Raw genomic sequence first — 72,089 nt, forward strand, 5'->3', positions numbered from 1 at the left:
TAGGTGCAGCCAAAAAAAAGTGATTCCCACGATGTCGTAAAAACGCATATGTATAATCGACTTTTTCTCGAAGACAAATCGTTCAAACGCAAACTTGGCGCATTGCACTCGTGTAGTTCGACGAGACGAAGCTATTGCACGCGGTTTCATCGGCCTACGACAATGTGTACTCAACTTATATGCCATCATATCGATCACGAATATCAACTTCTATGATTGAGTTTTTCGTGAGCTGTGGTCGCGCAGAAAACGATGTTGCATCAGTTTCCTTGGTTATTCGGCGTGCTGAAACCGAATATGATGCCAGATTTTGTCTAGGTGCAGCCAAAAAAAAGTGATTCCCACGATGTCGTAAAAACGCATATGTATAATCGACTTTTTCTCGAAGACAAATCGTTCAAACGCAAACTTGGCGCATTGCACTCGTGTAGTTCGACGAGACGAAGCTATTGCACGCGGTTTCATCGGCCTACGACAATGTGTACTCAAGTTATATGCCAACATATCGAACACGAATATCAACTTCTATGATTGAGTTTTTCGTGAGCTGTGGTCGCGAAGAAAACGATGTTGCATCAGTTTCCTTGGTTATTCGGCGTGCTGAAACCGAATATGATGCCAGATTTTGTCTAGGTGCAGCCAAAAAAAAGTGATTCCCACGATGTCGTAAAAACGCATATGTATAATCGACTTTTTCTCGAAGACAAATTGTTCAAACGCAAACTTGGCGCATTGCACTCGTGTAGTTCGACGAGACGAAGCTATTGCACGCGGTTTCATCGGCCTACGACAATGTGTACTCAAGTTATATGGGATCATATCGAACACGAATATCAACTTCTATGATTGAGTTTTTCGTGAGCTGTGGTCGCGAAGAAAACGATGTTGCATCAGTTTCCTTGGTTATTCGGCGTGCTGAAACCGAATATGATGCCAGATTTTGTCTAGGTGCAGCCAAAAAAAAGTGATTCCCACGATGTCGTAAAAACCCATATGTATAATCGACTTTTTCTCGAAGACAAATCGTTCAAACGCAAAATTGGTGCATTGCACTCGTGTAGTTCGACGAGACGAAGCTATTTCACGCGGTTTCATCGGCCTACGACAATGTGTACTCAAGTTATATGCCATCATATCGAACACGAATATCAACTTCTATGATTGAGTTTTTTGTGAGCTGTGGTCGCGAAGAAAACGATGTTGCATCAGTTTTCTTGGTTATTCGGCGTGCTGAAACCGAATATGATGCCAGATTTTGTCTAGGTGCAGCCAAAAAAAAGTGATTCCCACGATGTCGTAAAAACGCATATGTATAATCGACTTTTTCTCGAAGACAAATTGTTCAAACGCAAACTTGGCGCATTGCACTCGTGTAGTTCGACGAGACGAAGCTATTGCACGCGGTTTCATCGGCCTACGACAATGTGTACTCAACTTATATGCCATCATATCGAACACGAATATCAACTTCTATGATTGAGTTTTTGGTGAGCTGTGGTCGCGAAGAAAACGATGTTGCATCAGTTTCCTTGGTTATTCGGCGTGCTGAAACCGAATATGATGCCAGATTTTGTCTAGGTGCAGCCAAAAAAAAGTGATTCCCACGATGTCGTAAAAACCCATATGTATAATCGACTTTTTCTCGAAGACAAATCGTTCAAACGCAAAATTGATGCATTGCACTCGTGTAGTTCGACGAGACGAAGCTATTTCACGCGGTTTCATCGGCCTACGACAATGTGTACTCAAGTTATATGCCATCATATCGAACACGAATATCAACTTCTATGATTGAGTTTTTTGTGAGCTGTGGTCGCGAAGAAAACGATGTTGCATCAGTTTCCTTGGTTATTCGGCGTGCTGAAACCGAATATGATGCCAGATTTTGTCTAGGTGCAGCCAAAAAAAAGTGATTCCCACGATGCCGTATAAACGCATATGTATAATCGACTTTTTCTCGAAGACAAATCGTTCAAACGCAAACTTGGCGCATTGCACTCGTGTAGTTCGACGAGACGAAGCTATTGCACGCGGTTTCATCGGCCTACGACAATGTGTACTCAAGTTATATGCCATCATATCGAACACGAATATCAACTTCTATGATTGTGTTTTTCGTGAGCTGTGGTCGCGAAGAAAACGATGTTGCATCAGTTTCCTTGGTTATTCGGCGTGCTGAAACCGAATATGATGCCAGATTTTGTCTAGGTGCAGCCAAAAAAAAGTGATTCCCACGAAGTCGTAAAAACGCATATGTATAATCGACTTTTTCTCGAAGACAAATCGTTCAAACGCAAACTTGGCGCATTGCACTCGTGTAGTTCGACGAGACGAAGCTATTGCACGCGGTTTCATCGACCTACGACAATGTGTACTCAAGTTATATGCCATCATATCGAACACGAATATCAACTTCTATGATTGAGTTTTTCGTGAGCTGTGGTCGCGAAGAAAACGATGTTGCATCAGTTTCCTTGGTTATTCGGCGTGCTGAAACCGAATATGATGCCAGATTTTGTCTAGGTGCAGCCAAAAAAAAGTGATTCCCACGATGTCGTAAAAACGCATATGTATAATCGACTTTTTCTCGAAGACAAATCGTTCAAACGCAAACTTGGCGCATTGCACTCGTGTAGTTCGACGAGACGAAGCTATTGCACGCGGTTTCATCGGCCTACGACAATGTGTACTCAAGTTATATGCCATCATATCGAACACGAATATCAACGTCTATGATTGAGTTTTTCGTGAGCTGTGGTCGCGAAGAAAACGATGTTGCATCAGTTTCCTTGGTTATTCGGCGTGCTGAAAACGAATATGATGCCAGATTTTGTCTAGGTGCAGCCAAAAAAAAGTGATTCCCACGATGTCGTAAAAACGCATATGTATAATCGACTTTTTCTCGAAGACAAATCGTTCAAACGCAAACTTGGCGCATTGCACTCGTGTAGTTCGACGAGACGAAGCTATTGCACGCGGTTTCATCGGCCTACGACAATGTGTACTCAAGTTATATGGGATCATATCGAACACGAATATCAACTTCTATGATTGAGTTTTTCGTGAGCTGTGGTCGCGAAGAAAACGATGATGCATCAGTTTCCTTGGTTATTCGGCGTGCTGAAACCGAATATGATGCCAGATTTTGTCTAGGTGCAGCCAAAAAAAAGTGATTCCCACGATGTCGTAAAAACGCATATGTATAATCGACTTTTTCTCGAAGACAAATCGGTCAAACGCAAACTTGGCGCATTGCACTCGTGTAGTTCGACGAGACGAAGCTATTTCACGCGGTTTCATCGGCCTACGACAATGTGTACTCAAGTTATATGCCATCATATCGAACACGAATATCAACTTCTATGATTGAGTTTTTTGTGAGCTGTGGTCGCGAAGAAAACGATGTTGCATCAGTTTTCTTGGTTATTCGGCGTGCTGAAACCGAATATGATGCCAGATTTTGTCTAGGTGCAGCCAAAAAAAAGTGATTCCCACGATGTCGTAAAAACGCATATGTATAATCGACTTTTTCTCGAAGACAAATCGGTCAAACGCAAACTTGGCGCATTGCACTCGTGTAGTTCGACGAGACGAAGCTATTTCACGCGGTTTCATCGGCCTACGACAATGTGTACTCAAGTTATATGCCATCATATCGAACACGAATATCAACTTCTATGATTGAGTTTTTGGTGAGCTGTGGTCGCGAAGAAAACGATGTTGCATCAGTTTCCTTGGTTATTCGGCGTGCTGAAACCGAATATGATGCCAGATTTTGTCTAGGTGCAGCCAAAAAAAAGTGATTCCCACGATGTCGTATAAACGCATATGTATAATCGACTTTTTCTCGAAGACAAATCGTTCAAACGCAAACTTGGCGCATTGCACTCGTGTAGTTCGACGAGACGAAGCTATTGCACGCGGTTTCATCGGCCTACGACAATGTGTACTCAAGTTATATGCCATCATATCGAACACGAATATCAACTTCTATGATTGAGTTTTTCGTGAGCTGTGGTCGCGAAGAAAACGATGTTGCATCAGTTTCCTTGGTTATTCGGCGTGCTGAAACCGAATATGATGCCAGATTTTGTCTAGGTGCAGCCAAAAAAAAGTGATTCCCACGAAGTCGTAAAAACGCATATGTATAATCGACTTTTTCTCGAAGACAAATCGTTCAAACGCAAACTTGGCGCATTGCACTCGTGTAGTTCGACGAGACGAAGCTATTGCACGCGGTTTCATCGACCTACGACAATGTGTACTCAAGTTATATGCCATCATATCGAACACGAATATCAACTTCTATGATTGAGTTTTTCGTGAGCTGTGGTCGCGAAGAAAACGATGTTGCATCAGTTTCCTTGGTTATTCGGCGTGCTGAAACCGAATATGATGCCAGATTTTGTCTAGGTGCAGCCAAAAAAAAGTGATTCCCACGATGTCGTAAAAACGCATATGTATAATCGACTTTTTCTCGAAGACAAATCGTTCAAACGCAAACTTGGCGCATTGCACTCGTGTAGTTCGACGAGACGAAGCTATTGCACGCGGTTTCATCGGCCTACGACAATGTGTACTCAAGTTATATGCCATCATATCGAACACGAATATCAACGTCTATGATTGAGTTTTTCGTGAGCTGTGGTCGCGAAGAAAACGATGTTGCATCAGTTTCCTTGGTTATTCGGCGTGCTGAAAACGAATATGATGCCAGATTTTGTCTAGGTGCAGCCAAAAAAAAGTGATTCCCACGATGTCGTAAAAACGCATATGTATAATCGACTTTTTCTCGAAGACAAATCGTTCAAACGCAAACTTGGCGCATTGCACTCGTGTAGTTCGACGAGACGAAGCTATTGCACGCGGTTTCATCGGCCTACGACAATGTGTACTCAAGTTATATGGGATCATATCGAACACGAATATCAACTTCTATGATTGAGTTTTTCGTGAGCTGTGGTCGCGAAGAAAACGATGTTGCATCAGTTTCCTTGGTTATTCGGCGTGCTGAAACCGAATATGATGCCAGATTTTGTCTAGGTGCAGCCAAAAAAAAGTGATTCCCACGATGTCGTAAAAACGCATATGTATAATCGACTTTTTCTCGAAGACAAATCGGTCAAACGCAAACTTGGCGCATTGCACTCGTGTAGTTCGACGAGACGAAGCTATTTCACGCGGTTTCATCGGCCTACGACAATGTGTACTCAAGTTATATGCCATCATATCGAACACGAATATCAACTTCTATGATTGAGTTTTTTGTGAGCTGTGGTCGCGAAGAAAACGATGTTGCATCAGTTTTCTTGGTTATTCGGCGTGCTGAAACCGAATATGATGCCAGATTTTGTCTAGGTGCAGCCAAAAAAAAGTGATTCCCACGATGTCGTAAAAACGCATATGTATAATCGACTTTTTCTCGAAGACAAATTGTTCAAACGCAAACTTGGCGCATTGCACTCGTGTAGTTCGACGAGACGAAGCTATTGCACGCGGTTTCATCGGCCTACGACAATGTGTACTCAACTTATATGCCATCATATCGAACACGAATATCAACTTCTATGATTGAGTTTTTGGTGAGCTGTGGTCGCGAAGAAAACGATGTTGCATCAGTTTCCTTGGTTATTCGGCGTGCTGAAACCGAATATGATGCCAGATTTTGTCTAGGTGCAGCCAAAAAAAAGTGATTCCCACGATGTCGTATAAACGCATATGTATAATCGACTTTTTCTCGAAGACAAATCGTTCAAACGCAAACTTGGCGCATTGCACTCGTGTAGTTCGACGAGACGAAGCTATTGCACGCGGTTTCATCGGCCTACGACAATGTGTACTCAAGTTATATGCCATCATATCGAACACGAATATCAACTTCTATGATTGAGTTTTTCGTGAGCTGTGGTCGCGAAGAAAACGATGTTGCATCAGTTTCCTTGGTTATTCGGCGTGCTGAAACCGAATATGATGCCAGATTTTGTCTAGGTGCAGCCAAAAAAAAGTGATTCCCACGAAGTCGTAAAAACGCATATGTATAATCGACTTTTTCTCGAAGACAAATCGTTCAAACGCAAACTTGGCGCATTGCACTCGTGTAGTTCGACGAGACGAAGCTATTGCACGCGGTTTCATCGACCTACGACAATGTGTACTCAAGTTATATGCCATCATATCGAACACGAATATCAACTTCTATGATTGAGTTTTTCGTGAGCTGTGGTCGCGAAGAAAACGATGTTGCATCAGTTTCCTTGGTTATTCGGCGTGCTGAAACCGAATATGATGCCAGATTTTGTCTAGGTGCAGCCAAAAAAAAGTGATTCCCACGATGTCGTAAAAACGCATATGTATAATCGACTTTTTCTCGAAGACAAATCGTTCAAACGCAAACTTGGCGCATTGCACTCGTGTAGTTCGACGAGACGAAGCTATTGCACGCGGTTTCATCGGCCTACGACAATGTGTACTCAAGTTATATGCCATCATATCGAACACGAATATCAACGTCTATGATTGAGTTTTTCGTGAGCTCTGGTCGCGAAGAAAACGATGTTGCATCAGTTTCCTTGGTTATTCGGCGTGCTGAAAACGAATATGATGCCAGATTTTGTCTAGGTGCAGCCAAAAAAAAGTGATTCCCACGATGTCGTAAAAACGCATATGTATAATCGACTTTTTCTCGAAGACAAATCGTTCAAACGCAAACTTGGCGCATTGCACTCGTGTAGTTCGACGAGACGAAGCTATTGCACGCGGTTTCATCGGCCTACGACAATGTCTACTCAAGTTATATGCCATCATATCGAACACGAATATCAACTTCTATGATTGAGTTTTTCGTGAGCTGTGGTCGCGAAGAAAACGATGTTGCATCAGTCTCCTTGGTTATTCGGCGTGCTGAAACCGAATATGATGCCAGATGTTGTCTAGGTGCAGCCAAAAAGAAGTGATTCCCACGATGTCGTAAAAAAACATATGTATAATCGACTTTTTCTCGAAGACAAATCGTTCAAACGCAAACTTGGCGCATTGCACTCGTGTAGTTCGACGAGACGAAGCTATTGCACGCGGTTTCATCGGTCTACGACAATGTGTACTCAAGTTATATGCCATCATATCGAACACGAATATCAACTTCTATGATTGAGTTTTTCGTGAGCTGTGGTCGCGAAGAAAACGATGTTGCATCAGTTTCCTTGGTTATTCGGCGTGCTGAAACCGAATATGATGCCAGATTTTGTCTAGGTGCAGCCAAAAAAAAGTGATTCCCACGATGTCGTAAAAACGCATATGTATAATCGACTTTTTCTCGAAGGCAAATCGTTCAAACGCAGGATTGGTGCATTGCACTCGTGTAGTTCGACGAGACGAAGCTATTGCCCGCGGTTTTATCGGCCTACGACAATGTCTACTCAAGTTATATGCCATCATATCCAACACGAATATCAACTTCTATGATTGAGTTTTTCGTGAGCTGTGGTCGCGAAGAAAACGATGTTGCATCAGTTTCCTTGGTTATTCGGCGTGCTGAAACCGAATATGATGCCAGATTTTGTCTAGGTGCAGCCAAAAAAAAGTGATTCCCACGATGTCGTAAAAACGCATATGTATAATCGACTTTTTCTCGAAGACAAATCCTTCAAACGCAAACTTGACGCATTGCACTCGTGTAGTTCGACGAGACGAAGCTATTGCACGCGGTTTCATCGGCCTACCACAATGTGTACTGAACTTATATGCCATCATATCGAACACGAATATCAACTTCTATGATTGAGTTTTTCGTGAGCTGTGGTCGCGAAGAAAACGATGTTGCATCAGTTTCCTTGGTTATTCGGCGTGCTGAAACCGAATATGATGCCAGATTTTGTCTAGGTGCAGCCAAAAAAAAGTGATTCCCACGATGTCGTAAAAACGCATATGTATAATCGACTTTTTCTCGAAGACAAATCGTTCAAACGCAAACTTGGCGCATTGCACTCGTGTAGTTCGACGAGATGAAGCTATTGCACGCGTTTTCATCGGCCTACGACAATGTGTACTCAACTTATATGCCATCATATCGAACACGAATATCAACTTCTATGATTGAGTTTTTCGTGAGCTGTGGTCGCAAAGAAAACGATGTTGCATCAGTTTCCTTGGTTATTCGGCGTGCTGAAACCGAATATGATGCCAGATTTTGTCTAGGTGCAGCCAAAAAAAAGTGATTCCCACGATTTCGTAAAAACGCATATGTATAATCGACTTTTTCTCGAAGACAAATCCTTCAAACGCAAACTTGACGCATTGCACTCGTGTAGTTCGACGAGACGAAGCTATTGCACGCGGTTTCATCGGCCTACCACAATGTGTACTGAACTTATATGCCATCATATCGAACACGAATATCAACTTCTATGATTGAGTTTTTGGTGAGCTGTGGTCGCGAAGAAAACGATGTTGCATCAGTTTCCTTGGTTATTCGGCGTGCTGAAACCGAATATGATGCCAGATTTTGTCTAGGTGCAGCCAAAAAAAAGTGATTCCCACGATGTCGTAAAAACCCATATGTATAATCGACTTTTTCTCGAAGACAAATCGTTCAAACGCAAAATTGATGCATTGCACTCGTGTAGTTCGACGAGACGAAGCTATTTCACGCGGTTTCATCGGCCTACGACAATGTGTACTCAAGTTATATGCCATCATATCGAACACGAATATCAACTTCTATGATTGAGTTTTTTGTGAGCTGTGGTCGCGAAGAAAACGATGTTGCATCAGTTTCCTTGGTTATTCGGCGTGCTGAAACCGAATATGATGCCAGATTTTGTCTAGGTGCAGCCAAAAAAAAGTGATTCCCACGATGCCGTATAAACGCATATGTATAATCGACTTTTTCTCGAAGACAAATCGTTCAAACGCAAACTTGGCGCATTGCACTCGTGTAGTTCGACGAGACGAAGCTATTGCACGCGGTTTCATCGGCCTACGACAATGTGTACTCAAGTTATATGCCATCATATCGAACACGAATATCAACTTCTATGATTGTGTTTTTCGTGAGCTGTGGTCGCGAAGAAAACGATGTTGCATCAGTTTCCTTGGTTATTCGGCGTGCTGAAACCGAATATGATGCCAGATTTTGTCTAGGTGCAGCCAAAAAAAAGTGATTCCCACGAAGTCGTAAAAACGCATATGTATAATCGACTTTTTCTCGAAGACAAATCGTTCAAACGCAAACTTGGCGCATTGCACTCGTGTAGTTCGACGAGACGAAGCTATTGCACGCGGTTTCATCGACCTACGACAATGTGTACTCAAGTTATATGCCATCATATCGAACACGAATATCAACTTCTATGATTGAGTTTTTCGTGAGCTGTGGTCGCGAAGAAAACGATGTTGCATCAGTTTCCTTGGTTATTCGGCGTGCTGAAACCGAATATGATGCCAGATTTTGTCTAGGTGCAGCCAAAAAAAAGTGATTCCCACGATGTCGTAAAAACGCATATGTATAATCGACTTTTTCTCGAAGACAAATCGTTCAAACGCAAACTTGGCGCATTGCACTCGTGTAGTTCGACGAGACGAAGCTATTGCACGCGGTTTCATCGGCCTACGACAATGTGTACTCAAGTTATATGCCATCATATCGAACACGAATATCAACGTCTATGATTGAGTTTTTCGTGAGCTGTGGTCGCGAAGAAAACGATGTTGCATCAGTTTCCTTGGTTATTCGGCGTGCTGAAAACGAATATGATGCCAGATTTTGTCTAGGTGCAGCCAAAAAAAAGTGATTCCCACGATGTCGTAAAAACGCATATGTATAATCGACTTTTTCTCGAAGACAAATCGTTCAAACGCAAACTTGGCGCATTGCACTCGTGTAGTTCGACGAGACGAAGCTATTGCACGCGGTTTCATCGGCCTACGACAATGTGTACTCAAGTTATATGGGATCATATCGAACACGAATATCAACTTCTATGATTGAGTTTTTCGTGAGCTGTGGTCGCGAAGAAAACGATGATGCATCAGTTTCCTTGGTTATTCGGCGTGCTGAAACCGAATATGATGCCAGATTTTGTCTAGGTGCAGCCAAAAAAAAGTGATTCCCACGATGTCGTAAAAACGCATATGTATAATCGACTTTTTCTCGAAGACAAATCGGTCAAACGCAAACTTGGCGCATTGCACTCGTGTAGTTCGACGAGACGAAGCTATTTCACGCGGTTTCATCGGCCTACGACAATGTGTACTCAAGTTATATGCCATCATATCGAACACGAATATCAACTTCTATGATTGAGTTTTTTGTGAGCTGTGGTCGCGAAGAAAACGATGTTGCATCAGTTTTCTTGGTTATTCGGCGTGCTGAAACCGAATATGATGCCAGATTTTGTCTAGGTGCAGCCAAAAAAAAGTGATTCCCACGATGTCGTAAAAACGCATATGTATAATCGACTTTTTCTCGAAGACAAATCGGTCAAACGCAAACTTGGCGCATTGCACTCGTGTAGTTCGACGAGACGAAGCTATTTCACGCGGTTTCATCGGCCTACGACAATGTGTACTCAAGTTATATGCCATCATATCGAACACGAATATCAACTTCTATGATTGAGTTTTTGGTGAGCTGTGGTCGCGAAGAAAACGATGTTGCATCAGTTTCCTTGGTTATTCGGCGTGCTGAAACCGAATATGATGCCAGATTTTGTCTAGGTGCAGCCAAAAAAAAGTGATTCCCACGATGTCGTATAAACGCATATGTATAATCGACTTTTTCTCGAAGACAAATCGTTCAAACGCAAACTTGGCGCATTGCACTCGTGTAGTTCGACGAGACGAAGCTATTGCACGCGGTTTCATCGGCCTACGACAATGTGTACTCAAGTTATATGCCATCATATCGAACACGAATATCAACTTCTATGATTGAGTTTTTCGTGAGCTGTGGTCGCGAAGAAAACGATGTTGCATCAGTTTCCTTGGTTATTCGGCGTGCTGAAACCGAATATGATGCCAGATTTTGTCTAGGTGCAGCCAAAAAAAAGTGATTCCCACGAAGTCGTAAAAACGCATATGTATAATCGACTTTTTCTCGAAGACAAATCGTTCAAACGCAAACTTGGCGCATTGCACTCGTGTAGTTCGACGAGACGAAGCTATTGCACGCGGTTTCATCGACCTACGACAATGTGTACTCAAGTTATATGCCATCATATCGAACACGAATATCAACTTCTATGATTGAGTTTTTCGTGAGCTGTGGTCGCGAAGAAAACGATGTTGCATCAGTTTCCTTGGTTATTCGGCGTGCTGAAACCGAATATGATGCCAGATTTTGTCTAGGTGCAGCCAAAAAAAAGTGATTCCCACGATGTCGTAAAAACGCATATGTATAATCGACTTTTTCTCGAAGACAAATCGTTCAAACGCAAACTTGGCGCATTGCACTCGTGTAGTTCGACGAGACGAAGCTATTGCACGCGGTTTCATCGGCCTACGACAATGTGTACTCAAGTTATATGCCATCATATCGAACACGAATATCAACGTCTATGATTGAGTTTTTCGTGAGCTGTGGTCGCGAAGAAAACGATGTTGCATCAGTTTCCTTGGTTATTCGGCGTGCTGAAAACGAATATGATGCCAGATTTTGTCTAGGTGCAGCCAAAAAAAAGTGATTCCCACGATGTCGTAAAAACGCATATGTATAATCGACTTTTTCTCGAAGACAAATCGTTCAAACGCAAACTTGGCGCATTGCACTCGTGTAGTTCGACGAGACGAAGCTATTGCACGCGGTTTCATCGGCCTACGACAATGTGTACTCAAGTTATATGGGATCATATCGAACACGAATATCAACTTCTATGATTGAGTTTTTCGTGAGCTGTGGTCGCGAAGAAAACGATGTTGCATCAGTTTCCTTGGTTATTCGGCGTGCTGAAACCGAATATGATGCCAGATTTTGTCTAGGTGCAGCCAAAAAAAAGTGATTCCCACGATGTCGTAAAAACGCATATGTATAATCGACTTTTTCTCGAAGACAAATCGGTCAAACGCAAACTTGGCGCATTGCACTCGTGTAGTTCGACGAGACGAAGCTATTTCACGCGGTTTCATCGGCCTACGACAATGTGTACTCAAGTTATATGCCATCATATCGAACACGAATATCAACTTCTATGATTGAGTTTTTTGTGAGCTGTGGTCGCGAAGAAAACGATGTTGCATCAGTTTTCTTGGTTATTCGGCGTGCTGAAACCGAATATGATGCCAGATTTTGTCTAGGTGCAGCCAAAAAAAAGTGATTCCCACGATGTCGTAAAAACGCATATGTATAATCGACTTTTTCTCGAAGACAAATTGTTCAAACGCAAACTTGGCGCATTGCACTCGTGTAGTTCGACGAGACGAAGCTATTGCACGCGGTTTCATCGGCCTACGACAATGTGTACTCAACTTATATGCCATCATATCGAACACGAATATCAACTTCTATGATTGAGTTTTTGGTGAGCTGTGGTCGCGAAGAAAACGATGTTGCATCAGTTTCCTTGGTTATTCGGCGTGCTGAAACCGAATATGATGCCAGATTTTGTCTAGGTGCAGCCAAAAAAAAGTGATTCCCACGATGTCGTATAAACGCATATGTATAATCGACTTTTTCTCGAAGACAAATCGTTCAAACGCAAACTTGGCGCATTGCACTCGTGTAGTTCGACGAGACGAAGCTATTGCACGCGGTTTCATCGGCCTACGACAATGTGTACTCAAGTTATATGCCATCATATCGAACACGAATATCAACTTCTATGATTGAGTTTTTCGTGAGCTGTGGTCGCGAAGAAAACGATGTTGCATCAGTTTCCTTGGTTATTCGGCGTGCTGAAACCGAATATGATGCCAGATTTTGTCTAGGTGCAGCCAAAAAAAAGTGATTCCCACGAAGTCGTAAAAACGCATATGTATAATCGACTTTTTCTCGAAGACAAATCGTTCAAACGCAAACTTGGCGCATTGCACTCGTGTAGTTCGACGAGACGAAGCTATTGCACGCGGTTTCATCGACCTACGACAATGTGTACTCAAGTTATATGCCATCATATCGAACACGAATATCAACTTCTATGATTGAGTTTTTCGTGAGCTGTGGTCGCGAAGAAAACGATGTTGCATCAGTTTCCTTGGTTATTCGGCGTGCTGAAACCGAATATGATGCCAGATTTTGTCTAGGTGCAGCCAAAAAAAAGTGATTCCCACGATGTCGTAAAAACGCATATGTATAATCGACTTTTTCTCGAAGACAAATCGTTCAAACGCAAACTTGGCGCATTGCACTCGTGTAGTTCGACGAGACGAAGCTATTGCACGCGGTTTCATCGGCCTACGACAATGTGTACTCAAGTTATATGCCATCATATCGAACACGAATATCAACGTCTATGATTGAGTTTTTCGTGAGCTCTGGTCGCGAAGAAAACGATGTTGCATCAGTTTCCTTGGTTATTCGGCGTGCTGAAAACGAATATGATGCCAGATTTTGTCTAGGTGCAGCCAAAAAAAAGTGATTCCCACGATGTCGTAAAAACGCATATGTATAATCGACTTTTTCTCGAAGACAAATCGTTCAAACGCAAACTTGGCGCATTGCACTCGTGTAGTTCGACGAGACGAAGCTATTGCACGCGGTTTCATCGGCCTACGACAATGTCTACTCAAGTTATATGCCATCATATCGAACACGAATATCAACTTCTATGATTGAGTTTTTCGTGAGCTGTGGTCGCGAAGAAAACGATGTTGCATCAGTCTCCTTGGTTATTCGGCGTGCTGAAACCGAATATGATGCCAGATGTTGTCTAGGTGCAGCCAAAAAGAAGTGATTCCCACGATGTCGTAAAAAAACATATGTATAATCGACTTTTTCTCGAAGACAAATCGTTCAAACGCAAACTTGGCGCATTGCACTCGTGTAGTTCGACGAGACGAAGCTATTGCACGCGGTTTCATCGGTCTACGACAATGTGTACTCAAGTTATATGCCATCATATCGAACACGAATATCAACTTCTATGATTGAGTTTTTCGTGAGCTGTGGTCGCGAAGAAAACGATGTTGCATCAGTTTCCTTGGTTATTCGGCGTGCTGAAACCGAATATGATGCCAGATTTTGTCTAGGTGCAGCCAAAAAAAAGTGATTCCCACGATGTCGTAAAAACGCATATGTATAATCGACTTTTTCTCGAAGGCAAATCGTTCAAACGCAGGATTGGTGCATTGCACTCGTGTAGTTCGACGAGACGAAGCTATTGCCCGCGGTTTTATCGGCCTACGACAATGTCTACTCAAGTTATATGCCATCATATCCAACACGAATATCAACTTCTATGATTGAGTTTTTCGTGAGCTGTGGTCGCGAAGAAAACGATGTTGCATCAGTTTCCTTGGTTATTCGGCGTGCTGAAACCGAATATGATGCCAGATTTTGTCTAGGTGCAGCCAAAAAAAAGTGATTCCCACGATGTCGTAAAAACGCATATGTATAATCGACTTTTTCTCGAAGACAAATCCTTCAAACGCAAACTTGACGCATTGCACTCGTGTAGTTCGACGAGACGAAGCTATTGCACGCGGTTTCATCGGCCTACCACAATGTGTACTGAACTTATATGCCATCATATCGAACACGAATATCAACTTCTATGATTGAGTTTTTCGTGAGCTGTGGTCGCGAAGAAAACGATGTTGCATCAGTTTCCTTGGTTATTCGGCGTGCTGAAACCGAATATGATGCCAGATTTTGTCTAGGTGCAGCCAAAAAAAAGTGATTCCCACGATGTCGTAAAAACGCATATGTATAATCGACTTTTTCTCGAAGACAAATCGTTCAAACGCAAACTTGGCGCATTGCACTCGTGTAGTTCGACGAGATGAAGCTATTGCACGCGTTTTCATCGGCCTACGACAATGTGTACTCAACTTATATGCCATCATATCGAACACGAATATCAACTTCTATGATTGAGTTTTTCGTGAGCTGTGGTCGCAAAGAAAACGATGTTGCATCAGTTTCCTTGGTTATTCGGCGTGCTGAAACCGAATATGATGCCAGATTTTGTCTAGGTGCAGCCAAAAAAAAGTGATTCCCACGATTTCGTAAAAACGCATATGTATAATCGACTTTTTCTCGAAGACAAATCCTTCAAACGCAAACTTGACGCATTGCACTCGTGTAGTTCGACGAGACGAAGCTATTGCACGCGGTTTCATCGGCCTACCACAATGTGTACTGAACTTATATGCCATCATATCGAACACGAATATCAACTTCTATGATTGAGTTTTTCGTGAGCTGTGGTCGCGAAGAAAACGATGTTGCATCAGTTTCCTTGGTTATTCGGCGTGCTGAAACCGAATATGATGCCAGATTTTGTCTAGGTGCAGCCAAAAAAAAGTGATTCCCACGATGTCGTAAAAACGCATATGTATAATCGACTTTTTCTCGAAGACAAATCGTTCAAACGCAAACTTGGCGCATTGCACTCGTGTAGTTCGACGAGACGAAGCTATTGCACGCGGTTTCATCGGCCTACGACAATGTGTACTCAAGTTATATGCCATCATATCGAACACGAATATCAACTTCTATGATTGAGTTTTTCGTGAGCTGTCGTCGCGAAGAAAACGATGTTGCATCAGTTTCCTTGGTTATTCGGCGTGCTGAAACCGAATATGATGCCAGATTTTGTCTAGGTGCAGCCAAAAAAAAGTGATTCCCACGATGTCGTAAAAACGCATATGTATAATCGACTTTTTCTCGAAGACAAATCGTTCAAACGCAAACTTGGTGCATTGCACTCGTGTAGTTCGACGAGACGATGCTATTGCACGCGGTTTCATCGGCCTACGACAATGTGTACTCAAGTTATATGCCATCATATCGAACACGAATATCAACTTCTATGATTGAGTTTTTCGTGAGCTGTGGTCGCGAAGAAAACGATGTTGCATCAGTTTCCTTGGTTATTCGGCGTGCTGAAACCGAATATGATGCCAGATTTTGTCTAGGTGCAGCCAAAAAAAAGTTATTCCCACGATGTCGTAAAAACGCATATGTGTAATCGACTTTTTCTCGAAGACAAATTGTTCAAACGCAAACTTGGCGCATTGCACTCGTGTAGTTCGACGAGATGAAGCTATTGCACGCGGTTTCATCGGCCTACGACAATGTGTACTCAACTTATATGCCATCATATCGAACACGAATATCAACTTCTATGATTGAGTTTTTCGTGAGCTGTGGTCGCAAAGAAAACGATGTTGCATCAGTTTCCTTGGTTATTCGGCGTGCTGAAACCGAATATGATGCCAGATTTTGTCTAGGTGCAGCCAAAAAAAAGTGATTCCCACGATTTCGTAAAAACGCATATGTATAATCGACTTTTTCTCGAAGACAAATCCTTCAAACGCAAACTTGACGCATTGCACTCGTGTAGTTCGACGAGACGAAGCTATTGCACGCGGTTTCATCGGCCTACGACGATGTGTACTCAAGTTATATGCCATCATATCGAACACGAATATCAACTTCTATGATTGAGTTTTTCGTGAGCTGTGGTCGCGAAGAAAACGATGTTGCATCAGTTTCCTTGGTTATTCGGCGTGCTGAAACCGAATATGATGCCAGATTTTGTCTAGGTGCAGCCAAAAAAAAGTGATTCCCACGATGTCGTAAAAACGCATATGTATAATCGACTTTTTCTCGAAGACAAATCCTTCAAACGCAAACTTGGCGCATTGCACTCGTGTAGTTCGACGAGACGAAGCTATTGCACGCGGTTTCATCGGCCTACGACAATGTGTACTCAAGTTATATGGGATCATATCGAACACGAATATCAACTTCTATGATTGAGTTTTTCGTGAGCTGTGGTCGCGAAGAAAACGATGTTGCATCAGTTTTCTTGGTTATTCGGCGTGCTGAAACCGAATATGATGCCAGATTTTGTCTAGGTGCAGCCAAAAAAAAGTGATTCCCACGATCTCCTAAAAACGCATATGTATAATCGACTTTTTCTCGAAGACAAATTGTTCAAACGCAAACTTGGCGCATTGCACTCGTGTAGTTCGACGAGATGAAGCTATTGCACGCGGTTTCATCGGCCTACGACAATGTGTACTCAACTTATATGCCATCATATCGAACACGAATATCAACTTCTATGATTGAGTTTTTCGTGAGCTGTGGTCGCAAAGAAAACGATGTTGCATCAGTTTCCTTGGTTATTCGGCGTGCTGAAACCGAATATGATGCCAGATTTTGTCTAGGTGCAGCCAAAAAAAAGTGATTCCCACGATTTCGTAAAAACGCATATGTATAATCGACTTTTTCTCGAAGACAAATCCTTCAAACGCAAACTTGACGCATTGCACTCGTGTAGTTCGACGAGACGAAGCTATTGCACGCGGTTTCATCGGCCTACGACGATGTGTACTCAAGTTATATGCCATCATATCGAACACGAATATCAACTTCTATGATTGAGTTTTTCGTGAGCTGTGGTCGCGAAGAAAACGATGTTGCATCAGTTTCCTTGGTTATTCGGCGTGCTGAAACCGAATATGATGCCAGATTTTGTCTAGGTGCAGCCAAAAAAAAGTGATTCCCACGATGTCGTAAAAACGCATATGTATAATCGACTTTTTCTCGAAGACAAATCCTTCAAACGCAAACTTGACGCATTGCACTCGTGTAGTTCGACGAGACGAAGCTATTGCACGCGGTTTCATCGGCCTACGACGATGTGTACTCAAGTTATATGCCATCATATCGAACACGAATATCAACTTCTATGATTGAGTTTTTCGTGAGCTGTGGTCGCGAAGAAAACGATGTTGCATCAGTTTCCTTGGTTATTCGGCGTGCTGAAACCGAATATGATGCCAGATTTTGTCTAGGTGCAGCCAAAAAAAAGTGATTCCCACGATGTCGTAAAAACGCATATGTATAATCGACTTTTTCTCGAAGACAAATCGTTCAAACGCAAACTTGGCGCATTGCACTCGTGTAGTTCGACGAGACGAAGCTATTGCACGCGGTTTCATCGGCCTACGACAATGTGTACTCAAGTTATATGCCATCATATCGAACACGAATATCAACTTCTATGATTGAGTTTTTCGTGAGCTGTCGTCGCGAAGAAAACGATGTTGCATCAGTTTCCTTGGTTATTCGGCGTGCTGAAACCGAATATGATGCCAGATTTTGTCTAGGTGCAGCCAAAAAAAAGTGATTCCCACGATGTCGTAAAAACGCATATGTATAATCGACTTTTTCTCGAAGACAAATCGTTCAAACGCAAACTTGGTGCATTGCACTCGTGTAGTTCGACGAGACGAAGCTATTGCACGCGGTTTCATCGGCCTACGACAATGTGTACTCAAGTTATATGCCATCATATCGAACACGAATATCAACTTCTATGATTGAGTTTTTCGTGAGCTGTGGTCGCGAAGAAAACGATGTTGCATCAGTTTCCTTGGTTATTCGGCGTGCTGAAACCGAATATGATGCCAGATTTTGTCTAGGTGCAGCCAAAAAAAAGTTATTCCCACGATGTCGTAAAAACGCATATGTGTAATCGACTTTTTCTCGAAGACAAATTGTTCAAACGCAAACTTGGCGCATTGCACTCGTGTAGTTCGACGAGATGAAGCTATTGCACGCGGTTTCATCGGCCTACGACAATGTGTACTCAACTTATATGCCATCATATCGAACACGAATATCAACTTCTATGATTGAGTTTTTCGTGAGCTGTGGTCGCAAAGAAAACGATGTTGCATCAGTTTCCTTGGTTATTCGGCGTGCTGAAACCGAATATGATGCCAGATTTTGTCTAGGTGCAGCCAAAAAAAAGTGATTCCCACGATTTCGTAAAAACGCATATGTATAATCGACTTTTTCTCGAAGACAAATCCTTCAAACGCAAACTTGACGCATTGCACTCGTGTAGTTCGACGAGACGAAGCTATTGCACGCGGTTTCATCGGCCTACGACGATGTGTACTCAAGTTATATGCCATCATATCGAACACGAATATCAACTTCTATGATTGAGTTTTTCGTGAGCTGTGGTCGCGAAGAAAACGATGTTGCATCAGTTTCCTTGGTTATTCGGCGTGCTGAAACCGAATATGATGCCAGATTTTGTCTAGGTGCAGCCAAAAAAAAGTGATTCCCACGATGTCGTAAAAACGCATATGTATAATCGACTTTTTCTCGAAGACAAATCCTTCAAACGCAAACTTGGCGCATTGCACTCGTGTAGTTCGACGAGACGAAGCTATTGCACGCGGTTTCATCGGCCTACGACAATGTGTACTCAAGTTATATGGGATCATATCGAACACGAATATCAACTTCTATGATTGAGTTTTTCGTGAGCTGTGGTCGCGAAGAAAACGATGTTGCATCAGTTTTCTTGGTTATTCGGCGTGCTGAAACCGAATATGATGCCAGATTTTGTCTAGGTGCAGCCAAAAAAAAGTGATTCCCACGATCTCCTAAAAACGCATATGTATAATCGACTTTTTCTCGAAGACAAATTGTTCAAACGCAAACTTGGCGCATTGCACTCGTGTAGTTCGACGAGATGAAGCTATTGCACGCGGTTTCATCGGCCTACGACAATGTGTACTCAACTTATATGCCATCATATCGAACACGAATATCAACTTCTATGATTGAGTTTTTCGTGAGCTGTGGTCGCAAAGAAAACGATGTTGCATCAGTTTCCTTGGTTATTCGGCGTGCTGAAACCGAATATGATGCCAGATTTTGTCTAGGTGCAGCCAAAAAAAAGTGATTCCCACGATTTCGTAAAAACGCATATGTATAATCGACTTTTTCTCGAAGACAAATCCTTCAAACGCAAACTTGACGCATTGCACTCGTGTAGTTCGACGAGACGAAGCTATTGCACGCGGTTTCATCGGCCTACGACGATGTGTACTCAAGTTATATGCCATCATATCGAACACGAATATCAACTTCTATGATTGAGTTTTTCGTGAGCTGTGGTCGCAAAGAAAACGATGTTGCATCAGTTTCCTTGGTTATTCGGCGTGCTGAAACCGAATATGATGCCAGATTTTGTCTAGGTGCAGCCAAAAAAAAGTGATTCCCTCGATCTCGTAAAAACGCATATGTATAATCGACTTTTTCTCGAAGACAAATTGTTCAAACGCAAACTTGGCGCATTGCACTCGTGTAGTTCGACGAGACGAAGCTATTGCACGCGGTTTCATCGGCCTACGACAATGTGTACTCAACTTATATGCCATCATATCGAACACGAATATCAACTTCTATGATTGAGTTTTTCGTGAGCTGTGGTCGCGAAGAAAACGATGTTGCATCAGTTTCCTTGGTTATTCGGCGTGCTGAAACCGAATATGATGCCAGATTTTGTCTAGGTGCAGCCAAAAAAAAGTGATTCCCACGATGTCGTAAAAACGCATATGTATAATCGACTTTTTCTCGAAGACAAATCGTTCAAACGCAAACTTGGCGCATTGCACTCGTGTAGTTCGACGAGACGAAGCTATTGCACGCGGTTTCATCGGCCTACGACAATGTGTACTCAAGTTATATGCCATCATATCGAACACGAATATCAACTTCTATGATTGAGTTTTTCGTGAGCTGTCGTTGCGAAGAAAACGATGTTGCATCAGTTTCCTTGGTTATTCGGCGTGCTGAAACCGAATATGATGCCAGATTTTGTCTAGGTGCAGCCAAAAAAAAGTGATTCCCACGATGTCGTAAAAACGCATATGTATAATCGACTTTTTCTCGAAGACAAATCGTTCAAACGCAAACTTGGTGCATTGCACTCGTGTAGTTCGACGAGACGAAGCTATTGCACGCGGTTTCATCGGCCTACGACAATGTGTACTCAAGTTATATGCCATCATATCGAACACGAATATCAACTTCTATGATTGAGTTTTTCGTGAGCTGTGGTCGCGAAGAAAACGATGTTGCATCAGTTTCCTTGGTTATTCGGCGTGCTGAAACCGAATATGATGCCAGATTTTGTCTAGGTGCAGCCAAAAAAAAGTTATTCCCACGATGTCGTAAAAACGCATATGTATAATCGACTTTTTCTCGAAGACAAATTGTTCAAACGCAAACTTGGCGCATTGCACTCGTGTAGTTCGACGAGATGAAGCTATTGCACGCGGTTTCATCGGCCTACGACAATGTGTACTCAACTTATATGCCATCATATCGAACACGAATATCAACTTCTATGATTGAGTTTTTCGTGAGCTGTGGTCGCAAAGAAAACGATGTTGCATCAGTTTCCTTGGTTATTCGGCGTGCTGAAACCGAATATGATGCCAGATTTTGTCTAGGTGCAGCCAAAAAAAAGTGATTCCCACGATGCCGTAAAAACGCATATGTATAATCGACTTTTTCTCGAAGACAAATCCTTCAAACGCAAACTTGACGCATTGCACTCGTGTAGTTCGACGAGACGAAGCTATTGCACGCGGTTTCATCGGCCTACCACAATGTGTACTGAACTTATATGCCATCATATCGAACACGAATATCAACTTCTATGATTGAGTTTTTCGTGAGCTGTGGTCGCGAAGAAAACGATGTTGCATCAGTTTCCTTGGTTATTCGGGGTGCTGAAACCGAATATGATGCCAGATTTTGTCTAGGTGCAGCCAAAAAAAAGTGATTCCCACGATGTCGTAAAAACGCATATGTATAATCGACTTTTTCTCGAAGACAAATCGTTCAAACGCAAACTTGGCGCATTTCACTCGTGTAGTTCGACGAGACGAAGCTATTGCACGTGGTTTCATCGGCCTACGACAATGTGTACTCAAGTTATATGCCATCATATCGAACACGAATATCAACTTCTATGATTGAGTTTTTCGTGAGCTGTCGTCGCGAAGAAAACGATGTTGCATCAGTTTCCTTGGTTATTCGGCGTGCTGAAACCGAATATGATGCCAGATTTTGTCTAGGTGCAGCCAAAAAAAAGTGATTCCCACGATGTCGTAAAAACGCATATGTATAATCGACTTTTTCTCGAAGACAAATCGTTCAAACGCAAACTTGGTGCATTGCACTCGTGTAGTTCGACGAGACGAAGCTATTGCACGCGGTTTCATCGGCCTACGACAATGTGTACTCAAGTTATATGCCATCATATCGAACACGAATATCAACTTCTATGATTGAGTTTTTCGTGAGCTGTGGTCGCAAAGAAAACGATGTTGCATCAGTTTCCTTGGTTATTCGGCGTGCTGAAACCGAATATGATGCCAGATTTTGTCTAGGTGCAGCCAAAAAAAAGTGATTCCCACGATGTCGTAAAAATGCATATGTATAATCGACTTTTTCTCGAAGACAAATTGTTCAAACGCAAACTTGGCGCATTGCACTCGTGTAGTTCGACGAGACGAAGCTATTGCACGCGGTTTCATCGGCCTACGACAATGTGTACTCAACTTATATGCCATCATATCGAACACGAATATCAACTTCTATGATTGAGTTTTTCGTGAGCTGTGGTCGCGAAGAAAACGATGTTGCATCAGTTTCCTTGGTTATTCGGCGTGCTGAAACCGAATATGATGCCAGATTTTGTCTAGGTGCAGCCAAAAAAAAGTGATTCCCACGATGTCGTAAAAACGCATATGTATAATCGACTTTTTCTCGAAGACAAATCGTTCAAACGCAAACTTGGCGCATTGCACTCGTGTAGTTCGACGAGACGAAGCTATTGCACGCGGTTTCATCGGCCTACGACAATGTGTACTCAAGTTATATGCCATCATATCGAACACGAATATCAACTTCTATGATTGAGTTTTTCGTGAGCTGTCGTCGCGAAGAAAACGATGTTGCATCAGTTTCCTTGGTTATTCGGCGTGCTGAAACCGAATATGATGCCAGATTTTGTCTAGGTGCAGCCAAAAAAAAGTGATTCCCACGATGTCGTAAAAACGCATATGTATAATCGACTTTTTCTCGAAGACAAATCGTTCAAACGCAAACTTGGTGCATTGCACTCGTGTAGTTCGACGAGACGAAGCTATTGCACGCGGTTTCATCGGCCTACGACAATGTGTACTCAAGTTATATGCCATCATATCGAACACGAATATCAACTTCTATGATTGAGTTTTTCGTGAGCTGTGGTCGCAAAGAAAACGATGTTGCATCAGTTTCCTTGGTTATTCGGCGTGCTGAAACCGAATATGATGCCAGATTTTGTCTAGGTGCAGCCAAAAAAAAGTGATTCCCACGATGTCGTAAAAATGCATATGTATAATCGACTTTTTCTCGAAGACAAATCGTTCAAACGCAAACTTGGCGCATTGCAGTCGTGTAGTTCGACGAGACGAAGCTATTTCACGCGGTTTCATCGGCCTACGACAATGTGTACTCAAGTTATATGCCATCATATCGAACACGAATATCAACTTCTATGATTGAGTTTTTCGTGAGCTGTGGTCGCGAACAAAACGATGTTGCATCAGTTTTCTTGGTTATTCGGCGTGCTGAAACCGAATATGATGCCAGATTTTGTCTAGGTGCAGCCAAAAAAAAGTGATTCCCACGATCTCGTAAAAACGCATATGTATAATCGACTTTTTCTCGAAGACAAATTGTTCAAACGCAAACTTGGCGCATTGCAGTCGTGTAGTTCGACGAGACGAAGCTATTTCACGCGGTTTCATCGGCCTACCACAATGTGTACTGAACTTATATGCCATCATATCGAACACGAATATCAACTTCTATGATTGAGTTTTTCGTGAGCTGTGGTCGCGAAGAAAACGATGTTGCATCAGTTTCCTTGGTTATTCGGCGTGCTGAAACCGAATATGATGCCAGATTTTGTCTAGGTGCAGCCAAAAAAAAGTGATTCCCACGATGTCGTAAAAACGCATATGTATAATCGACTTTTTCTCGAAGACAAATCGTTCAAACGCAAACTTGGCGCATTGCACTCGTGTAGTTCGACGAGATGAAGCTATTGCACGCGTTTTCATCGGCCTACGACAATGTGTACTCAACTTATATGCCATCATATCGAACACGAATATCAACTTCTATGATTGAGTTTTTCGTGAGCTGTGGTCGCAAAGAAAACGATGTTGCATCAGTTTCCTTGGTTATTCGGCGTGCTGAAACCGAATATGATGCCAGATTTTGTCTAGGTGCAGCCAAAAAAAAGTGATTCCCACGATTTCGTAAAAACGCATATGTATAATCGACTTTTTCTCGAAGACAAATCCTTCAAACGCAAACTTGAGGCATTGCACTCGTGTAGTTCGACGAGACGAAGCTATTGCACGCGGTTTCATCGGCCTACCACAATGTGTACTGAACTTATATGCCATCATATCGAACACGAATATCAACTTCTATGATTGAGTTTTTCGTGAGCTGTGGTCGCGAAGAAAACGATGTTGCATCAGTTTCCTTGGTTATTCGGCGTGCTGAAACCGAATATGATGCCAGATTTTGTCTAGGTGCAGCCAAAAAAAAGTGATTCCCACGATGTCGTAAAAACGCATATGTATAATCGACTTTTTCTCGAAGACAAATCGTTCAAACGCAAACTTGGCGCATTGCACTCGTGTAGTTCGACGAGACGAAGCTATTGCACGCGGTTTCATCGGCCTACGACAATGTGTACTCAAGTTATATGCCATCATATCGAACACGAATATCAACTTCTATGATTGAGTTTTTCGTGAGCTGTCGTCGCGAAGAAAACGATGTTGCATCAGTTTCCTTGGTTATTCGGCGTGCTGAAACCGAATATGATGCCAGATTTTGTCTAGGTGCAGCCAAAAAAAAGTGATTCCCACGATGTCGTAAAAACGCATATGTATAATCGACTTTTTCTCGAAGACAAATCGTTCAAACGCAAACTTGGTGCATTGCACTCGTGTAGTTCGACGAGACGAAGCTATTGCACGCGGTTTCATCGGCCTACGACAATGTGTACTCAAGTTATATGCCATCATATCGAACACGAATATCAACTTCTATGATTGAGTTTTTCGTGAGCTGTGGTCGCGAAGAAAACGATGTTGCATCAGTTTCCTTGGTTATTCGGCGTGCTGAAACCGAATATGATGCCAGATTTTGTCTAGGTGCAGCCAAAAAAAAGTTATTCCCACGATGTCGTAAAAACGCATATGTGTAATCGACTTTTTCTCGAAGACAAATTGTTCAAACGCAAACTTGGCGCATTGCACTCGTGTAGTTCGACGAGATGAAGCTATTGCACGCGGTTTCATCGGCCTACGACAATGTGTACTCAACTTATATGCCATCATATCGAACACGAATATCAACTTCTATGATTGAGTTTTTCGTGAGCTGTGGTCGCAAAGAAAACGATGTTGCATCAGTTTCCTTGGTTATTCGGCGTGCTGAAACCGAATATGATGCCAGATTTTGTCTAGGTGCAGCCAAAAAAAAGTGATTCCCACGATTTCGTAAAAACGCATATGTATAATCGACTTTTTCTCGAAGACAAATCCTTCAAACGCAAACTTGACGCATTGCACTCGTGTAGTTCGACGAGACGAAGCTATTGCACGCGGTTTCATCGGCCTACGACGATGTGTACTCAAGTTATATGCCATCATATCGAACACGAATATCAACTTCTATGATTGAGTTTTTCGTGAGCTGTGGTCGCGAAGAAAACGATGTTGCATCAGTTTCCTTGGTTATTCGGCGTGCTGAAACCGAATATGATGCCAGATTTTGTCTAGGTGCAGCCAAAAAAAAGTGATTCCCACGATGTCGTAAAAACGCATATGTATAATCGACTTTTTCTCGAAGACAAATCCTTCAAACGCAAACTTGGCGCATTGCACTCGTGTAGTTCGACGAGACGAAGCTATTGCACGCGGTTTCATCGGCCTACGACAATGTGTACTCAAGTTATATGGGATCATATCGAACACGAATATCAACTTCTATGATTGAGTTTTTCGTGAGCTGTGGTCGCGAAGAAAACGATGTTGCATCAGTTTTCTTGGTTATTCGGCGTGCTGAAACCGAATATGATGCCAGATTTTGTCTAGGTGCAGCCAAAAAAAAGTGATTCCCACGATCTCCTAAAAACGCATATGTATAATCGACTTTTTCTCGAAGACAAATTGTTCAAACGCAAACTTGGCGCATTGCACTCGTGTAGTTCGACGAGATGAAGCTATTGCACGCGGTTTCATCGGCCTACGACAATGTGTACTCAACTTATATGCCATCATATCGAACACGAATATCAACTTCTATGATTGAGTTTTTCGTGAGCTGTGGTCGCAAAGAAAACGATGTTGCATCAGTTTCCTTGGTTATTCGGCGTGCTGAAACCGAATATGATGCCAGATTTTGTCTAGGTGCAGCCAAAAAAAAGTGATTCCCACGATTTCGTAAAAACGCATATGTATAATCGACTTTTTCTCGAAGACAAATCCTTCAAACGCAAACTTGACGCATTGCACTCGTGTAGTTCGACGAGACGAAGCTATTGCACGCGGTTTCATCGGCCTACGACGATGTGTACTCAAGTTATATGCCATCATATCGAACACGAATATCAACTTCTATGATTGAGTTTTTCGTGAGCTGTGGTCGCGAAGAAAACGATGTTGCATCAGTTTCCTTGGTTATTCGGCGTGCTGAAACCGAATATGATGCCAGATTTTGTCTAGGTGCAGCCAAAAAAAAGTGATTCCCACGATGTCGTAAAAACGCATATGTATAATCGACTTTTTCTCGAAGACAAATCCTTCAAACGCAAACTTGACGCATTGCACTCGTGTAGTTCGACGAGACGAAGCTATTGCACGCGGTTTCATCGGCCTACGACGATGTGTACTCAAGTTATATGCCATCATATCGAACACGAATATCAACTTCTATGATTGAGTTTTTCGTGAGCTGTGGTCGCGAAGAAAACGATGTTGCATCAGTTTCCTTGGTTATTCGGCGTGCTGAAACCGAATATGATGCCAGATTTTGTCTAGGTGCAGCCAAAAAAAAGTGATTCCCACGATGTCGTAAAAACGCATATGTATAATCGACTTTTTCTCGAAGACAAATCGTTCAAACGCAAACTTGGCGCATTGCACTCGTGTAGTTCGACGAGACGAAGCTATTGCACGCGGTTTCATCGGCCTACGACAATGTGTACTCAAGTTATATGCCATCATATCGAACACGAATATCAACTTCTATGATTGAGTTTTTCGTGAGCTGTGGTCGCGAAGAAAACGATGTTGCATCAGTTTCCTTGGTTATTCGGCGTGCTGAAACCGAATATGATGCCAGATTTTGTCTAGGTGCAGCCAAAAAAAAGTTATTCCCACGATGTCGTAAAAACGCATATGTGTAATCGACTTTTTCTCGAAGACAAATTGTTCAAACGCAAACTTGGCGCATTGCACTCGTGTAGTTCGACGAGATGAAGCTATTGCACGCGGTTTCATCGGCCTACGACAATGTGTACTCAACTTATATGCCATCATATCGAACACGAATATCAACTTCTATGATTGAGTTTTTCGTGAGCTGTGGTCGCAAAGAAAACGATGTTGCATCAGTTTCCTTGGTTATTCGGCGTGCTGAAACCGAATATGATGCCAGATTTTGTCTAGGTGCAGCCAAAAAAAAGTGATTCCCACGATTTCGTAAAAACGCATATGTATAATCGACTTTTTCTCGAAGACAAATCCTTCAAACGCAAACTTGACGCATTGCACTCGTGTAGTTCGACGAGACGAAGCTATTGCACGCGGTTTCATCGGCCTACGACGATGTGTACTCAAGTTATATGCCATCATATCGAACACGAATATCAACTTCTATGATTGAGTTTTTCGTGAGCTGTGGTCGCGAAGAAAACGATGTTGCATCAGTTTCCTTGGTTATTCGGCGTGCTGAAACCGAATATGATGCCAGATTTTGTCTAGGTGCAGCCAAAAAAAAGTGATTCCCACGATGTCGTAAAAACGCATATGTATAATCGACTTTTTCTCGAAGACAAATCCTTCAAACGCAAACTTGGCGCATTGCACTCGTGTAGTTCGACGAGACGAAGCTATTGCACGCGGTTTCATCGGCCTACGACAATGTGTACTCAAGTTATATGGGATCATATCGAACACGAATATCAACTTCTATGATTGAGTTTTTCGTGAGCTGTGGTCGCGAAGAAAACGATGTTGCATCAGTTTTCTTGGTTATTCGGCGTGCTGAAACCGAATATGATGCCAGATTTTGTCTAGGTGCAGCCAAAAAAAAGTGATTCCCACGATCTCCTAAAAACGCATATGTATAATCGACTTTTTCTCGAAGACAAATTGTTCAAACGCAAACTTGGCGCATTGCACTCGTGTAGTTCGACGAGATGAAGCTATTGCACGCGGTTTCATCGGCCTACGACAATGTGTACTCAACTTATATGCCATCATATCGAACACGAATATCAACTTCTATGATTGAGTTTTTCGTGAGCTGTGGTCGCAAAGAAAACGATGTTGCATCAGTTTCCTTGGTTATTCGGCGTGCTGAAACCGAATATGATGCCAGATTTTGTCTAGGTGCAGCCAAAAAAAAGTGATTCCCACGATTTCGTAAAAACGCATATGTATAATCGACTTTTTCTCGAAGACAAATCCTTCAAACGCAAACTTGACGCATTGCACTCGTGTAGTTCGACGAGACGAAGCTATTGCACGCGGTTTCATCGGCCTACGACGATGTGTACTCAAGTTATATGCCATCATATCGAACACGAATATCAACTTCTATGATTGAGTTTTTCGTGAGCTGTGGTCGCAAAGAAAACGATGTTGCATCAGTTTCCTTGGTTATTCGGCGTGCTGAAACCGAATATGATGCCAGATTTTGTCTAGGTGCAGCCAAAAAAAAGTGATTCCCTCGATCTCGTAAAAACGCATATGTATAATCGACTTTTTCTCGAAGACAAATTGTTCAAACGCAAACTTGGCGCATTGCACTCGTGTAGTTCGACGAGACGAAGCTATTGCACGCGGTTTCATCGGCCTACGACAATGTGTACTCAACTTATATGCCATCATATCGAACACGAATATCAACTTCTATGATTGAGTTTTTCGTGAGCTGTGGTCGCGAAGAAAACGATGTTGCATCAGTTTCCTTGGTTATTCGGCGTGCTGAAACCGAATATGATGCCAGATTTTGTCTAGGTGCAGCCAAAAAAAAGTGATTCCCACGATGTCGTAAAAACGCATATGTATAATCGACTTTTTCTCGAAGACAAATCGTTCAAACGCAAACTTGGCGCATTGCACTCGTGTAGTTCGACGAGACGAAGCTATTGCACGCGGTTTCATCGGCCTACGACAATGTGTACTCAAGTTATATGCCATCATATCGAACACGAATATCAACTTCTATGATTGAGTTTTTCGTGAGCTGTCGTTGCGAAGAAAACGATGTTGCATCAGTTTCCTTGGTTATTCGGCGTGCTGAAACCGAATATGATGCCAGATTTTGTCTAGGTGCAGCCAAAAAAAAGTGATTCCCACGATGTCGTAAAAACGCATATGTATAATCGACTTTTTCTCGAAGACAAATCGTTCAAACGCAAACTTGGTGCATTGCACTCGTGTAGTTCGACGAGACGAAGCTATTGCACGCGGTTTCATCGGCCTACGACAATGTGTACTCAAGTTATATGCCATCATATCGAACACGAATATCAACTTCTATGATTGAGTTTTTCGTGAGCTGTGGTCGCGAAGAAAACGATGTTGCATCAGTTTCCTTGGTTATTCGGCGTGCTGAAACCGAATATGATGCCAGATTTTGTCTAGGTGCAGCCAAAAAAAAGTTATTCCCACGATGTCGTAAAAACGCATATGTATAATCGACTTTTTCTCGAAGACAAATTGTTCAAACGCAAACTTGGCGCATTGCACTCGTGTAGTTCGACGAGATGAAGCTATTGCACGCGGTTTCATCGGCCTACGACAATGTGTACTCAACTTATATGCCATCATATCGAACACGAATATCAACTTCTATGATTGAGTTTTTCGTGAGCTGTGGTCGCAAAGAAAACGATGTTGCATCAGTTTCCTTGGTTATTCGGCGTGCTGAAACCGAATATGATGCCAGATTTTGTCTAGGTGCAGCCAAAAAAAAGTGATTCCCACGATGCCGTAAAAACGCATATGTATAATCGACTTTTTCTCGAAGACAAATCCTTCAAACGCAAACTTGACGCATTGCACTCGTGTAGTTCGACGAGACGAAGCTATTGCACGCGGTTTCATCGGCCTACCACAATGTGTACTGAACTTATATGCCATCATATCGAACACGAATATCAACTTCTATGATTGAGTTTTTCGTGAGCTGTGGTCGCGAAGAAAACGATGTTGCATCAGTTTCCTTGGTTATTCGGGGTGCTGAAACCGAATATGATGCCAGATTTTGTCTAGGTGCAGCCAAAAAAAAGTGATTCCCACGATGTCGTAAAAACGCATATGTATAATCGACTTTTTCTCGAAGACAAATCGTTCAAACGCAAACTTGGCGCATTTCACTCGTGTAGTTCGACGAGACGAAGCTATTGCACGTGGTTTCATCGGCCTACGACAATGTGTACTCAAGTTATATGCCATCATATCGAACACGAATATCAACTTCTATGATTGAGTTTTTCGTGAGCTGTCGTCGCGAAGAAAACGATGTTGCATCAGTTTCCTTGGTTATTCGGCGTGCTGAAACCGAATATGATGCCAGATTTTGTCTAGGTGCAGCCAAAAAAAAGTGATTCCCACGATGTCGTAAAAACGCATATGTATAATCGACTTTTTCTCGAAGACAAATCGTTCAAACGCAAACTTGGTGCATTGCACTCGTGTAGTTCGACGAGACGAAGCTATTGCACGCGGTTTCATCGGCCTACGACAATGTGTACTCAAGTTATATGCCATCATATCGAACACGAATATCAACTTCTATGATTGAGTTTTTCGTGAGCTGTGGTCGCAAAGAAAACGATGTTGCATCAGTTTCCTTGGTTATTCGGCGTGCTGAAACCGAATATGATGCCAGATTTTGTCTAGGTGCAGCCAAAAAAAAGTGATTCCCACGATGTCGTAAAAATGCATATGTATAATCGACTTTTTCTCGAAGACAAATCGTTCAAACGCAAACTTGGCGCATTGCAGTCGTGTAGTTCGACGAGACGAAGCTATTTCACGCGGTTTCATCGGCCTACGACAATGTGTACTCAAGTTATATGCCATCATATCGAACACGAATATCAACTTCTATGATTGAGTTTTTCGTGAGCTGTGGTCGCGAACAAAACGATGTTGCATCAGTTTTCTTGGTTATTCGGCGTGCTGAAACCGAATATGATGCCAGATTTTGTCTAGGTGCAGCCAAAAAAAAGTGATTCCCACGATCTCGTAAAAACGCATATGTATAATCGACTTTTTCTCGAAGACAAATTGTTCAAACGCAAACTTGGCGCATTGCAGTCGTGTAGTTCGACGAGACGAAGCTATTTCACGCGGTTTCATCGGCCTACGACAATGTGTACTCAAGTTATATGCCATCATATCGAACACGAATATCAACTTCTATGATTGAGTTTTTCGTGAGCTGTCGTCGCGAAGAAAACGATGTTGCATCAGTTTCCTTGGTTATTCGGCGTGCTGAAACCGAATATGATGCCAGATTTTGTCTAGGTGCAGCCAAAAAAAAGTGATTCCCACGATGTCGTAAAAACGCATATGTATAATCGACTTTTTCTCGAAGACAAATCGTTCAAACGCAAACTTGGCGCATTGCACTCGTGTAGTTCGACGAGACGAAGCTATTGCACGCGGTTTTATCGGCCTACGACAATGTGTACTCAAGTTATATGCCATCATATCGAACACGAATATCAACTTCTATGATTGAGTTTTTCGTGAGCTGTGGTCGCGAAGAAAACGATGTTGCATCAGTTTCCTTGGTTATTCGGCGTGCTGAAACCGAATATGATGCCAGATTTTGTCTAGGTGCAGCCAAAAAAAAGTGATTCCCACGATGTCGTAAAAACGCATATGTATAATCGACTTTTTCTCGAAGACAAATCCTTCAAACGCAAACTTGGCGCATTGCACTCGTGTAGTTCGACGAGACGAAGCTATTGCACGCGGTTTCATCGGCCTACGACAATGTGCACTCAAGTTATATGCCATCATATCGAACACGAATATCAACGTTTATGATTGAGTTTTTCGTGAGCTGTGGTCGCGAAGAAAACGATGTTGCATCAGTTTCCTTGGTTATTCGGCGTGCTGAAACCGAATATGATGCCAGATTTTGTCTAGGTGCAGCCAAAAAAAAGTGATTCCCACGATTTCGTAAAAACGCATATGTATAATCGACTTTTTCTCGAAGACAAATCCTTCAAACGCAAACTTGACGCATTGCACTCGTGTAGTTCGACGAGACGAAGCTATTGCACGCGGATTCATCGGCCTACGACGATGTGTACTCAAGTTATATGCCATCATATCGAACACGAATATCAACTTCTATGATTGAGTTTTTCGTGAGCTGTGGTCGCGAAGAAAACGATGTTGCATCAGTTTCCTTGGTTATTCGGCGTGCTGAAACCGAATATGATGCCAGATTTTGTCTAGGTGCAGCCAAAAAAAAGTGATTCCCACGATGTCGTAAAAACGCATATGTATAATCGACTTTTTCTCGAAGACAAATCGTTCAAACGCAAACTTGGCGCATTGCACTCGTGTAGTTCGACGAGACGAAGCTATTGCACGCGGTTTTATCGGCCTACGACAATGTGTACTCAAGTTATATGTCATCATATCGAACACGAATATCAACTTCTATGATTGAGTTTTTCGTGAGCTGTGGTCGCGAAGAAAACGATGTTGCATCAGTTTCCTTGGTTATTCGGCGTGCTGAAACCGAATATGATGCCAGATTTTGTCTAGGTGCAGCCAAAAAAAAGTGATTCCCACGATGTCGTAAAAACGCATATGTATAATCGACTTTTTCTCGAAGACAAATCCTTCAAACGCAAACTTGGCGCATTGCACTCGTGTAGTTCGACGAGACGAAGCTATTGCACGCGGTTTCATCGGCCTACGACAATGTGCACTCAAGTTATATGCCATCATATCGAACACGAATATCAACGTTTATGATTGAGTTTTTCGTGAGCTGTGGTCGCGAAGAAAACGATGTTGCATCAGTTTCCTTGGTTATTCGGCGTGCTGAAACCGAATATGATGCCAGATTTTGTCTAGGTGCAGCCAAAAAAAAGTGATTCCCACGATGTTGTAAAAACGCATATGTATAATCGACTTTTTCTCGAAGACAAATCCTTCAAACGCAAACTTGGCGCATTGCACTCGTGTAGTTCGACGAGACGAAGCTATTGCACGCGGTTTCATCGGCCTACGACAATGTGTACTCAAGTTATATGGGATCATATCGAACACGAATATCAACTTCTATGATTGAGTTTTTCGTGAGCTGTGGTCGCGAAGAAAACGATGTTGCATCAGTTTCCTTGGTTATTCGGCGTGCTGAAACCGAATATGATGCCAGATTTTGTCTAGGTGCAGCCAAAAAAAAGTGATTCCCACGATGTCGTAAAAACGCATATGTATAATCGACTTTTTCTCGAAGACAAATCGTTCAAACGCAAACTTGGCGCATTGCAGTCGTGTAGTTCGACGAGACGAAGCTATTTCACGCGGTTTCATCGGCCTACGACAATGTGTACTCAAGTTATATGCCATCATATCGAACACGAATATCAACTTCTATGATTGAGTTTTTCGTGAGCTGTCGTCGCGAAGAAAACGATGTTGCATCAGTTTCCTTGGTTATTCGGCGTGCTGAAACCGAATATGATGCCAGATTTTGTCTAGGTGCAGCCAAAAAAAAGTGATTCCCACGATGCCGTAAAAACGCATATGTATAATCGACTTTTTCTCGAAGACAAATCCTTCAAACGCAAACTTGACGCATTGCACTCGTGTAGTTCGACGAGACGAAGCTATTGCACGCGGTTTCATCGGCCTACCACAATGTGTACTGAACTTATATGCCATCATATCGAACACGAATATCAACTTCTATGATTGAGTTTTTCGTGAGCTGTGGTCGCGAAGAAAACGATGTTGCATCAGTTTCCTTGGTTATTCGGGGTGCTGAAACCGAATATGATGCCAGATTTTGTCTAGGTGCAGCCAAAAAAAAGTGATTCCCACGATGTCGTAAAAACGCATATGTATAATCGACTTTTTCTCGAAGACAAATCGTTCAAACGCAAACTTGGCGCATTGCACTCGTGTAGTTCGACGAGACGAAGCTATTGCACGTGGTTTCATCGGCCTACGACAATGTGTACTCAAGTTATATGCCATCATATCGAACACGAATATCAACTTCTATGATTGAGTTTTTCGTGAGCTGTCGTCGCGAAGAAAACGATGTTGCATCAGTTTCCTTGGTTATTCGGCGTGCTGAAACCGAATATGATGCCAGATTTTGTCTAGGTGCAGCCAAAAAAAAGTGATTCCCACGATGTCGTAAAAACGCATATGTATAATCGACTTTTTCTCGAAGACAAATCGTTCAAACGCAAACTTGGTGCATTGCACTCGTGTAGTTCGACGAGACGAAGCTATTGCACGCGGTTTCATCGGCCTACGACAATGTGTACTCAAGTTATATGCCATCATATCGAACACGAATATCAACTTCTATGATTGAGTTTTTCGTGAGCTGTGGTCGCAAAGAAAACGATGTTGCATCAGTTTCCTTGGTTATTCGGCGTGCTGAAACCGAATATGATGCCAGATTTTGTCTAGGTGCAGCCAAAAAAAAGTGATTCCCACGATTTCGTAAAAACGCATATGTATAATCGACTTTTTCTCGAAGACAAATCCTTCAAACGCAAACTTGACGCATTGCACTCGTGTAGTTCGACGAGACGAAGCTATTGCACGCGGTTTCATCGGCCTACGACGATGTGTACTCAAGTTACATGCCATCATATCGAACACGAATATCAACTTCTATGATTGAGTTTTTCGTGAGCTGTGGTCGCGAAGAAAACGATGTTGCATCAGTTTCCTTGGTTATTCGGCGTGCTGAAACCGAATATGATGCCAGATTTTGTCTAGGTGCAGCCAAAAAAAAGTGATTCCCACGATGTCGTAAAAACGCATATGTATAATCGACTTTTTCTCGAAGACAAATCGTTCAAACGCAAACTTGGCGCATTGCACTCGTGTAGTTCGACGAGACGAAGCTATTGCACGCGGTTTTATCGGCCTACGACAATGTGTACTCAAGTTATATGCCATCATATCGAACACGAATATCAACTTCTATGATTGAGTTTTTCGTGAGCTGTCGTCGCGAAGAAAACGATGTTGCATCAGTTTCCTTGGTTATTCGGCGTGCTGAAACCGAATATGATGCCAGATTTTGTCTAGGTGCAGCCAAAAAAAAGTGATTCCCACGATGCCGTAAAAACGCATATGTATAATCGACTTTTTCTCGAAGACAAATCCTTCAAACGCAAACTTGACGCATTGCACTCGTGTAGTTCGACGAGACGAAGCTATTGCACGCGGTTTCATCGGCCTACCACAATGTGTACTGAACTTATATGCCATCATATCGAACACGAATATCAACTTCTATGATTGAGTTTTTCGTGAGCTGTGGTCGCGAAGAAAACGATGTTGCATCAGTTTCCTTGGTTATTCGGGGTGCTGAAACCGAATATGATGCCAGATTTTGTCTAGGTGCAGCCAAAAAAAAGTGATTCCCACGATGTCGTAAAAACGCATATGTATAATCGACTTTTTCTCGAAGACAAATCGTTCAAACGCAAACTTGGCGCATTGCACTCGTGTAGTTCGACGAGACGAAGCTATTGCACGTGGTTTCATCGGCCTACGACAATGTGTACTCAAGTTATATGCCATCATATCGAACACGAATATCAACTTCTATGATTGAGTTTTTCGTGAGCTGTCGTCGCGAAGAAAACGATGTTGCATCAGTTTCCTTGGTTATTCGGCGTGCTGAAACCGAATATGATGCCAGATTTTGTCTAGGTGCAGCCAAAAAAAAGTGATTCCCACGATGTCGTAAAAACGCATATGTATAATCGACTTTTTCTCGAAGACAAATCGTTCAAACGCAAACTTGGTGCATTGCACTCGTGTAGTTCGACGAGACGAAGCTATTGCACGCGGTTTCATCGGCCTACGACAATGTGTACTCAAGTTATATGCCATCATATCGAACACGAATATCAACTTCTATGATTGAGTTTTTCGTGAGCTGTGGTCGCAAAGAAAACGATGTTGCATCAGTTTCCTTGGTTATTCGGCGTGCTGAAACCGAATATGATGCCAGATTTTGTCTAGGTGCAGCCAAAAAAAAGTGATTCCCACGATTTCGTAAAAACGCATATGTATAATCGACTTTTTCTCGAAGACAAATCCTTCAAACGCAAACTTGACGCATTGCACTCGTGTAGTTCGACGAGACGAAGCTATTGCACGCGGTTTCATCGGCCTACGACGATGTGTACTCAAGTTACATGCCATCATATCGAACACGAATATCAACTTCTATGATTGAGTTTTTCGTGAGCTGTGGTCGCGAAGAAAACGATGTTGCATCAGTTTCCTTGGTTATTCGGCGTGCTGAAACCGAATATGATGCCAGATTTTGTCTAGGTGCAGCCAAAAAAAAGTGATTCCCACGATGTCGTAAAAACGCATATGTATAATCGACTTTTTCTCGAAGACAAATCGTTCAAACGCAAACTTGGCGCATTGCACTCGTGTAGTTCGACGAGACGAAGCTATTGCACGCGGTTTTATCGGCCTACGACAATGTGTACTCAAGTTATATGCCATCATATCGAACACGAATATCAACTTCTATGATTGAGTTTTTCGTGAGCTGTGGTCGCGAAGAAAACGATGTTGCATCAGTTTCCTTGGTTATTCGGCGTGCTGAAACCGAATATGATGCCAGATTTTGTCTAGGTGCAGCCAAAAAAAAGTGATTCCCACGATGTCGTAAAAACGCATATGTATAATCGACTTTTTCTCGAAGACAAATCCTTCAAACGCAAACTTGGCGCATTGCACTCGTGTAGTTCGACGAGACGAAGCTATTGCACGCGGTTTCATCGGCCTACGACAATGTGCACTCAAGTTATATGCCATCATATCGAACACGAATATCAACGTTTATGATTGAGTTTTTCGTGAGCAGTGGTCGCGAAGAAAACGATGTTGCATCAGTTTCCTTGGTTATTCGGCGTGCTGAAACCGAATATGATGCCAGATTTTGTCTAGGTGCAGCCAAAAAAAGGTGATTCCAACGATGTCGTAAAAACGCATATGTATAATCGACTTTTTCTCGAAGACAAATTGTTCAAACGCAAACTTGGCGCATTGCACTCGTGTAGTTCGACGAGACGAAGCTATTGCACGCGGTTTCATCGGCCTACGACAATGTGTACTCAAGTTATATGCCATCATATCGAACACGAATATCAACTTCTATGATTGAGTTTTTCGTGAGCTGTCGTCGCGAAGAAAACGATGTTGCATCAGTTTCCTTGGTTATTCGGCGTGCTGAAACCGAATATGATGCCAGATTTTGTCTAGGTGCAGCCAAAAAAAAGTGATTCCCACGATGTCGTAAAAACGCATATGTATAATCGACTTTTTCTCGAAGACAAATCGTTCAAACGCAAACTTGGCGCATTGCACTCGTGTAGTTCGACGAGACGAAGCTATTGCACGCGGTTTTATCGGCCTACGACAATGTGTACTGAACTTATATGCCATCATATCGAACACGAATATCAACTTCTATGATTGAGTTTTTCGTGAGCTGTGGTCGCGAAGAAAACGATGTTGCATCAGTTTCCTTGGTTATTCGGGGTGCTGAAACCGAATATGATGCCAGATTTTGTCTAGGTGCAGCCAAAAAAAAGTGATTCCCACGATGTCGTAAAAACGCATATGTATAATCGACTTTTTCTCGAAGACAAATCGTTCAAACGCAAACTTGGCGCATTGCACTCGTGTAGTTCGACGAGACGAAGCTATTGCACGTGGTTTCATCGGCCTACGACAATGTGTACTCAAGTTATATGCCATCATATCGAACACGAATATCAACTTCTATGATTGAGTTTTTCGTGAGCTGTCGTCGCGAAGAAAACGATGTTGCATCAGTTTCCTTGGTTATTCGGCGTGCTGAAACCGAATATGATGCCAGATTTTGTCTAGGTGCAGCCAAAAAAAAGTGATTCCCACGATGTCGTAAAAACGCATATGTATAATCGACTTTTTCTCGAAGACAAATCGTTCAAACGCAAACTTGGTGCATTGCACTCGTGTAGTTCGACGAGACGAAGCTATTGCACGCGGTTTCATCGGCCTACGACAATGTGTACTCAAGTTATATGCCATCATATCGAACACGAATATCAACTTCTATGATTGAGTTTTTCGTGAGCTGTGGTCGCAAAGAAAACGATGTTGCATCAGTTTCCTTGGTTATTCGGCGTGCTGAAACCGAATATGATGCCAGATTTTGTCTAGGTGCAGCCAAAAAAAAGTGATTCCCACGATTTCGTAAAAACGCATATGTATAATCGACTTTTTCTCGAAGACAAATCCTTCAAACGCAAACTTGACGCATTGCACTCGTGTAGTTCGACGAGACGAAGCTATTGCACGCGGTTTCATCGGCCTACGACGATGTGTACTCAAGTTACATGCCATCATATCGAACACGAATATCAACTTCTATGATTGAGTTTTTCGTGAGCTGTGGTCGCGAAGAAAACGATGTTGCATCAGTTTCCTTGGTTATTCGGCGCGCTGAAACCGAATATGATGCCAGATTTTGTCTAGGTGCAGCCAAAAAAAAGTGATTCCCACGATGTCGTAAAAACGCATATGTATAATCGACTTTTTCTCGAAGACAAATCGTTCAAACGCAAACTTGGCGCATTGCACTCGTGTAGTTCGACGAGACGAAGCTATTGCACGCGGTTTCATCGGCCTACGACAATGTGTACTCAAGTTATATGGGATCATATCGAACACGAATATCAACTTCTATGATTGAGTTTTTCGTGAGCTGTGGTCGCGAAGAAAACGATGTTGCATCAGTTTCCTTGGTTATTCGGCGTGCTGAAACCGAATATGATGCCAGATTTTGTCTAGGTGCAGCCAAAAAAAAGTGATTCCCACGATGTCGTAAAAACGCATATGTATAATCGACTTTTTCTCGAAGACAAATCCTTCAAACGCAAACTTGGCGCATTGCACTCGTGTAGTTCGACGAGACGAAGCTATTGCACGCGGTTTCATCGGCCTACGACAATGTGTACTCAAGTTATATGGGATCATATCGAACACGAATATCAACTTCTATGATTGAGTTTTTCGTGAGCTGTGGTCGCGAAGAAAACGATGTTGCATCAGTTTCCTTGGTTATTCGGCGTGCTGAAACCGAATATGATGCCAGATTTTGTCTAGGTGCAGCCAAAAAAAGGTGATTCCAACGATGTCGTAAAAACGCATATGTATAATCGACTTTTTCTCGAAGACAAATTGTTCAAACGCAAACTTGGCGCATTGCACTCGTGTAGTTCGACGAGACGAAGCTATTGCACGCGGTTTCATCGGCCTACGACAATGTGTACTCAAGTTATATGCCATCATATCGAACACGAATATCAACTTCTATGATTGAATTTTTCGTGAGCTGTCGTCGCGAAGAAAACGATGTTGCATCAGTTTCCTTGGTTATTCGGCGTGCTGAAACCGAATATGATGCCAGATTTTGTCTAGGTGCAGCCAAAAAAAAGTGATTCCCACGATGTCGTAAAAACGCATATGTATAATCGACTTTTTCTCGAAGACAAATCGTTCAAACGCAAACTTGGCGCATTGCACTCGTGTAGTTCGACGAGACGAAGCTATTGCACGCGGTTTTATCGGCCTACGACAATGTGTACTCAAGTTATATGCCATCATATCGAACACGAATATCAACTTCTATGATTGAGTTTTTCGTGAGCTGTGGTCGCGAAGAAAACGATGTTGCATCAGTTTCCTTGGTTATTCGGCGTGCTGAAACCGAATATGATGCCAGATTTTGTCTAGGTGCAGCCAAAAAAAAGTGATTCCCACGATGTCGTAAAAACGCATATGTATAATCGACTTTTTCTCGAAGACAAATCCTTCAAACGCAAACTTGGCGCATTGCACTCGTGTAGTTCGACGAGACGAAGCTATTGCACGCGGTTTCATCGGCCTACGACAATGTGTACTCAAGTTATATGGGATCATATCGAACACGAATATCAACTTCTATGATTGAGTTTTTCGTGAGCTGTGGTCGCGAAGAAAACGATGTTGCATCAGTTTCCTTGGTTATTCGGCGTGCTGAAACCGAATATGATGCCAGATTTTGTCTAGGTGCAGCCAAAAAAAAGTGATTCCCACGATGTCGTAAAAACGCATATGTATAATCGACTTTTTCTCGAAGACAAATCCTTCAAACGCAAACTTGGCGCATTGCACTCGTGTAGTTCGACGAGACGAAGCTATTGCACGCGGTTTCATCGGCCTACGACAATGTGTACTCAAGTTATATGGGATCATATCGAACACGAATATCAACTTCTATGATTGAGTTTTTCGTGAGCTGTGGTCGCGAAGAAAACGATGTTGCATCAGTTTTCTTGGTTATTCGGCGTGCTGAAACCGAATATGATGCCAGATTTTGTCTAGGTGCAGCCAAAAAAAAGTGATTCCCACGATCTCCTAAAAACGCATATGTATAATCGACTTTTTCTCGAAGACAAATTGTTCAAACGCAAACTTGGCGCATTGCACTCGTGTAGTTCGACGAGATGAAGCTATTGCACGCGGTTTCATCGGCCTACGACAATGTGTACTCAACTTATATGCCATCATATCGAACACGAATATCAACTTCTATGATTGAGTTTTTCGTGAGCTGTGGTCGCAAAGAAAACGATGTTGCATCAGTTTCCTTGGTTATTCGGCGTGCTGAAACCGAATATGATGCCAGATTTTGTCTAGGTGCAGCCAAAAAAAAGTGATTCCCACGATTTCGTAAAAACGCATATGTATAATCGACTTTTTCTCGAAGACAAATCCTTCAAACGCAAACTTGACGCATTGCACTCGTGTAGTTCGACGAGACGAAGCTATTGCACGCGGTTTCATCGGCCTACGACGATGTGTACTCAAGTTATATGCCATCATATCGAACACGAATATCAACTTCTATGATTGAGTTTTTCGTGAGCTGTGGTCGCGAAGAAAACGATGTTGCATCAGTTTCCTTGGTTATTCGGCGTGCTGAAACCGAATATGATGCCAGATTTTGTCTAGGTGCAGCCAAAAAAAAGTGATTCCCACGATGTCGTAAAAACGCATATGTATAATCGACTTTTTCTCGAAGACAAATCCTTCAAACGCAAACTTGGCGCATTGCACTCGTGTAGTTCGACGAGACGAAGCTATTGCACGCGGTTTCATCGGCCTACGACAATGTGCACTCAAGTTATATCCATCATATCGAACACGAATATCAACGTTTATGATTGAGTTTTTCGTGAGCAGTGGTCGCGAAGAAAACGATGTTGCATCAGTTTCCTTGGTTATTCGGCGTGCTGAAACCGAATATGATGCCAGATTTTGTCTAGGTGCAGCCAAAAAAAGGTGATTCCAACGATGTCGTAAAAACGCATATGTATAATCGACTTTTTCTCGAAGACAAATTGTTCAAACGCAAACTTGGCGCATTGCACTCGTGTAGTTCGACGAGACGAAGCTATTGCACGCGGTTTCATCGGCCTACGACAATGTGTACTCAAGTTATATGGGATCATATCGAACACGAATATCAACTTCTATGATTGAGTTTTTCGTGAGCTGTGGTCGCGAAGAAAACGATGTTGCATCAGTTTCCTTGGTTATTCGGCGTGCTGAAACCGAATATGATGCCAGATTTTGTCTAGGTGCAGCCAAAAAAAAGTGATTCCCTCGATCTCGTAAAAACGCATATGTATAATCGACTTTTTCTCGAAGACAAATTGTTCAAACGCAAACTTGGCGCATTGCACTCGTGTAGTTCGACGAGACGAAGCTATTGCACGCGGTTTCATCGGCCTACGACAATGTGTACTCAACTTATATGCCATCATATCGAACACGAATATCAACTTCTATGATTGAGTTTTTCGTGAGCTGTGGTCGCGAAGAAAACGATGTTGCATCAGTTTCCTTGGTTATTCGGCGTGCTGAAACCGAATATGATGCCAGATTTTGTCTAGGTGCAGCCAAAAAAAAGTGATTCCCACGATGTCGTAAAAACGCATATGTATAATCGACTTTTTCTCGAAGACAAATCGTTCAAACGCAAACTTGGCGCATTGCACTCGTGTAGTTCGACGAGACGAAGCTATTGCACGCGGTTTCATCGGCCTACGACAATGTGTACTCAAGTTATATGCCATCATATCGAACACGAATATCAACTTCTATGATTGAGTTTTTCGTGAGCTGTCGTTGCGAAGAAAACGATGTTGCATCAGTTTCCTTGGTTATTCGGCGTGCTGAAACCGAATATGATGCCAGATTTTGTCTAGGTGCAGCCAAAAAAAAGTGATTCCCACGATGTCGTAAAAACGCATATGTATAATCGACTTTTTCTCGAAGACAAATCGTTCAAACGCAAACTTGGTGCATTGCACTCGTGTAGTTCGACGAGACGAAGCTATTGCACGCGGTTTCATCGGCCTACGACAATGTGTACTCAAGTTATATGCCATCATATCGAACACGAATATCAACTTCTATGATTGAGTTTTTCGTGAGCTGTGGTCGCGAAGAAAACGATGTTGCATCAGTTTCCTTGGTTATTCGGCGTGCTGAAACCGAATATGATGCCAGATTTTGTCTAGGTGCAGCCAAAAAAAAGTTATTCCCACGATGTCGTAAAAACGCATATGTATAATCGACTTTTTCTCGAAGACAAATTGTTCAAACGCAAACTTGGCGCATTGCACTCGTGTAGTTCGACGAGATGAAGCTATTGCACGCGGTTTCATCGGCCTACGACAATGTGTACTCAACTTATATGCCATCATATCGAACACGAATATCAACTTCTATGATTGAGTTTTTCGTGAGCTGTGGTCGCAAAGAAAACGATGTTGCATCAGTTTCCTTGGTTATTCGGCGTGCTGAAACCGAATATGATGCCAGATTTTGTCTAGGTGCAGCCAAAAAAAAGTGATTCCCACGATGCCGTAAAAACGCATATGTATAATCGACTTTTTCTCGAAGACAAATCCTTCAAACGCAAACTTGACGCATTGCACTCGTGTAGTTCGACGAGACGAAGCTATTGCACGCGGTTTCATCGGCCTACCACAATGTGTACTGAACTTATATGCCATCATATCGAACACGAATATCAACTTCTATGATTGAGTTTTTCGTGAGCTGTGGTCGCGAAGAAAACGATGTTGCATCAGTTTCCTTGGTTATTCGGGGTGCTGAAACCGAATATGATGCCAGATTTTGTCTAGGTGCAGCCAAAAAAAAGTGATTCCCACGATGTCGTAAAAACGCATATGTATAATCGACTTTTTCTCGAAGACAAATCGTTCAAACGCAAACTTGGCGCATTGCACTCGTGTAGTTCGACGAGACGAAGCTATTGCACGTGGTTTCATCGGCCTACGACAATGTGTACTCAAGTTATATGCCATCATATCGAACACGAATATCAACTTCTATGATTGAGTTTTTCGTGAGCTGTCGTCGCGAAGAAAACGATGTTGCATCAGTTTCCTTGGTTATTCGGTGTGCTGAAACCGAATATGATGCCAGATTTTGTCTAGGTGCAGCCAAAAAAAAGTGATTCCCACGATGTCGTAAAAACGCATATGTATAATCGACTTTTTCTCGAAGACAAATTGTTCAAACGCAAACTTGGCGCATTGCAGTCGTGTAGTTCGACGAGACGAAGCTATTTCACGCGGTTTCATCGGCCTACGACAATGTGTACTCAAGTTATATGCCATCATATCGAACACGAATATCAACTTCTATGATTGAGTTTTTCGTGAGCTGTCGTCGCGAAGAAAACGATGTTGCATCAGTTTCCTTGGTTATTCGGCGTGCTGAAACCGAATATGATGCCAGATTTTGTCTAGGTGCAGCCAAAAAAAAGTGATTCCCACGATGTCGTAAAAACGCATATGTATAATCGACTTTTTCTCGAAGACAAATCGTTCAAACGCAAACTTGGCGCATTGCACTCGTGTAGTTCGACGAGACGAAGCTATTGCACGCGGTTTTATCGGCCTACGACAATGTGTACTCAAGTTATATGCCATCATATCGAACACGAATATCAACTTCTATGATTGAGTTTTTCGTGAGCTGTGGTCGCGAAGAAAACGATGTTGCATCAGTTTCCTTGGTTATTCGGCGTGCTGAAACCGAATATGATGCCAGATTTTGTCTAGGTGCAGCCAAAAAAAAGTGATTCCCACGATGTCGTAAAAACGCATATGTATAATCGACTTTTTCTCGAAGACAAATCCTTCAAACGCAAACTTGGCGCATTGCACTCGTGTAGTTCGACGAGACGAAGCTATTGCACGCGGTTTCATCGGCCTACGACAATGTGTACTCAAGTTATATGGGATCATATCGAACACGAATATCAACTTCTATGATTGAGTTTTTCGTGAGCTGTGGTCGCGAAGAAAACGATGTTGCATCAGTTTCCTTGGTTATTCGGCGTGCTGAAACCGAATATGATGCCAGATTTTGTCTAGGTGCAGCCAAAAAAAAGTGATTCCCACGATGTCGTAAAAACGCATATGTATAATCGACTTTTTCTCGAAGACAAATCGTTCAAACGCAAACTTGGCGCATTGCAGTCGTGTAGTTCGACGAGACGAAGCTATTTCACGCGGTTTCATCGGCCTACGACAATGTGTACTCAAGTTATATGCCATCATATCGAACACGAATATCAACTTCTATGATTGAGTTTTTCGTGAGCTGTGGTCGCAAAGAAAACGATGTTGCATCAGTTTCCTTGGTTATTCGGCGTGCTGAAACCGAATATGATGCCAGATTTTGTCTAGGTGCAGCCAAAAAAAAGTGATTCCCACGATTTCGTAAAAACGCATATGTATAATCGACTTTTTCTCGAAGACAAATCCTTCAAACGCAAACTTGACGCATTGCACTCGTGTAGTTCGACGAGACGAAGCTATTGCACGCGGTTTCATCGGCCTACGACGATGTGTACTCAAGTTACATGCCATCATATCGCACACGAATATCAACTTCTATGATTGAGTTTTTCGTGAGCTGTGGTCGCGAAGAAAACGATGTTGCATCAGTTTCCTTGGTTATTCGGCGTGCTGAAACCGAATATGATGCCAGATTTTGTCTAGGTGCAGCCAAAAAAAAGTGATTCCCACGATGTCGTAAAAACGCATATGTATAATCGACTTTTTCTCGAAGACAAATCGTTCAAACGCAAACTTGGCGCATTGCACTCGTGTAGTTCGACGAGACGAAGCTATTGCACGCGGTTTCATCGGCCTACGACAATGTGTACTCAAGTTATATGCCATCATATCGAACACGAATATCAACTTCTATGATTGAGTTTTTCGTGAGCTGTCGTCGCGAAGAAAACGATGTTGCATCAGTTTCCTTGGTTATTCGGCGTGCTGAAACCGAATATGATGCCAGATTTTGTCTAGGTGCAGCCAAAAAAAAGTGATTCCCACGATGTCGTAAAAACGCATATGTATAATCGACTTTTTCTCGAAGACAAATCGTTCAAACGCAAACTTGGCGCATTGCACTCGTGTAGTTCGACGAGACGAAGCTATTGCACGCGGTTTTATCGGCCTACGACAATGTGTACTCAAGTTATATGCCATCATATCGAACACGAATATCAACTTCTATGATTGAGTTTTTCGTGAGCTGTGGTCGCGAAGAAAACGATGTTGCATCAGTTTCCTTGGTTATTCGGCGTGCTGAAACCGAATATGATGCCAGATTTTGTCTAGGTGCAGCCAAAAAAAAGTGATTCCCACGATTTCGTAAAAACGCATATGTATAATCGACTTTTTCTCGAAGACAAATCCTTCAAACGCAAACTTGACGCATTGCACTCGTGTAGTTCGACGAGACGAAGCTATTTCACGCGGTTTCATCGGCCTACGACAATGTGTACTCAAGTTATATGCCATCATATCGAACACGAATATCAACTTCTATGATTGAGTTTTTCGTGAGCTGTCGTCGCGAAGAAAACGATGTTGCATCAGTTTCCTTGGTTATTCGGCGTGCTGAAACCGAATATGATGCCAGATTTTGTCTAGGTGCAGCCAAAAAAAAGTGATTCCCACGATGTCGTAAAAACGCATATGTATAATCGACTTTTTCTCGAAGACAAATCGTTCAAACGCAAACTTGGTGCATTGCACTCGTGTAGTTCGACGAGACGAAGCTATTGCACGCGGTTTCATCGGCCTACGACAATGTGTACTCAAGTTATATGCCATCATATCGAACACGAATATCAACTTCTATGATTGAGTTTTTCGTGAGCTGTGGTCGCAAAGAAAACGATGTTGCATCAGTTTCCTTGGTTATTCGGCGTGCTGAAACCGAATATGATGCCAGATTTTGTCTAGGTGCAGCCAAAAAAAAGTGATTCCCACGATTTCGTAAAAACGCATATGTATAATCGACTTTTTCTCGAAGACAAATCCTTCAAACGCAAACTTGACGCATTGCACTCGTGTAGTTCGACGAGACGAAGCTATTGCACGCGGATTCATCGGCCTACGACGATGTGTACTCAAGTTATATGCCATCATATCGAACACGAATATCAACTTCTATGATTGAGTTTTTCGTGAGCTGTGGTCGCGAAGAAAACGATGTTGCATCAGTTTCCTTGGTTATTCGGCGTGCTGAAACCGAATATGATGCCAGATTTTGTCTAGGTGCAGCCAAAAAAAAGTGATTCCCACGATGTCGTAAAAACGCATATGTATAATCGACTTTTTCTCGAAGACAAATCGTTCAAACGCAAACTTGGCGCATTGCACTCGTGTAGTTCGACGAGACGAAGCTATTGCACGCGGTTTTATCGGCCTACGACAATGTGTACTCAAGTTATATGTCATCATATCGAACACGAATATCAACTTCTATGATTGAGTTTTTCGTGAGCTGTGGTCGCGAAGAAAACGATGTTGCATCAGTTTCCTTGGTTATTCGGCGTGCTGAAACCGAATATGATGCCAGATTTTGTCTAGGTGCAGCCAAAAAAAAGTGATTCCCACGATGTCGTAAAAACGCATATGTGTAATCGACTTTTTCTCGAAGACAAATCCTTCAAACGCAAACTTGGCGCATTGCACTCGTGTAGTTCGACGAGACGAAGCTATTGCACGCGGTTTCATCGGCCTACGACAATGTGCACTCAAGTTATATGCCATCATATCGAACACGAATATCAACGTTTATGATTGAGTTTTTCGTGAGCTGTGGTCGCGAAGAAAACGATGTTGCATCAGTTTCCTTGGTTATTCGGCGTGCTGAAACCGAATATGATGCCAGATTTTGTCTAGGTGCAGCCAAAAAAAAGTGATTCCCACGATGTTGTAAAAACGCATATGTATAATCGACTTTTTCTCGAAGACAAATCCTTCAAACGCAAACTTGGCGCATTGCACTCGTGTAGTTCGACGAGACGAAGCTATTGCACGCGGTTTCATCGGCCTACGACAATGTGTACTCAAGTTATATGGGATCATATCGAACACGAATATCAACTTCTATGATTGAGTTTTTCGTGAGCTGTGGTCGCGAAGAAAACGATGTTGCATCAGTTTCCTTGGTTATTCGGCGTGCTGAAACCGAATATGATGCCAGATTTTGTCTAGGTGCAGCCAAAAAAAAGTGATTCCCACGATGTCGTAAAAACGCATATGTATAATCGACTTTTTCTCGAAGACAAATCGTTCAAACGCAAACTTGGCGCATTGCAGTCGTGTAGTTCGACGAGACGAAGCTATTTCACGCGGTTTCATCGGCCTACGACAATGTGTACTCAAGTTATATGCCATCATATCGAACACGAATATCAACTTCTATGATTGAGTTTTTCGTGAGCTGTCGTCGCGAAGAAAACGATGTTGCATCAGTTTCCTTGGTTATTCGGCGTGCTGAAACCGAATATGATGCCAGATTTTGTCTAGGTGCAGCCAAAAAAAAGTGATTCCCACGATGCCGTAAAAACGCATATGTATAATCGACTTTTTCTCGAAGACAAATCCTTCAAACGCAAACTTGACGCATTGCACTCGTGTAGTTCGACGAGACGAAGCTATTGCACGCGGTTTCATCGGCCTACCACAATGTGTACTGAACTTATATGCCATCATATCGAACACGAATATCAACTTCTATGATTGAGTTTTTCGTGAGCTGTGGTCGCGCAGAAAACGATGTTGCATCAGTTTCCTTGGTTATTCGGGGTGCTGAAACCGAATATGATGCCAGATTTTGTCTAGGTGCAGCCAAAAAAAAGTGATTCCCACGATGTCGTAAAAACGCATATGTATAATCGACTTTTTCTCGAAGACAAATCGTTCAAACGCAAACTTGGCGCATTGCACTCGTGTAGTTCGACGAGACGAAGCTATTGCACGCGGTTTTATCGGCCTAGGACAATGTGTACTCAAGTTATATGCCATCATATCGAACACGAATATCAACTTCTATGATTGAGTTTTTCGTGAGCTGTGGTCGCGAAGAAAACGATGTTGCATCAGTTTCCTTGGTTATTCGGGGTGCTGAAAGCGAATATGATGCCAGATTTTGTCTAGGTGCAGCCAAAAAAAAGTGATTCCCACGATGTCGTAAAAACGCATATGTATAATCGACTTTTTCTCGAAGACAAATCGTTCAAACGCAAACTTGGCGCATTGCACTGGTGTAGTTCGACGAGACGAAGCTATTGCACGCGGTTTCATCGGCCTACGACAATGTCTACTCAAGTTATATGCCATCATATCGAACACGAAGATCAACTTCTATGATTGAGTTTTTCGTGAGCTGTGGTCGCGAAGAAAACGATGTTGCATCAGTTTCCTTGGTTATTCGGCGTGCTGAAACCGAATATGATGCCAGATTTTGTCTAGGTGCAGCCAAAAAAAAGTGATTCCCACGATGTCGTAAAAACGCATATGTATAATCGACTTTTTCTCGAAGACAAATCGTTCAAACGCAAACTTGGCGCATTGCACTCGTGTAGTTCGACGAGACGAAGCTATTGCACGCGGTTTCATCGGCCTACGACAATGTGCACTCAAGTTATATGCCCTCATATCGAACACGAATATCAACTTCTATGATTGAGTTTTTCGTGAGCTGTGGTCGCGAAGAAAACGATGTTGCATCAGTCTCCTTGGTTATTCGGCGTGCTGAAACCGAATATGATGCCAGATGTTGTCTAGGTGCAGCCAAAAAGAAGTGATTCCCACGATGTCGTAAAAAAACATATGTATAATCGACTTTTTCTCGAAGACAAATCGTTCAAACGCAAACTTGGCGCATTGCAATCGTGTAGTTCGACGAGACGAAGCTATTGCACGCGGTTTCATCGGTCTACGACAATGTGTACTCAAGTTATATGCCATCATATCGAACACGAATATCAACTTCTATGATTGAGTTTTTCGTGAGCTGTGGTCGCGAAGAAAACGATGTTGCATCAGTTTCCTTGGTTATTCGGCGTGCTGAAACCGAATATGATGCCAGATTTTGTCTAGGTGCAGCCAAAAAAAAGTGATTCCCACGATGTCGTAAAAACGCATATGTATAATCGACTTTTTCTCGAAGACAAATTGTTCAAACGCAAACTTTGCGCATTGCACTCGTGTAGTTCGACGAGATGAAGCTATTGCACGCGGTTTCATCGGCCTACGACAATGTGTACTCAACTTATATGCCATCATATCGAACACGAATATCAACTTCTATGATTGAGTTTTTCGTGAGCTGTGGTCGCAAAGAAAACGATGTTGCATCAGTTTCCTTGGTTATTCGGCGTGCTGAAACCGAATATGATGCCAGATTTTGTCTAGGTGCAGCCAAAAAAAAGTGATTCCCATGATGTCGTAAAAACGCATATGTATAATCGACTTTTTCTCGAAGACAAATTGTTCAAACGCAAACTTGGCGCATTGCACTCGTGTAGTTCGACGAGACGAAGCTATTGCACGCGGTTTCATCGGCCTACGACAATGTGTACTCAAGTTATATGGGATCATATCGAACACGAATATCAACTTCTATGATTGAGTTTTTCGTGAGCTGTGGTCGCGAAGAAAACGATGTTGCATCAGTTCCCTTGGTTATTCGGCGTGCTGAAACCGAATATGATGCCAGATTTTGTCTAGGTGCAGCCAAAAAAAAGTGATTCCCACGATGTCGTAAAAACGCATATGTATAATCGACTTTTTCTCGAAGACAAATTGTTCAAACGCAAACTTGGCGCATTGCACTCGTGTAGTTCGACGAGACGAAGCTATTGCACGCGGTTTCATCGGCCTACGACAATGTGTACTCAACTTATATGCCATCATATCGAACACGAATATCAACTTCTATGATTGAGTTTTTGGTGAGCTGTGGTCGCGAAGAAAACGATGTTGCATCAGTTTCCTTGGTTATTCGGCGTGCTGAAACCGAATATGATGCCAGATTTTGTCTATGTGCAGCCAAAAAAAAGTGATTCCCACGATGTCGTAAAAACGCATATGTATAATCGACTTTTTCTCGAAGACAAATCGTTCAAACGCAAACTTGGCGCATTGCACTTGTGTAGTTCGACGAGCCGAAGCTATTGCACGCGGTTTTATCGGCCTACGACAATGTGTACTCAAGTTATATGCCATCATATCGAACACGAATATCAACTTATATGATTGAGTTTTTCGTGAGCTGTGGTCGCGAAGACAACGATGTTGCATCAGTTTCCTTGGTTATTCGGCGTGCTGAAACCGAATATGATGCCAGATTTTGTCTAGGTGCAGCCAAAAAAAAGTGATTCCCACGATGTCGTAAAAACGCATATGTATAATCGACTTTTTCTCGAAGACAAATCGTTCAAACGCAAACTTGGCGCATTGCACTCGTGTAGTTCGACGAGACGAAGCTATTTCACGCGGTTTCATCGGCCTACGACAATGTGTACTCAAGTTATATGCCATCATATCGAACACGAATATCAACTTCTATGATTGAGTTTTTCGTGAGCTGTGGTCGCGAAGAAAACGATGTTGCATCAGTTTTCTTGGTTATTCGGCGTGCTGAAACCGAATATGATGCCAGATTTTGTCTAGGTGCAGCCAAAAAAAAGTGATTCCCACGATGTCGTAAAAACGCATATGTATAATCAACTTTTTCTCGAAGACAAATTGTTCAAACGCAAACTTGGCGCATTGCACTCGTGTAGTTCGACGAGACGAAGCTATTGCACGCGGTTTCATCGGCCTACGACAATGTGTACTCAACTTATATGCCATCATATCGAACACGAATATCAACTTCTATGATTGAGTTTTTCGTGAGCTGTGGTCGCGAAGAAAACGATGTTGCATCAGTTTCCTTGGTTATTCGGCGTGCTGAAACCGAATATGATGCCAGATTTTGTCTAGGTGCAGCCAAAAAAAAGTGATTACCACGATGTCGTAAAAACGCATATGTATAATCGACTTTTTCTCGAAGACAAATCGTTCAAACGCAAACTTGGCGCATTGCACTCGTGTAGTTCGACGAGACGAAGCTATTGCACGCGGTTTTATCGGCCTAGGACAATGTGCACTCAAGTTATATGCCATCATATCGAACACGAATATCAACTTCTATGATTGAGTTTTTCGTGAGCTGTGGTCGCGAAGAAAACGATGTTGCATCAGTTTCCTTGGTTATTCGGGGTGCTGAAAGCGAATATGATGCCAGATTTTGTCTAGGTGCAGCCAAAAAAAAGTGATTCCCACGATGTCGTAAAAACGCATATGTATAATCGACTTTTTCTCGAAGACAAATCGTTCAAACGCAAACTTGGCGCATTGCACTGGTGTAGTTCGACGAGACGAAGCTATTGCACGCGGTTTTATCGGCCTACGACAATGTGTACTCAAGTTATATGCCATCATATCGAACACGAATATCAACTTCTATGATTGAGTTTTTCGTGAGCTGTGGTCGCGAAGAAAACGATGTTGCATCAGTTTCCTTGGTTATTCGGCGTGCTGAAACCGAATATGATGCCAGATTTTGTCTAGGTGCAGCCAAAAAAAAGTGATTCCCACGATGTCGTAAAAACGCATATGTATAAACGACTTTTTCTCGAAGACAAATTGTTCTAACGCAAAATTGGTGCATTGCACTCGTGTAGTTCGACGAGACGAAGCTATTGCACGCGGTTTCATCGGGCTACGACAATGTGTACTCAAGTTATATGCCATCATATCGAACACGAATATCAACTTCTATGATTGAGTTTTTCGTGAGCTGTGTTCGCGAAGAAAACGATGTTGCATCAGTTTCCTTGGTTATTCGGCGTGCTGAAACCGAATATGATGCCAGATTTTGTCTAGGTGCAGCCAAAAAAAAGTGATTCCCACGATGTCGTAAAAACACATATGTATAATCGACTGTTTCTCGAAGACAAATCGTTCAAACGCAAAATTGGCGCATTGCACTCGTGTAGTTCGACGAGACGAAGCTATTGCACGCGGTTTCATCGGCCTACGACAATGTGTACTCAAGTTATATGCCATCATATCGAACACGAATATCAACTTCTATGATTGAGTTTTTCGTGAGCTGTGTTCGCGAAGAAAACGATGTTGCATCAGTTTCCTTGGTTATTCGGCGTGCTGAAACCGAATATGATGCCAGATTTTGTCTAGGTGCAGCCAAAAAAAAGTGATTCCCACGATGTCGTAAAAACACATATGTATAATCGACTGTTTCTCGAAGACAAATCGTTCAAACGCAAACTTGGCGCATTGCACTTGTGTAGTTCGACGAGACGAAGCTATTGCACGCGGTTTTATCGGCCTACGACAATGTGTACTCAAGTTATATGCCATCATATCGAACACGAATATCAACTTCTATGATTGAGTTTTTCGTGAGCTGTGGTCGCGAAGAAAACGATGTTGCATCAGTTTCCTTGGTTATTCGGCGTGCTGAAACCGAATATGATGCCAGATTTTGTCTAGGTGCAGCCAAAAAAAAGTGATTCCCACGATGTCGTAAAAACGCATATGTATAAACGACTTTTTCTCGAAGACAAATTGTTCTAACGCAAAATTGGTGCATTGCACTCGTGTAGTTCGACGAGACGAAGCTATTGCACGCGGTTTCATCGGGCTACGACAATGTGTACTCAAGTTATATGCCATCATATCGAACACGAATATCAACTTCTATGATTGAGTTTTTCGTGAGCTGTGGTCGCGAAGAAAACGATGTTGCATCAGTTTCCTTGGTTATTCGGCGTGCTGAAACCGAATATGATGCCAGATTTTGTCTAGGTGCAGCCAAAAAAAAGTGATTCCCACGATGTCGTAAAAACGCATATGTATAATCGACTTTTTCTCGAAGACAAATCGTTCAAACGCAAACTTGGCGCATTGCACTCGTGTAGTTCGACGAGACGAAGCTATTGCACGCGGTTTCATCGGCCTACGACGATGTGTACTCAAGTTATATGCCATCATATCGAACACGAATATCAACTTCTATGATTGAGTTTTTCGTGAGCTGTGGTCGCGAAGAAAACGATGTTGCATCAGTTTCCTCCGTTATTCGGCGTGCTGAAACCGAATATGATGCCAGATTTTGTCTAGGTGCAGCCAAAAAAAAGTGATTCCCACGATATCGTAAAAACGCATATGTATAATCGACTTTTTCTCGAAGACAAATCGTTCAAACGCAAACTTGGCGCATTGCACTCGTGTAGTTCGACGAGACGAAGCTATTGCACGTGGTTTCATCGGCCTACGACAATGTGTACTCAAGTTATATGCCATCATATCGAACACGAATATCAACTTCTATGATTGAGTTTTTCGTGACCTGTGGTCGCGAAGAAAACGATGTTGCATCAGTTTCCTTGGTTATTCGGCGTGCTGAAACCGAATATGATGCCAGATTTTGTCTAGGTGCAGCCAAAAAAAAGTGATTCCCACGATGTCGTAAAAACGCATATGTATAAACGACTTTTTCTCGAAGACAAATTGTTCTAACGCAAAATTGGTGCATTGCACTCGTGTAGTTCGACGAGACGAAGCTATTGCACGCGGTTTCATCGGGCTACGACAATGTGTACTCAAGTTATATGCCATCATATCGAACACGAATATCAACTTCTATGATTGAGTTTTTCGTGAGCTGTGGTCGCGAAGAAAACGATGTTGCATCAGTTTCCTTGGTTATTCGGCGTACTGAAACCGAATATGATGCCAGATTTTGTCTAGGTGCAGCCAAAAAAAAGTGATTCCTACGATGTCGTAAAAACGCATATGTATAATCGACTTTTTCTCGAAGACAAATCGTTCAAACGCAAACTTGGCGCATTGCACTCGTGTAGTTCGACGAGACGAAGCTATTGCACGCGGTTTCATCGGCCTACGACAATGTGTACTCAAGTTATATGCCATCATATCGAACACGAATATCAACTTCTATGATTGAGTTTTTCGTGAGCTGTGGTGGCGAAGAAAACGATGTTGCATCAGTTTCCTTGGTTATTCGGCGTGCTGAAACCGAATATGATGCCAGATTTTGTCTAGGTGGAGCCAAAAAAAAGTGATTCCCACGATGTCGTAAAAACGCATATGTATAATCGACTTTTTCTCGAAGACAAATCATTCAAACGCAAATTTGGCGCATTGCACTCGTGTAGTTCGACGAGACGAAGCTATTGCACGCGGTTTCATCGGCCTACGACGATGTGTACTCAAGTTATATGCCATCATATCGAACACGAATATCAACTTTTATGATTGAGTTTTTCGCGAGCTGTGGTCGCGAAGAAAACGATGTTGCATCAGTTTCCTTGGTTATTCGGCGTGCTGAAACCGAATATGATGCCAGATTTTGTCTAGGTGCAGCCAAAAAAAAGTGATTCCCACGATGTCGTAAAAACGCATATGTATAATCGACTTTTTCTCGAAGACAAATCGTTCCAACGCAAACTTGGCGCATTGCACTCGTGTAGTTCGACGAGACGAAGCTATTGCACGTGGTTTCATCGGCCTACGACAGTGTGTACTCAAGTTATATGCCATCATATCGAACACGAATATCAACTTCTATGATTGAGTTTTTCGTGAGCTGTGGTCGCGAAGAAAACGATGTTGCATCAGTTTCCTTGGTTATTCGGCGTGCTGAAACCGAATATGATGCCAGATTTTGTCTAGGTGCAGCCAAAAAAAAGTGATTCCCACGATGTCTTGAAAACGCATATGTATAATCGACTTTTTCACGAAGACAAATTGTTCAAACGCAAAATTGGCGCATTGCACTCGTGTAGTTCGACGAGACGAAGCTATTGCACGCGGTTTCATCGGCCTACGACAATGTGTACTCAAGTTATATGCCATCATATCGAACACGAATATCAACTTCTATGATTGAGTTTTTCGTGAGCTGTGTTCGCGAAGAAAACGATGTTGCATCAGTTTCCTTGGTTATTCGGCGTGCTGAAACCGAATATGATGCCAGATTTTGTCTAGGTGCAGCCAAAAAAAAGTGATTCCCACGATGTCGTAAAAACACATATGTATAATCGACTGTTTCTCGAAGACAAATCGTTCAAACGCAAACTTGGCGCATTGCACTTGTGTAGTTCGACGAGACGAAGCTATTGCACGCGGTTTTATCGGCCTACGACAATGTGTACTCAAGTTATATGCCATCATATCGAACACGAATATCAACTTCTATGATTGAGTTCTTCGTGAGCTGTGGTCGCGAAGAAAACGATGTTGCATCAGTTTCCTTGGTTATTCGGCGTGCTGAAACCGAATATGATGCCAGATTTTGTCTAGGTGCAGCCAAAAAAAAGTGATTTCCACGATGTCGTAAAAACGCATATGTATAAACGACTTTTTCTCGAAGACAAATTGTTCTAACGCAAAATTGGTGCATTGCACTCGTGTAGTTCGACGAGACGAAGCTATTGCACGCGGTTTCATCGGGCTACGACAATGTGTACTCAAGTTATATGCCATCATATCGAACACGAATATCAACTTCTATGATTGAGTTTTTCGTGAGCTGTGGTCGCGAAGAAAACGATGTTGCATCAGTTTCCTTGGTTATTCGGCGTACTGAAACCGAATATGATGCCAGATTTTGTCTAGGTGCAGCCAAAAAAAAGTGATTCCTACGATGTCGTAAAAACGCATATGTATAATCGACTTTTTCTCGAAGACAAATCGTTCAAACGCAAACTTGGCGCATTGCACTCGTGTAGTTCGACGAGACGAAGCTATTGCACGCGGTTTCATCGGCCTACGACAATGTGTACTCAAGTTATATGCCATCATATTGAACACGAATATCAACTTCTATGATTGAGTTTTTCGTGAGCTGTGGTCGCGAAGAAAACGATGTTGCATCAGTTTCCTTGGTTATTCGGCGTGCTGAAACCGAATATGATGCCAGATTTTGTCTAGGTGCAGCCAAAAAAAAGTGATTCCCACGATGTCGTAAAAACGCATATGTATAAACGACTTTTTCTCGAAGACAAATTGTTCTAACGCAAAATTGGTGCATTGCACTCGTGTAGTTCGACGAGACGAAGCTATTGCACGCGGTTTCATCGGGCTACGACAATGTGTACTCAAGTTATATGCCATCATATCGAACACGAATATCAACTTCTATGATTGAGTTTTTCGTGAGCTGTGGTCGCGAAGAAAACGATGTTGCATCAGTTTCCTTGGTTATTCGGCGTACTGAAACCGAATATGATGCCAGATTTTGTCTAGGTGCAGCCAAAAAAAAGTGATTCCTACGATGTCGTAAAAACGCATATGTATAATCGACTTTTTCTCGAAGACAAATCGTTCAAACGCAAACTTGGCGCATTGCACTCGTGTAGTTCGACGAGACGAAGCTATTGCACGCGGTTTCATCGGCCTACGACAATGTGTACTCAAGTTATATGCCATCATATCGAACACGAATATCAACTTCTATGATTGAGTTTTTCGTGAGCTGTGGTGGCGAAGAAAACGATGTTGCATCAGTTTCCTTGGTTATTCGGCGTGCTGAAACCGAATATGATGCCAGATTTTGTCTAGGTGCAGCCAAAAAAAAGTGATTCCCACGATGTCGTAAAAACGCATATGTATAATCGACTTTTTCTCGAAGACAAATCATTCAAACGCAAACTTGGCGCATTGCACTCGTGTAGTTCGACGAGACGAAGCTATTGCACGCGGTTTCATCGGCCTACGACGATGTGTACTCAAGTTATATGCCATCATATCGAACACGAATATCAACTTTTATGATTGAGTTTTTCGCGAGCTGTGGTCGCGAAGAAAACGATGTTGCATCAGTTTCCTTGGTTATTCGGCGTGCTGAAACCGAATATGATGCCAGATTTTGTCTAGGTGCAGCCAAAAAAAAGTGATTCCCACGATGTCGTAAAAACGCATATGTATAATCGACTTTTTCTCGAAGACAAATCGTTCCAACGCAAACTTGGCGCATTGCACTCGTGTAGTTCGACGAGACGAAGCTATTGCACGTGGTTTCATCGGCCTACGACAATGTGTACTCAAGTTATATGCCATCATATCGAACACGAATATCAACTTTTATGATTGAGTTTTTCGCGAGCTGTGGTCGCGAAGAAAACGATGTTGCATCAGTTTCCTTGGTTATTCGGCGTGCTGAAACCGAATATGATGCCAGATTTTGTCTAGGTGCAGCCAAAAAAAAGTGATTCCCACGATGTCGTAAAAACGCATATGTATAATCGACTTTTTCTCGAAGACAAATCGTTCAAACGCAAACTTGGCGCATTGCACTCGTGTAGTTCGACGAGACGAAGCTATTGCACGCGGTTTCATCGGCCTACGACAATGTGTACTCAAGTTATATGCCATCATATCGAACACGAATATCAACTTCTATGATTGAGTTTTTCGTGAGCTGTGGTCGCGAAGAAAACGATGTTGCATCAGTTTCCTTGGTTATTCGGCGTGCTGAAACGGAATATGATGCCAGATTTTGTCTAGGTGCAGCCAAAAAAAAGTGATTCCCACGATGTCGTAAAAACGCATATGTATAATCGACTTTTTCTCGAAGACAAATCGTTCCAACGCAAACTTGGCGCATTGCACTCGTGTAGTTCGACGAGACGAAGCTATTGCACGCGGTTTCATCGGCCTACGACAATGTGTACTCAAGTTATATGCCATCATATCGAACACGAATATCAACTTCTATGATTGAGTTTTTCGTGAGCTGTGGTCGCGAAGAAAACGATGTTGCATCAGTTTCCTTGGTTATTCGGCGTGCTGAAACGGAATATGATGCCAGATTTTGTCTAGGTGCAGCCAAAAAAAAGTGATTCCCACGATGTCGTAAAAACGCATATGTATAATCGACTTTTTCTCGAAGACAACTCGTTCAAACGCAAACTTGGCGCATTGCACTCGTGTAGTTCGACGAGACGAAGCTATTGCACGCGGTTTCATCGGCCTACGACAATGTGCACTCAAGTTATATGCCCTCATATCGAACACGAATATCAACTTCTATGATTGAGTTTTTCGTGAGCTGTGGTCGCGAAGAAAACGATGTTGCATCAGTCTCCTTGGTTATTCGGCGTGCTGAAACCGAATATGATGCCAGATGTTGTCTAGGTGCAGCCAAAAAGAAGTGATTCCCACGATGTCGTAAAAAAGCATATGTATAATCGACTTTTTCTCGAAGACAAATCGTTCAAACGCAAACTTGGCGCATTGCACTCGTGTAGTTCGACGAGACGAAGCTATTGCACGCGGTTTCATCGGCCTACGACAATGTGTACTCAAGTTATATGCCATCATATCGAACACGAATATCAACTTCTATGATTGAGTTTTTCGTGAGCTGTGGTCGCGAAGAAAACGATGTTGCATCAGTTTCCTTGGTTATTCGGCGTGCTGAAACCGAATATGATGCCAGATTTTGTCTAGGTGCAGCCAAAAAAAAGTGATTCCCACGATGTCGTAAAAACGCATATGTATAATCGACTTTTTCTCGAAGACAAATCGTTCAAACGCAAACTTGGCGCATTGCACTCGTGTAGTTCGACGAGACGAAGCTATTGCACGCGGTTTCATCGGCCTACGACAATGTGTACTCAAGTTATATGCCATCATATCGAACACGAATATCAACTTCTATGATTGAGTTTTTGGTGAGCTGTGGTCGCGAAGAAAACGCTGTTGCATCAGTTTCCTTGGTTATTCGGCGTGCTGAAACCGAATATGATGCCAGATTTTGTCTAGGTGCAGCCAAAAAAAAGTGATTCCCACGATGTCGTAAAAACGCATATGTATAATCGACTTTTTCTCGAAGACAAATCCTTCAAACGCAAACTTGGCGCATTGCACTCGTGTAGTTCGACGAGACGAAGCTATTGCACGCGGTTTCATCGGCCTACGACGATGTGTACTCAAGTTATATGCCATCATATCGAACACGAATATCAACTTTTATGATTGAGTTTTTCGCGAGCTGTGGTCGCGAAGAAAACGATGTTGCATCAGTTTCCTTGGTTATTCGGCGTGCTGAAACCGAATATGATGCCAGATTTTGTCTAGGTGCAGCCAAAAAAAAGTGATTCCCACGATGTCGTAAAAAAGCATATGTATAATCGACTTTTTCTCGAAGACAAATCGTTCAAACGCAAACTTGGCGCATTGCACTCGTGTAGTTCGACGAGACGAAGCTATTGCACGCGGTTTCATCGGCCTACGACAATGTGTACTCAAGTTATATGCCATCATATCGAACACGAATATCAACTTCTATGATTGAGTTTTTCGTGAGCTGTGGTCGCGAAGAAAACGATGTTGCATCAGTTTCCTTGGTTATTCGGCGTGCTGAAACGGAATATGATGCCAGATTTTGTCTAGGTGCAGCCAAAAAAAAGTGATTCCCACGATGTCGTAAAAACGCATATGTATAATCGACTTTTTCTCGAAGACAAATCGTTCCAACGCAAACTTGGCGCATTGCACTCGTGTAGTTCGACGAGACGAAGCTATTGCACGCGGTTTCATCGGCCTACGACAATGTGTACTCAAGTTATATGCCATCATATCGAACACGAATATCAACTTCTATGATTGAGTTTTTCGTGAGCTGTGGTCGCGAAGAAAACGATGTTGCATCAGTTTCCTTGGTTATTCGGCGTGCTGAAACGGAATATGATGCCAGATTTTGTCTAGGTGCAGCCAAAAAAAAGTGATTCCCACGATGTCGTAAAAAGGCATATGTATAATCGACTTTTTCTCGAAGACAAATCGTTCAAACGCAAACTTGGCGCATTGCACTCGTGTAGTTCGACGAGACGAAGCTATTGCACGCGGTTTCATCGGCCTACGACAATGTGCACTCAAGTTATATGCCCTCATATCGAACACGAATATCAACTTCTATGATTGAGTTTTTCGTGAGCTGTGGTCGCGAAGAAAACGATGTTGCATCAGTCTCCTTGGTTATTCGGCGTGCTGAAACCGAATATGATGCCAGATGTTGTCTAGGTGCAGCCAAAAAGAAGTGATTCCCACGATGTCGTAAAAAAGCATATGTATAATCGACTTTTTCTCGAAGACAAATCGTTCAAACGCAAACTTGGCGCATTGCACTCGTGTAGTTCGACGAGACGAAGCTATTGCACGCGGTTTCATCGGCCTACGACAATGTGTACTCAAGTTATATGCCATCATATCGAACACGAATATCAACTTCTATGATTGAGTTTTTCGTGAGCTGTGGTCGCGAAGAAAACGATGTTGCATCAGTTTCCTTGGTTATTCGGCGTGCTGAAACCGAATATGATGCCAGATTTTGTCTAGGTGCAGCCAAAAACAAGTGATTCCCACGATGTCGTAAAAACGCATATGTATAATCGACTTTTTCTCGAAGACAAATCGTTCAAACGCAAACTTGGCGCATTGCACTCGTGTAGTTCGACGAGACGAAGCTATTGCACGCGGTTTCATCGGCCTACGACAATGTGTACTCAAGTTATATGCCATCATATCGAACACGAATATCAACTTCTATGATTGAGTTTTTGGTGAGCTGTGGTCGCGAAGAAAACGCTGTTGCATCAGTTTCCTTGGTTATTCGGCGTGCTGAAACCGAATATGATGCCAGATTTTGTCTAGGTGCAGCCAAAAAAAAGTGATTCCCACGATGTCGTAAAAACGCATATGTATAATCGACTTTTTCTCGAAGACAAATCCTTCAAACGCAAACTTGGCGCATTGCACTCGTGTAGTTCGACGAGACGAAGCTATTGCACGCGGTTTCATCGGCCTACGACAATGTGTACTCAAGTTATATGCCATCATATCGAACACGAATATCAACTTCTATGATTGAGTTTTTCGTGAGCTGTGGTCGCGAAGAAAACGATGTTGCATCAGTTTCCTTGGTTATTCGGCGTACTGGAACCGAATATGATGCCAGATTTTGTCTAGGTGCAGCCAAAAAAAAGTGATTCCCACGATGTCGTAAAAACGCATATGTATAATCGACTTTTTCTCGAAGACAAATCCTTCAAACGCAAACTTGGCGCATTGCACTCGTGTAGTTCGACGAGACGAAGCTATTGCACGCGGTTTCATCGGCCTACGACGATGTGTACTCAAGTTATATGCCATCATATCGAACACGAATATCAACTTCTATGATTGAGTTTTTCGTGAGCTGTGGTCGCGAAGAAAACGATGTTGCATCAGTTTCCTTCGTTATTCGGCGTGCTGAAACCGAATATGATGCCAGATTTTGTCTAGGTGCAGCCAAAAAAAAGTGATTCCCACGATGTCGTAAAAACGCATATGTATAATCGACTTTTTCTCGAAGACAAATCGTTCAAACGCAAACTTGGCGCATTGCACTCGTGTAGTTCGACGAGACGAAGCTATTGCACGCGGTTTCATCGGCCTACGACAATGTGTACTCAAGTTATATGCCATCATATCGAACACGAATATCAACTTCTATGATTGAGTTTTTCGTGAGCTGTGGTCGCGAAGAAAACGATGTTGCATCAGTTTCCTTGGTTATTCGGCGTGCTGAAACGGAATATGATGCCAGATTTTGTCTAGGTGCAGCCAAAAAAAAGTGATTCCCACGATGTCGTAAAAACGCGTATGTATAATCGACTTTTTCTCGAAGACAAATCGTTCCAACGCAAACTTGGCGCATTGCACTCGTGTAGTTCGACGAGACGAAGCTATTGCACGCGGTTTCATCGGCCTACGACAATGTGTACTCAAGTTATATGCCATCATATCGAACACGAATATCAACTTCTATGATTGAGTTTTTCGTGAGCTGTGGTCGCGAAGAAAACGATGTTGCATCAGTTTCCTTGGTTATTCGGCGTGCTGAAACGGAATATGATGCCAGATTTTGTCTAGGTGCAGCCAAAAAAAAGTGATTCCCACGATGTCGTAAAAACGCATATGTATAATCGACTTTTTCTCGAAGACAACTCGTTCAAACGCAAACTTGGCGCATTGCACTCGTGTAGTTCGACGAGACGAAGCTATTGCACGCGGTTTCATCGGCCTACGACAATGTGCACTCAAGTTATATGCCCTCATATCGAACACGAATATCAACTTCTATGATTGAGTTTTTCGTGAGCTGTGGTCGCGAAGAAAACGATGTTGCATCAGTCTCCTTGGTTATTCGGCGTGCTGAAACCGAATATGATGCCAGATGTTGTCTAGGTGCAGCCAAAAAGAAGTGATTCCCACGATGTCGTAAAAAAGCATATGTATAATCGACTTTTTCTCGAAGACAAATCGTTCAAACGCAAACTTGGCGCATTGCACTCGTGTAGTTCGACGAGACGAAGCTATTGCACGCGGTTTCATCGGCCTACGACAATGTGTACTCAAGTTATATGCCATCATATCGAACACGAATATCAACTTCTATGATTGAGTTTTTCGTGAGCTGTGGTCGCGAAGAAAACGATGTTGCATCAGTTTCCTTGGTTATTCGGCGTGCTGAAACCGAATATGATGCCAGATTTTGTCTAGGTGCAGCCAAAAAAAAGTGATTCCCACGATGTCGTAAAAACGCATATGTATAATCGACTTTTTCTCGAAGACAAATCGTTCAAACGCAAACTTGGCGCATTGCACTCGTGTAGTTCGACGAGACGAAGCTATTGCACGCGGTTTCATCGGCCTACGACAATGTGTACTCAAGTTATATGCCATCATATCGAACACGAATATCAACTTCTATGATTGAGTTTTTGGTGAGCTGTGGTCGCGAAGAAAACGCTGTTGCATCAGTTTCCTTGGTTATTCGGCGTGCTGAAACCGAATATGATGCCAGATTTTGTCTAGGTGCAGCCAAAAAAAAGTGATTCCCACGATGTCGTAAAAACGCATATGTATAATCGACTTTTTCTCGAAGACAAATCCTTCAAACGCAAACTTGGCGCATTGCACTCGTGTAGTTCGACGAGACGAAGCTATTGCACGCGGTTTCATCGGCCTACGACGATGTGTACTCAAGTTATATGCCATCATATCGAACACGAATATCAACTTTTATGATTGAGTTTTTCGCGAGCTGTGGTCGCGAAGAAAACGATGTTGCATCAGTTTCCTTGGTTATTCGGCGTGCTGAAACCGAATATGATGCCAGATTTTGTCTAGGTGCAGCCAAAAAAAAGTGATTCCCACGATGTCGTAAAAACGCATATGTATAATCGACTTTTTCTCGAAGACAAATCGTTCAAACGCAAACTTGGCGCATTGCACTCGTGTAGTTCGACGAGACGAAGCTATTGCACGCGGTTTCATCGGCCTACGACAATGTGTACTCAAGTTATATGCCATCATATCGAACACGAATATCAACTTCTATGATTGAGTTTTTCGTGAGCTGTGGTCGCGAAGAAAACGATGTTGCATCAGTTTCCTTGGTTATTCGGCGTGCTGAAACGGAATATGATGCCAGATTTTGTCTAGGTGCAGCCAAAAAAAAGTGATTCCCACGATGTCGTAAAAACGCATATGTATAATCGACTTTTTCTCGAAGACAAATCGTTCAAACGCAAACTTGGCGCATTGCACTCGTGTAGTTCGACGAGACGAAGCTATTGCACGCGGTTTCATCGGCCTACGACAATGTGTACTCAAGTTATATGCCATCATATCGAACACGAATATCAACTTCTATGATTGAGTTTTTGGTGAGCTGTGGTCGCGAAGAAAACGCTGTTGCATCAGTTTCCTTGGTTATTCGGCGTGCTGAAACCGAATATGATGCCAGATTTTGTCTAGGTGCAGCCAAAAAAAAGTGATTCCCACGATGTCGTAAAAACGCATATGTATAATCGACTTTTTCTCGAAGACAAATCCTTCAAACGCAAACTTGGCGCATTGCACTCGTGTAGTTCGACGAGACGAAGCTATTGCACGCGGTTTCATCGGCCTACGACGATGTGTACTCAAGTTATATGCCATCATATCGAACACGAATATCAACTTTTATGATTGAGTTTTTCGCGAGCTGTGGTCGCGAAGAAAACGATGTTGCATCAGTTTCCTTGGTTATTCGGCGTGCTGAAACCGAATATGATGCCAGATTTTGTCTAGGTGCAGCCAAAAAAAAGTGATTCCCACGATGTCGTAAAAACGCATATGTATAATCGACTTTTTCTCGAAGACAAATCGTTCAAACGCAAACTTGGCGCATTGCACTCGTGTAGTTCGACGAGACGAAGCTATTGCACGCGGTTTCATCGGCCTACGACAATGTGTACTCAAGTTATATGCCATCATATCGAACACGAATATCAACTTCTATGATTGAGTTTTTCGTGAGCTGTGGTCGCGAAGAAAACGATGTTGCATCAGTTTCCTTGGTTATTCGGCGTGCTGAAACGGAATATGATGCCAGATTTTGTCTAGGTGCAGCCAAAAAAAAGTGATTCCCACGATGTCGTAAAAACGCATATGTATAATCGACTTTTTCTCGAAGACAAATCGTTCCAACGCAAACTTGGCGCATTGCACTCGTGTAGTTCGACGAGACGAAGCTATTGCACGCGGTTTCATCGGCCTACGACAATGTGTACTCAAGTTATATGCCATCATATCGAACACGAATATCAACTTCTATGATTGAGTTTTTCGTGAGCTGTGGTCGCGAAGAAAACGATGTTGCATCAGTTTCCTTGGTTATTCGGCGTGCTGAAACGGAATATGATGCCAGATTTTGTCTAGGTGCAGCCAAAAAAAAGTGATTCCCACGATGTCGTAAAAAGGCATATGTATAATCGACTTTTTCTCGAAGACAAATCGTTCAAACGCAAACTTAGCGCATTGCACTCGTGTAGTTCGACGAGAGGAAGCTATTGCACGCGGTTTCATCGGCCTACGACAATGTGCACTCAAGTTATATGCCCTCATATCGAACACGAATATCAACTTCTATGATTGAGTTTTTCGTGAGCTGTGGTCGCGAAGAAAACGATGTTGCATCAGTCTCCTTGGTTATTCGGCGTGCTGAAACCGAATATGATGCCAGATGTTGTCTAGGTGCAGCCAAAAAGAAGTGATTCCCACGATGTCGTAAAAAAGCATATGTATAATCGACTTTTTCTCGAAGACAAATCGTTCAAACGCAAACTTGGCGCATTGCACTCGTGTAGTTCGACGAGACGAAGCTATTGCACGCGGTTTCATCGGCCTACGACAATGTGTACTCAAGTTATATGCCATCATATCGAACACGAATATCAACTTCTATGATTGAGTTTTTCGTGAGCTGTGGTCGCGAAGAAAACGATGTTGCATCAGTTTCCTTGGTTATTCGGCGTGCTGAAACCGAATATGATGCCAGATTTTGTCTAGGTGCAGCCAAAAACAAGTGATTCCCACGATGTCGTAAAAACGCATATGTATAATCGACTTTTTCTCGAAGACAAATCGTTCAAACGCAAACTTGGCGCATTGCACTCGTGTAGTTCGACGAGACGAAGCTATTGCACGCGGTTTCATCGGCCTACGACAATGTGTACTCAAGTTATATGCCATCATATCGAACACGAATATCAACTTCTATGATTGAGTTTTTGGTGAGCTGTGGTCGCGAAGAAAACGCTGTTGCATCAGTTTCCTTGGTTATTCGGCGTGCTGAAACCGAATATGATGCCAGATTTTGTCTAGGTGCAGCCAAAAAAAAGTGATTCCCACGATGTCGTAAAAACGCATATGTATAATCGACTTTTTCTCGAAGACAAATCCTTCAAACGCAAACTTGGCGCATTGCACTCGTGTAGTTCGACGAGACGAAGCTATTGCACGCGGTTTCATCGGCCTACGACAATGTGTACTCAAGTTATATGCCATCATATCGAACACGAATATCAACTTCTATGATTGAGTTTTTCGTGAGCTGTGGTCGCGAAGAAAACGATGTTGCATCAGTTTCCTTGGTTATTCGGCGTACTGGAACCGAATATGATGCCAGATTTTGTCTAGGTGCAGCCAAAAAAAAGTGATTCCCACGATGTCGTAAAAACGCATATGTATAATCGACTTTTTCTCGAAGACAAATCCTTCAAACGCAAACTTGGCGCATTGCACTCGTGTAGTTCGACGAGACGAAGCTATTGCACGCGGTTTCATCGGCCTACGACGATGTGTACTCAAGTTATATGCCATCATATCGAACACGAATATCAACTTCTATGATTGAGTTTTTCGTGAGCTGTGGTCGCGAAGAAAACGATGTTGCATCAGTTTCCTTCGTTATTCGGCGTGCTGAAACCGCATATGATGCCAGATTTTGTCTAGGTGCAGCCAAAAAAAAGTGATTCCCACGATATCGTAAAAACGCATATGTATAATCGACTTTTTCTCGAAGACAAATCGTTCAAACGCAAACTTGGCGCATTGCACTCGTGTAGTTCGACGAGACGAAGCTATTGCACGTGGTTTCATCGGCCTACGACAATGTGTACTCAAGTTATATGCCATCATATCGAACACGAATATCAACTTCTATGATTGAGTTTTTCGTGAGCTGTGGTCGCGAAGAAAACGATGTTGCATCAGTTTCCTTGGTTATTCGGCGTGCTGAAACCGAATATGATGCCAGATTTTGTCTAGGTGCAGCCAAAAAAAAGTGATTCCCACGATGTCTTGAAAACGCATATGTATAATCGACTTTTTCACGAAGACAAATTGTTCAAACGCAAAATTGGCGCATTGCACTCGTGTAGTTCGACGAGACGAAGCTATTGCACGCGGTTTCATCGGCCTACGACAATGTGTACTCAAGTTATATGCCATCATATCGAACACGAATATCAACTTCTATGATTGAGTTTTTCGTGAGCTGTGTTCGCGAAGAAAACGATGTTGCATCAGTTTCCTTGGTTATTCGGCGTGCTGAAACCGAATATGATGCCAGATTTTGTCTAGGTGCAGCCAAAAAAAAGTGATTCCCACGATGTCGTAAAAACACATATGTATAATCGACTGTTTCTCGAAGACAAATCGTTCAAACGCAAACTTGGCGCATTGCACTTGTGTAGTTCGACGAGACGAAGCTATTGCACGCGGTTTTATCGGCCTACGACAATGTGTACTCAAGTTATATGCCATCATATCGAACACGAATATCAACTTCTATGATTGAGTTCTTCGTGAGCTGTGGTCGCGAAGAAAACGATGTTGCATCAGTTTCCTTGGTTATTCGGCGTGCTGAAACCGAATATGATGCCAGATTTTGTCTAGGTGCAGCCAAAAAAAAGTGATTTCCACGATGTCGTAAAAACGCATATGTATAAACGACTTTTTCTCGAAGACAAATTGTTCTAACGCAAAATTGGTGCATTGCACTCGTGTAGTTCGACGAGACGAAGCTATTGCACGCGGTTTCATCGGGCTACGACAATGTGTACTCAAGTTATATGCCATCATATCGAACACGAATATCAACTTCTATGATTGAGTTTTTCGTGAGCTGTGGTCGCGAAGAAAACGATGTTGCATCAGTTTCCTTGGTTATTCGGCGTACTGAAACCGAATATGATGCCAGATTTTGTCTAGGTGCAGCCAAAAAAAAGTGATTCCTACGATGTCGTAAAAACGCATATGTATAATCGACTTTTTCTCGAAGACAAATCGTTCAAACGCAAACTTGGCGCATTGCACTCGTGTAGTTCGACGAGACGAAGCTATTGCACGCGGTTTCATCGGCCTACGACAATGTGTACTCAAGTTATATGCCATCATATTGAACACGAATATCAACTTCTATGATTGAGTTTTTCGTGAGCTGTGGTCGCGAAGAAAACGATGTTGCATCAGTTTCCTTGGTTATTCGGCGTGCTGAAACCGAATATGATGCCAGATTTTGTCTAGGTGCAGCCAAAAAAAAGTGATTCCCACGATGTCGTAAAAACGCATATGTATAAACGACTTTTTCTCGAAGACAAATTGTTCTAACGCAAAATTGGTGCATTGCACTCGTGTAGTTCGACGAGACGAAGCTATTGCACGCGGTTTCATCGGGCTACGACAATGTGTACTCAAGTTATATGCCATCATATCGAACACGAATATCAACTTCTATGATTGAGTTTTTCGTGAGCTGTGGTCGCGAAGAAAACGATGTTGCATCAGTTTCCTTGGTTATTCGGCGTACTGAAACCGAATATGATGCCAGATTTTGTCTAGGTGCAGCCAAAAAAAAGTGATTCCTACGATGTCGTAAAAACGCATATGTATAATCGACTTTTTCTCGAAGACAAATCGTTCAAACGCAAACTTGGCGCATTGCACTCGTGTAGTTCGACGAGACGAAGCTATTGCACGCGGTTTCATCGGCCTACGACAATGTGTACTCAAGTTATATGCCATCATATCGAACACGAATATCAACTTCTATGATTGAGTTTTTCGTGAGCTGTGGTGGCGAAGAAAACGATGTTGCATCAGTTTCCTTGGTTATTCGGCGTGCTGAAACCGAATATGATGCCAGATTTTGTCTAGGTGCAGCCAAAAAAAAGTGATTCCCACGATGTCGTAAAAACGCATATGTATAATCGACTTTTTCTCGAAGACAAATCATTCAAACGCAAACTTGGCGCATTGCACTCGTGTAGTTCGACGAGACGAAGCTATTGCACGCGGTTTCATCGGCCTACGACGATGTGTACTCAAGTTATATGCCATCATATCGAACACGAATATCAACTTTTATGATTGAGTTTTTCGCGAGCTGTGGTCGCGAAGAAAACGATGTTGCATCAGTTTCCTTGGTTATTCGGCGTGCTGAAACCGAATATGATGCCAGATTTTGTCTAGGTGCAGCCAAAAAAAAGTGATTCCCACGATGTCGTAAAAACGCATATGTATAATCGACTTTTTCTCGAAGACAAATCGTTCCAACGCAAACTTGGCGCATTGCACTCGTGTAGTTCGACGAGACGAAGCTGTTGCACGTGGTTTCATCGGCCTACGACAATGTGTACTCAAGTTATATGCCATCATATCGAACACGAATATCAACTTCTATGATTGAGTTTTTCGTGAGCTGTGGTCGCGAAGAAAACGATGTTGCATCAGTTTCCTTGGTTATTCGGCGTGCTGAAACCGAATATGATGCCAGATTTTGTCTAGGTGCAGCCAAAAAAAAGTGATTCCCACGATGTCTTGAAAACGCATATGTATAATCGACTTTTTCACGAAGACAAATTGTTCAAACGCAAAATTGGCGCATTGCACTCGTGTAGTTCGACGAGACGAAGCTATTGCACGCGGTTTCATCGGCCTACGACAATGTGTACTCAAGTTATATGCCATCATATCGAACACGAATATCAACTTCTATGATTGAGTTTTTCGTGAGCTGTGTTCGCGAAGAAAACGATGTTGCATCAGTTTCCTTGGTTATTCGGCGTGCTGAAACCGAATATGATGCCAGATTTTGTCTAGGTGCAGCCAAAAAAAAGTGATTCCCACGATGTCGTAAAAACACATATGTATAATCGACTGTTTCTTGAAGACAAATCGTTCAAACGCAAACTTGGCGCATTGCACTTGTGTAGTTCGACGAGACGAAGCTATTGCACGCGGTTTTATCGGCCTACGACAATGTGTACTCAAGTTATATGCCATCATATCGAACACGAATATCAACTTCTATGATTGAGTTCTTCGTGAGCTGTGGTCGCGAAGAAAACGATGTTGCATCAGTTTCCTTGGTTATTCGGCGTGCTGAAACCGAATATGATGCCAGATTTTGTCTAGGTGCAGCCAAAAAAAAGTGATTTCCACGATGTCGTAAAAACGCATATGTATAAACGACTTTTTCTCGAAGACAAATTGTTCTAACGCAAAATTGGTGCATTGCACTCGTGTAGTTCGACGAGACGAAGCTATTGCACGCGGTTTCATCGGGCTACGACAATGTGTACTCAAGTTATATGCCATCATATCGAACACGAATATCAACTTCTATGATTGAGTTTTTCGTGAGCTGTGGTCGCGAAGAAAACGATGTTGCATCAGTTTCCTTGGTTATTCGGCGTACTGAAACCGAATATGATGCCAGATTTTGTCTAGGTGCAGCCAAAAAAAAGTGATTCCTACGATGTCGTAAAAACGCATATGTATAATCGACTTTTTCTCGAAGACAAATCGTTCAAACGCAAACTTGGCGCATTGCACTCGTGTAGTTCGACGAGACGAAGCTATTGCACGCGGTTTCATCGGCCTACGACAATGTGTACTCAAGTTATATGCCATCATATTGAACACGAATATCAACTTCTATGATTGAGTTTTTCGTGAGCTGTGGTCGCGAAGAAAACGATGTTGCATCAGTTTCCTTGGTTATTCGGCGTGCTGAAACCGAATATGATGCCAGATTTTGTCTAGGTGCAGCCAAAAAAAAGTGATTCCCACGATGTCGTAAAAACGCATATGTATAAACGACTTTTTCTCGAAGACCAATTGTTCTAACGCAAAATTGGTGCATTGCACTCGTGTAGTTCGACGAGACGAAGCTATTGCACGCGGTTTCATCGGGCTACGACAATGTGTACTCAAGTTATATGCCATCATATCGAACACGAATATCAACTTCTATGATTGAGTTTTTCGTGAGCTGTGGTCGCGAAGAAAACGATGTTGCATCAGTTTCCTTGGTTATTCGGCGTGCTGAAACCGAATATGATGCCAGATTTTGTCTAGGTGCAGCCAAAAAAAAGTGATTCCCACGATGTCTTGAAAACGCATATGTATAATCGACTTTTTCACGAAGACAAATTGTTCAAACGCAAAATTGGCGCATTGCACTCGTGTAGTTCGACGAGACGAAGCTATTGCACGCGGTTTCATCGGCCTACGACAATGTGTACTCAAGTTATATGCCATCATATCGAACACGAATATCAACTTCTATGATTGAGTTTTTCGTGAGCTGTGTTCGCGAAGAAAACGATGTTGCATCAGTTTCCT

This window comes from Diachasmimorpha longicaudata, unplaced genomic scaffold (genome assembly GCF_034640455.1).
Source record: "Diachasmimorpha longicaudata isolate KC_UGA_2023 unplaced genomic scaffold, iyDiaLong2 ctg00000081.1, whole genome shotgun sequence".
Taxonomy (NCBI): Eukaryota; Metazoa; Arthropoda; class Insecta; order Hymenoptera; family Braconidae; genus Diachasmimorpha; species Diachasmimorpha longicaudata.